At 35.9% G+C, this 72,089-nt stretch overlaps 6 protein-coding genes across 14 annotated transcripts; 3 read left to right on the top strand and 3 right to left on the bottom strand.

Moving 5' to 3' along the window:
- Nucleotides 1–7,283: 7,283 nt before the first annotated feature.
- On the bottom strand, nucleotides 7,284–9,597 carry LOC104237318 (uncharacterized). Its single transcript, XM_009791448.2, has 3 exons — nucleotides 9,416–9,597; nucleotides 7,790–8,944; nucleotides 7,284–7,716 (listed from the first exon to the last, which is right to left on the bottom strand). Exons 1-3 carry the CDS (start codon nucleotides 9,506–9,508, stop codon nucleotides 7,495–7,497), a joined length of 1,470 nt encoding a protein of 489 aa, XP_009789750.2. The 5' UTR covers nucleotides 9,509–9,597; the 3' UTR covers nucleotides 7,284–7,494.
- Nucleotides 9,598–9,633: 36 nt separating this feature from the next.
- On the top strand, nucleotides 9,634–10,356 carry LOC104237316 (probable carboxylesterase 2). Its single transcript, XM_009791447.2, has one exon. The coding sequence runs from the start codon at nucleotides 9,634–9,636 to the stop codon at nucleotides 10,354–10,356; it is 723 nt and encodes a 240-aa protein (XP_009789749.2).
- A 7,171-nt stretch (nucleotides 10,357–17,527) lies between these two features.
- Nucleotides 17,528–21,625, top strand: LOC104237315 (succinate dehydrogenase subunit 5, mitochondrial-like). 2 transcript variants are annotated; one of them, XM_070160372.1, is made up of 4 exons: nucleotides 17,528–17,788; nucleotides 19,670–19,980; nucleotides 20,060–20,245; nucleotides 20,456–20,762. In XM_070160372.1, exons 1-4 carry the CDS (start codon nucleotides 17,623–17,625, stop codon nucleotides 20,480–20,482), a joined length of 690 nt encoding a protein of 229 aa, XP_070016473.1. In that variant the 5' UTR covers nucleotides 17,528–17,622; the 3' UTR covers nucleotides 20,483–20,762. The 2 variants fall into 2 exon arrangements, with proteins under 2 accessions (XP_070016473.1, XP_009789747.1); XM_009791445.2 differs by lacking the exon at nucleotides 20,456–20,762 and adding an exon at nucleotides 21,026–21,625 and having other exon boundaries at nucleotides 17,541–17,788.
- A 3,742-nt stretch (nucleotides 21,626–25,367) lies between these two features.
- On the bottom strand, nucleotides 25,368–26,606 carry LOC104237314 (uncharacterized). Of its 2 annotated transcripts, none has more exons than XM_009791442.2 (2): nucleotides 26,122–26,606; nucleotides 25,368–26,021 (listed from the first exon to the last, which is right to left on the bottom strand). In XM_009791442.2, exons 1-2 carry the CDS (start codon nucleotides 26,284–26,286, stop codon nucleotides 25,572–25,574), a joined length of 615 nt encoding a protein of 204 aa, XP_009789744.1. In that variant the 5' UTR covers nucleotides 26,287–26,606; the 3' UTR covers nucleotides 25,368–25,571. The 2 variants fall into 2 exon arrangements, with proteins under 2 accessions (XP_009789744.1, XP_009789743.1); XM_009791441.2 differs by having other exon boundaries at nucleotides 25,418–26,024.
- Nucleotides 26,607–27,828: 1,222 nt separating this feature from the next.
- On the bottom strand, nucleotides 27,829–30,618 carry LOC104237313 (uncharacterized). Of its 7 annotated transcripts, none has more exons than XM_009791435.2 (3): nucleotides 30,433–30,618; nucleotides 28,699–29,031; nucleotides 27,829–28,503 (listed from the first exon to the last, which is right to left on the bottom strand). In XM_009791435.2, exons 2-3 carry the CDS (start codon nucleotides 28,727–28,729, stop codon nucleotides 27,935–27,937), a joined length of 600 nt encoding a protein of 199 aa, XP_009789737.1. In that variant the 5' UTR covers nucleotides 28,730–29,031; nucleotides 30,433–30,618; the 3' UTR covers nucleotides 27,829–27,934. The 7 variants fall into 7 exon arrangements, with proteins under 7 accessions (XP_009789737.1, XP_009789739.1, XP_009789738.1 ...); XM_009791437.2 differs by having other exon boundaries at nucleotides 28,699–28,850; XM_009791436.1 differs by lacking the exon at nucleotides 30,433–30,618 and adding an exon at nucleotides 29,592–30,426.
- A 21,597-nt stretch (nucleotides 30,619–52,215) lies between these two features.
- On the top strand, nucleotides 52,216–60,610 carry LOC104240936 (uncharacterized). Its single transcript, XM_070160757.1, is given in 7 exon segments — nucleotides 52,216–52,359; nucleotides 52,362–52,436; nucleotides 52,438–52,509; nucleotides 52,943–53,071; nucleotides 53,413–53,577; nucleotides 59,400–59,705; nucleotides 60,470–60,610. Coding segments are annotated over 7 exon segments (1,032 nt in total).
- Nucleotides 60,611–72,089: the final 11,479 nt, after the last annotated feature.

Genomic DNA, 72,089 nt, shown 5'->3' with positions numbered 1-72,089 from the left:
TATACTTCTGCACTGCTTGTGCAAATACTGTGTTGGTCCCAGCGACATCTAGTGGTGATTCTGCTCGGATTCAGCTGTATTGGAGACTTGGGGTAAAGCTATACAACGTCCGCAGCCCTGAAGTCCCCTTCTTTATTCAGTTTACTATTTGTTTAGTTTCAAACAATTGTACTTTGTTTCAAAACTTATATGTAGTATTCTAGTTGCTCATGTACTTGTGACTCCGAATTTCTGGGAGTAGTTAGCATCGCGTTATTTCTATTAACACTATGCTAAATTCTGAGTTTATTTATCGTTAAATAGCATTATTTTGTAATAATTTTTACATACTGGTTAATTAATTTAATAACAGAGGCTTGCCTAGCAAGTAGATGTTAGGCGCCATCACGGCCCCAAAATAGAAAATTCCGGATTGTGACACACTCAATGTTATTGCTTTTGGAATAACTATATTTTGTATTGATTGGAATTTTTAATTTATATTTTTACTTTATGTTTTATATTTTATATAAATATTTTTATAATAAATGTTTAAATTTATTTTTTCTTTTCTAAATAATACTAATAGCAAATTGAACCTTTACTGTCCTTTGTCGTAGTTTGATACTTAAACGTGCTTTTTTAAAAGATTAGCCAAACACAGTGCGCTTGCAAAAAGGACTACTCAAACGAATTGGCCAAACACAAACTACTATTTTGCAAATGTACTTTTTCAAAAAGCAATTTTGAACAAAAGCACTATTCAAAATAAGCAGTTTTTGACAGCTTCGCGAAACGGGCTCTTAAACTGAAGGAACGTAATTAAGTTTGGACTATTTTAAGCCAACAGTCCAATTCTAAGGTAAATTTCACAAATGGTCATATAACTATGGCTTTTTTCACCAAAGTCATATAACTTTGTTTTCTCGTACAAAAATCATAAAACTTTCACTAACTCATACAAAAATCATACTGGCCGAAAAACACAACTTTTCGGTAGTGTTTTCTTATTTCATATTTTTTTATTTTCTATCTAATAAATAATAATGCAATACGAGAAATATATATATTTTTAGCCACTCACAAAAATAATAATTGATAAAATATATTTTTTGTGTATGTGTATTATATACATATAATATACATATTTAATATAATTTTTTGTCTAGAGAATGCAATTAGTTTTGACGCACTGGTCAATTTTATATTTTTCTCATAACATAAGAATGACCCAACCCAGCGCGATCCAATACCCATATATATAAATTAAAATAATACAAAAAGTGAAACCCCCCCCCCCCAAAAAAAAAAAATTACGTAGTTTAGAATGCATGTGATTATGACAATAAAGAAATATGTATAATTGGAGACCTCTTGAAATAATAATGCTATTAATTTGAATGAAAATCTTGAAGAAAAATAAAAGATAGAAATATCGTCTTTTGGAGGATTCACTTTTAGTATTATTTTAATTTTTATTATTGGACCGGGTTAGATGGGGTCGGATTCGATCATTCCAATATTAGCTGAATTATTATTTATTAGATAGAAAATTAAAAAAATATGAAATAAGAAAACACTACCGGAAAGTTTTGTTTTCAGGTCAGTGTGAGTTAGTGAAAATTTTATGATTTATGTGTGAGAAACAAAGTTATATGATTTTGGGAAAAAAAATAATCATAGTTATATGACCATTTGTGAAATTTACCCTCAAATTTTAAGTAGCAAAAATTAAATACAAGTTTAGAATGTTTTAATAATGACTTATTAAATGACTGTATTTTAGTTTGGCGTAATGGTTTCCTGGCCACTTAAACTTGTAGGGCTTTAGAAAGCCGATACACGAACTTTGGATTTTCCCATTTGAACACTCCAACTTGACAAAATGGGTGATAAAAAATACATTTGACCGTTGATCATGCCTATGTGGAAGCACTATAACTGACATGGCTAAAGTGTGTGCAAATCACGCTCCCAAGATGCGTGAATAGTATTGTTTTTACTTAAAAAATTAGAATTAGAATAAAATATAAATAAAAATGAAAAATGAAAAAGAAAAGAAAGACTTTTCCAATTTTTTCATCTTCCCAGGTGTCCACCATGGATTAAGTGATGCTATCATATGAGTAACTGATGCTACGAACTTCACCAGACCATGCCGGAGCATGTAAGTTCAAAATCCTAGTGAAAGAGGCTGAGTAGAACTGGAGGGTGCATTGGCATTTGGTCGAACACTGTTATATGAACAATGTACAGAATGACCATTTTGGATATTCGAAAGATTTGGGCCATGTAAGCTCTGGTTTAAAGGTTTGGAAACATTCTCCTAAGGAGCAGGAGTAGTTTGGCATTGGTTTTGAGTCCTTTGGTTTACCTGATCACCTTGTCCGGCCAACTGGTAAAATTTTGAGTTTTCAACTTGGTGGTGATGGCTGATTTCTTAAATGGATTGAGCTGAATCTTTGCATAGATGATCCATGAGTATAGTAGAAGGGATTCCAATTGGAAATTGGTCTCCAATTGGCCCAGAATTGATAGGGGCATTTCGTCGATCACCTTGCTCAACCGGCCTGTCTGAGCTTTTGGATTGTAAAATTGGAGGAATTGGTTGGTACCCATATGAAATTGGAAGTGTAGGAGCATTCTTCTTATCAAGGCGAACGTTTTGGTACCTTTCTTTTCCAATTTGGATACCTGGAACACCTTGCGCGTTCATTTTTGCCTCGTCGGAGTTCTGCTGCTCGTCAGAGGGGACAATTCCCACGGTGGAATTGTCGAACTAAGTTTCAGGCATTTTTTTTTACTTTTTGTATTTGTAACTTTTTTTTCTTATTTTATATTTAAAAATGGGACCCACAAATAACACATGGCAAGTAATATATAGCTTAGCATGATGTGTTGTACATGTCAGAGCAATTGATATACACACTCTGGTGGATGTGTTTATTATTACTCATTTTGTCAAGTTGGAGTGTTCAATGGGAAAATCCAAAGTTCGTGTATCGACTTTCAAAAGCCCTACAAGTTTAAGTGGCCAGGAAGCCATTACGCCTATTTTATATAAATATTTTTATAATAAATGTTTAAATTTATTTTCCTTTTCTAAATAATACTAATAGCAAATTGAACCTTTACTGTCCTTTGTCGTAGTTTGATACTTAAACGTGCTTTTTTAAAAGATTGGCCAAACATAATGCGCTTGCAAAAAGGACTACTCAAACGACTTGGCCAAACATAAACTACAATTTTGCAAATGTACTTTTTCAAAAAGCACTTTTCAAAATAAGCAGTTTTTGACAGCTTGGCCAAACGGGCTCTTAAACTGAAGGAACGTAATTAAGTTTGGACTATTTTAAGCCAACAGTCAAATTTTAAGGTAAATTTCACAAATGGTCATATAACTATGGCTTTTTTTCACCAAAGTCATATAACTTTGCTTTCTCGTACAAAAATCATAAAACTTTCACTAACTCATACAAAAATCATACTGGCCGAAAAACACAACTTTTCGGTAGTGTTTTATTATTTCATATTTTTTTATTTTCTATCTAATAAATAATAATGCAATAAGAGAAATATATATATATATATATATATATATATATATATATATATATATATATAGCCACAACCAAAAATAATAGTTGATAAAATATTTTTTTGTGTATGTGTATTATATACATATAATATACATATTTAATATAATTTTTTGGCTAGCGAATGCAATTAGTTTTGACCCACTGGTCAATTTTATATTTTTCTCATAACATAAGAATGACACAACCCAGCGCGATCCAATACCCATATATATAAATTAAAATAATATAAAAAATGAACCCCCCCCCCCCAAAAAAAAAAAATTACGTAGTTTAGAATGCACGTGATTATGACAATAAAGAAATATGTATAATTAGAGACCTCTTGAAATAATAATGCTATTAATTTGAAATGAAAACCTTGAAGAAAAAATAAAAAAAAAAGAAATATCATATTTTGTAGGATTCACTTTTAGTATTATTTTAATTTTTATTATTGGATCGGGTTTGATCATTCCTATTTTAGCTGAATTATTATTTATTAGATAGAAAATTAAAAAAAAATATGAAATAAGAAAACACTAGCGGAAAGTTTTGTTTTCTGGTCAGTGTGAGTTAGTTAAAATTTTATGATTTTTGTGTGAGAAACAAAGTTATATGATTTTGATAAAAAAATCATAGTTATATGACCACTTGTGAAATTTATCCTCAAATTTTAAGTAGCAAAAATTAAATACAAGTTTAGAATATTTTAATAATGACTTATTAAACTGTACTTTAGTTTGGCATAATGGCTTCCTAGCCACTTAAACTTGTAGGACTTTTGAAAGCCGATACACGAACTTTGGATTTTTCCAGTTGAACACTCCAACTTGACAAAATGGGTAATAAACACATTTGACCGTTGACTATGCCTATGTGGAAGCACTAAAGCTGACATGGCTAAACTATGTGCAAATCACGCTCCCAAGACGCGTGAATAGTAGTGTTTTTACTTAAAAAAATTAGAATTAGAATAAAATATAAATAAAAAGGAAAAATGAAAAAGAAAAAAAGACTTTTCCAATTTTTTCATCTTCTCAAGTGTCCACCATGGATTAAGTGATGCTATCATATGAGTAAGTGATGCTACGAACTTCACCAGACCATGCCGGAGCATGTAAGTTCAAAATCCTAGTGAAAGAGGCTGAGTAGAACTGGAGGGTGCATTGGCATTTGGTCGAACACTGTTATTTGAACAGTGTGCAGAATGACTATTTTTTATATTCGAAAGATTTGGCCCATGTAAGGTCTGGTTTGAAAGTTTGGAAACATTCTCCTGAGGAGCAGGAGTAGTTTGGCATTGGTTTTGAGTCCTTTGGTTTGCCTGATCACCTTGCCCGGCCAACTGGTGAAGTTTTGAGTTTTCAACTTGGTGGTGATGGTTGATTTCTTGAATAGATTGAGCTGAATCTTTGCATAAAGGATCCATGGGTGTAGTAGAAGGGATTCCAATTGAAAATTGGTCTCCAATTGGCCTAGAATTGATAGGGGCATTTCGTCGAACACCTTGCTCAACCGGACTGTCTGAGCTTTTGGATTGTAAAATTGGAGGAATTGGTTGGTACCCATATGAAATTGGAAGTGTAGGAGTATTCTCCTCATCAAGGCGAACATGTTGGTACCTTTCTTTTTCAATTTGGATACTTGGAACACCTTGCACGTTCATTTTTGCCTCGCGCGGAGTTCTGCTGCTCGTTGGAGGGGATGATTCCCACAGTGGAATTGTCGAACTATGTTTAAGCGTTTTTTTTCCTTTTTGTATTTGTAACTTTTTTTTCTGATTTTGTATTTAAAAATGGGACCCACAAATAATACATGGCATGTAATAAATAGCTTAGCATGATGTGTTGTACATGTCAGCGCAATTGATATACACGCTCTGGTGGATGTGTTTATTATTACCCATTTTGTCAAGTTGGAGTGTTCAAATAAGAAAATCCAAAGTTCGTTTATCGACTTTCAAAAACCCTACAAATTTAAGTGGTCAGGAAGCCATTACGCCATTTTAGTTTCTACAAAAAAAATGAAACGAATTTCCGTGAAGAAAGAAAATGACTATGAAGAGATAGTAATAAATACTCCAACCATTCATTGTATGTGGCGGTATTTAATGACATAAAATTTTAGAAAAAAATGAAGACTCTTAGAACATATGTACCATCTTGAACATGACATGCATAACATTTAACCGTAAAAGCATATCACTGAAAGATAAAATAAAAGTTTAAAGTAAAAAATTACTTTTAAATATATAAAAATATCATTCTTTTAGGGATATACTAAAAAGAAAAAAATTGCCATATAAAATAAAACAGAGAGATATAAAATTAAAGAATAGAGTTGTCGGTGCCACAGACATTATGAAATTAGCAAAACCAAAAAGATGAAAAAGATAAAACACAAATTTCTATTAATAGGCACAAACAATAGTGTTAGATTAAATAGGGAAATTACATAAGTTGTCACCCGAACTATGACCCAAATCCCGCTTACACACTTTCTGTGGACCAAAATAACCTTACACACGCAACCTTTCTAAAGTGTGCCTAGTACACACCTCCTTTGACCAGGTCTAAGCGTGTGTAATACAAACTGGACCAAGTGCGTGGACACTATTTCAAGACAATTTCTGTCTTTAATAAACGGTCAAAAACACATTCCAACGACCCTTTTTAAAAGATTAAAAGGGCCTTAACCCATTTCTATCTATACTAACCCGATTTTCATCTTCTTCTTCCTCCTTGAAAGCTCTAAATTGAAGAAAATTTTATCTTCTTGAAGCCAAAATTTATTCCTCTTCTTGAAGCTCGAAGCCAATATTACAATCTTCTTCTATTTCTTCCTTATCTTTTTTGACATAAGGGTTAAATTTCTAGGACTCAATTTTAAGGTTTGGGAAAATGCATAATCTGAGAAAATTTTGCTATTGTGGTGAAGAAGCTGTGGTGATACAGTCATGGAGTGTTGATAATCCAGGTCGTCGATTTTACGGATGTCCATTTTATGAGGTAAATATCAATTGTACTTTTCTAATCAATTTTATATTCCATAATAATTTTCTCTCTTCAATTTTTCAGAGGGACAGACGATCGGCATGTAATTTCTTTATGTGGTTTGACCCCCCAACTCCAGAGCACTTGAAAATGGTGATTTTGGGGCTGCTGAAGAAGAAGAGGGCATTTGATGCATTGTTGAATGAAAATAGAAACCAAAGAAATTGGAGGAGATTGTGTGTGCTGATTTTAATTACAATTGTGTTGAAGTTGATTGTGTTAGGTAGTTCTAAAGATTGTTATATAATGTAAGAAAATGAATGAAGTATTTTGGTAGATTTTGTATCCCTTTGTTAGAAATGAATGAAATTTTTTGGCAATCGTTAATGTTGTTTTGTTTGAGTTTGTTGCTGTGTGAGTTGAATGATTTTTTTTGGCAATTGTTAATGTTGTTTCGTTTGACTTTGTTGCTGTGTGAGATGATAGTGCAGTTAAAACACACCTCAAATTGTGACTGATAAAACACTGAAACACAGTCAAATAGTGGCTGATATACAGCTCAAATGTTGAAATTTTCCAGAAATAACAGCATACAAAAATGACAGCAAAAATGCTTAACAACATATCAAAATAACAGCATTCATACAACACTAAAGACACATCTGCCCAGAAATTATCAAACAATACTAAAAATATATTTCATCATAGAGTAAAGGTGTTCATTACAGTCACCTAATAGCAGCAGCCTGCCTTAACAAAAATAGACGCTGCCCAGTTTTACAGCATACCAAAATAACAGCAGGCTGCCTTAACAAAATAACAACACTAACAGCAAACCTAAATAGCAGTTCTGAATTAACCTAACAGCAATTCCAAAATAAATTACAGTTCTAAAGAAAAATTACAGCAGTTCCAAAATAAATTAACAGTGACAATAACAGAATTCAGTGGTTGTTCTGGGATGATGAACTTGCTTGACTTAAATTGGATTGAGATGAGGCAGTTCTGGAACGAGTTGCAGCAGTTCTTTCAAGTTGTCTTCTAGTAATGGTTGGTCTACCATTCCATTTTACACCACTTCTTGGCTTGTATGCACACTCCAGAATATCTGTCGAGGACCTCTTTTCACCACCATGAGAGACCACTCTTGGCTTACCTCTACCAGACTGCCAAAAACAAAAAATATTCAGTAAAGTTGTTAAAGCAAACAAGATATAAAATTAACTTTGAACTACTTACAGAAAAACTTGTGAACCCACTGCTTGATTGAAATAGCCCAAACCCAGAACTTCCCCTACCACTACCAGTTTCTCTTCCTTTACTAGCAGCAGTTCTTCTTCCTCTACCAGCAATAGTAGGGGCAGAAGTAGTTGGAGTTCCTGTTCCTCTTGCTCTGCCTCTTCCTCTTCCTTTTCCTCCACATCTTTGGATATATGAAGCATTTGCTGGAGTAGAATCTACAGGCCTTGCTTTCTTAGGGCAACTCCTCTTGTTGTGTCCATATCCACCATAGTTTGAACATGTCATCTCCATACCCCTTCTTGAAAGCTTTCCAGAAGTAGGATGTTCAGTTTCTTCTCTTCTTCTCTTCTTCTTTGGTCTGCCAGGCATCTTTTTAATTGGTGGGGGTTCAATTGGTGGATTGGTAGATGTTGGCCACATCTGCATGTTTGACACAGGCTGGATGAATGTTGAATATGCCTTCAGATAGGTGGATTTGTGGTACCAGTGAGATATGTAGTTAATTGGGTCAAGGTTCTTGAAATGCATAGCAGCAATGGCATGAGCACAAGGGATACCCTTCAGCATCCATGACCTGCATGTACAAGTTTGAGCTTGCATATTCACACAATGCTTTAGCACCACTCTTAATGAGGTATCCTCAACCTCATAGTCATATTCACCATTCCACTTGATTGTACACCTCATAGATTGGGCTATGTTATCCTGATACACCTTCATAGCAATTGGGGATATATCACATATCCATGTATCTGCAAACTCCCTCAACTTTCCTATTCTCTCCATCATCTTCACTCTAATTTCCTCCAACATTGTGATAATTGTCTTGTGCCGAGCAGCAAGTATCCAAGCATTAAATGTCTCGCACATATTGTTGTCAATTATATCACATTTCCTGTCACAGTTGAAGTATGCTCTACACCAGGTTTCCTTGTTATACCTCAAGAGGCTCTCACATATCCCATTCCCAAGCATATTCAAACTGTCCAAGTGAAAATTCAGTTCTGCTACACATGATGCTCTAGCACACCTCGAGAAGCTGTTTCTCCTCTCTAATCCTCTCCAATCTTTGGACCAGTTTGCTAATATATGTCTGGCACACCACCTATGTTCACTTTTAGGCAACACTTTTGATACAGCTTTAAGCAATCCCTTAAACATAAAAAGAATTGAATTAGTTGCCAACAGAAACAGAAATTAGAAAAAATAAATATTGACAGAAAACAGAAACAAAAGAATATATTCATGCACCCAGCAAAGGTGCGCGTCTAGAGTTACAAACGTGGATGCCAAACACTCAATTTACACTATATTTCTTATCTCTTTCAAAATTGGAAGTCATTTTCAACGATCCAAAAGCAGACAATAAACCAAATATCACCTTATCTTAAGTAGAATAGAATTCATCAAAACTTGTGGAGATAAAAAATTTAGGCTTAGGCAATATTAGCTTAACTGGACAAAAATAAAAGCAAACATCAACTGCACTCAAAAGACACCTCCGTAGTAACAAATTAATGTAGATATCACGTAAATATATATTTTGAAAGCAAAAATCAACTATATAATTCAAGGCGAAGGTAATGGCTGCGAGCAATGCAGAGCTGGATTACGAGTTCCTACCATATCTTCGAGTCTACAAAAATGGCCATGTTGAGAGACTTTTAGGCATTGATTCAGTTCCAGCAGGCCCTGATTCTCAAACTGGAGTTTCATCCAAAGATATATCAAACATTATTCCTGATACTGAAGTCTATGTTCGTATTTATGTCCCAAATATTTCCATTCTCGGCAACCAAAAACTACCTCTTGTTATTTACTTCCATGGTGGAGGTTTTTGTATGTTCACTCCATCTTCATCCAACTATCATAACTACCTCAACACCCTCGTGTCCGAATCGCGAATCATCGCTGTTTCTGTTCATTACAGAAGACCACCTGAACACCCTCTTCCTATTGCCTATGAAGATTCATGGCAAGCACTTCAATGGGTTTTTTCTCATTGTAATGGCGATGGTCAAGAGCCGTGGTTGAATGAACACGCGAATTTCGGGCGTGTTTTTCTCTCCGGTGACAGTGCGGGTGCTAACATTGCTCATAATTTAGCAATGGCTGCTGGAAGTGTTGAGCCAGAGCTTATGGTTGATATTCTTGGTGTTGCTTTAGTCCACCCATATTTTTGGGGGTCGGGTTCAATCGGGTCGGAGGCCTTGTACCCGGATAAGAAGGCACATGTGGACCGGTTGTGGTCTTTTGCGTGTCCTTCGAATCCGGATAATGATGACCCGAGAATTAACCCGATGTTAGAAGGTGCACCAAGCTTAACGAGTCTGGGTTGTCGTAGAGTCTTGATTAGTGTAGCGGAGAAGGATATTTTGAAGGATAGAGGTTGGGCTTACTATCAAGCATTGGGTCGGAGCGGATGGATGGGTGTGGTTGAGATCCAAGAAACAGAAGGAGTGGATCATGTATTTCATTTGAATAATTTGCAGTGTCAAAAGTCCAAAGATTTGATCAAGAATTTGGCTCATTTCTTCAACAGAGAAAGGCCTCATTTTCTTTAGATTAAGCATTAGGCTTTTTCTTGTTATGGATTTATGATGTATAATGCTTTTAGTCATTCATGTAATATTCTCTAGCTTACTAGAACAATTTCAAATTTATTTTTGTATTATATCAACAGTCTTTCTTAGTAATTGCATTCTGTTATAAAATAAAGACTATAAAGTAAAGACAAGTATAGAGAGAAACTGATATATTATTCGAATTCAAATTGATGTACATAATGAACTGAAATCTCTTCTATTTATAGAAGAAAGGAAGTTGTTGTGTAAGCTGCTACTATACCAGATATGGATAATCTTCTACTGAGAGCAATGTTTATCCATAACGGAGTACTGAAAGGATAAGCTTATTATACCCGATATGGATAATCTTCTACCGGGGGTAATGTTTATCCATAACTGGGTACTGAAAGGATAAGCTTATTATACCCGGTATGGATAATCTTCTATCAGAGGTAATATTTATCCATAACTGGGTACTGAAAGGATAAACTTATTATACCCGGTATGGATAATCTTCTACCGGGGGTAATATTTATCCATAACCGGGTACCGAAGTGATAAGCTTCTTCAGGAAGCTTATTTCCAATAGAGTACTAAATAGATAAACATATTTACGATGGAGTCCCATATGGATAAGCTTCTTCAGGAAGCTTATTTACAATGGAGTACTAAATGAACATCCATAATATATTTATAACACTCCCCCTTGGATGTTCATTAAAAGATAATGTGCCTCATTAAAACCTTACTAGGAAAAACCACGTGGGAAAAAATCCCAGTGAAGGAAAAAGAGTACACATATTTAGTAAGACGCATTGCTAGGTGCCTCATTAAAAACCTTATAAGGAAAACCCCATGGGAAAAAACCTTAGTAAGGGAAAAAGAGTGCATCGCGTATTTTACTCCCCCTGATGAAAACCTTGTTTCAAATATTTGAGTCTCCGCATTCCAATCTTGTATACCATCTTCTCAAAAGTTGAAGTTGGCAAAGATTTAGTGAATAAATCTGCTGGATTATCACTTGAACGGATTTGTTGCACATCAATGTCACCACTTTTCTGAAGATCGTGTGTGTAGAATAATTTTGGTGAAATGTGCTTCGTTCTATCTCCTTTTATAAATCCTCCCTTCAATTGGGCTATGCATGCAGCATTGTCTTCGTATAAAATTGTGGGTCTTTTCTCACATTCCAAACCACATTTTTCTCGAATAAAATGAATTATTGATCTCAACCATACGCATTCCCTACTTGCTTCATGAATAGCTATTATCTCAGCGTGATTTGAAGAAGTAGCAACAATAGATTGCTTTGTGGAGCGCCATGATATGATAGTACCTCCATATGTAAATACGTAGCCGGTTTGAGATCGAGCTTTATGGGGATCAGATAAATAACCTGCATCTGCATAACCAACAAGGTCTGCACTATCTTTGTTAGCATAAAACAAACCCATATCAAGAGTTCCCTTTAAATATCGCAATATATGCTTAATCCCGTTCCAATGTCTCCGTGTAGGAGAAGAACTATATCTTGCTAGTAAATTAACAGAAAATGCTATGTCAGGCCTTGTAGCATTAGCAAGATACATTAGTGCACCAATTGCACTGAGATAGGGTACTTCGGGACCAAGGAGTTCCTCGTCCTCTTCTGGAGGTCGGAACAAATCCTTATTCACTTCAAGTGATCGAACAACCATTGGTGTACTCAATGGGTGCGCTTTGTCCATGTAAAAGCGTTTTAAGACCCTTTCTGTATAGGCAGATTGATGGATAAAGATCCCGTCTGCTAAATGTTCAATTTGCAGACCAAGACAAAGTTTTGTCTTTCCAAGATCTTTCATCTCAAATTCTTTCTTAAGATATTCAATTGCCTTTTGGAGCTCTTCTGGAGTTCCAACAAGATTTATGTCATCAACATAAACAGCAAGTATAACAAATTCTGATGCCATTTTCTTTATAAAAATACATGGACAAATAACATCATTTATGTAACCTTCTTTCAGCAAATATTCACTAAGGCGATTATACCACATGCACCCAGATTGCTTTAAACCGTACAAAGATCTTTATAATTTGATCGAGCACATTTCTCAAGACTTTGAATTATATGCTTCGGGCATTTTCAATCCTTCAAGGATCTTCATATAGATTTAGCGAAATAAGTCATATAGGTTAAGACTTGTATCTAAATGGTATGACATCTTCAAGTGTCTGGACTCTAGTCCGATCCTCACAATCTTTTACAATATTGTGCACTATATTGTATTAAATATATCGCCGACGATCATTTTGTGTCAGTTCCGAAGCGACAGAACTTGTGGAGATCTCATCACTTTCTTTATTTTCAGGTACCTGAACTTTTTCGGGAGTTTCATGAAATGTTATGTCGTGGGCTCTTCTAGAGCTTATTTCCTCCTCATTATGATCATTTTGATCATTAGCTCCTACTATTTTTCAAGGATTGTTACCTTTGGAACCGATTGGTCTACCACGCTTCATGCGTACAGTAAACTCTATCCTTCAGGGACTTTAATTTTAATAGGAGCATTTGCAGCTGAAATATGATATTTAATTTTGGATCAGCAAATGCTTCTGGCATTCGACTTGAATTATCTTCTAAGTGAGGATCATGATAATTCGATTCATATAGCATATTTTTCAACTGTTTATTCCATCCCCCAAATGTTAGAAAAACTAACATATATCCCTAATCATCTTTGGGAAACATATCTTTGTGTATTATGGTAGAGAAATTAATCATATACCACGCAACAAAAGATAGTAAAAATATTTGGTTTCTGATCCTAAACCAATTGTGAAGGGAGGACTTATCATATATTGTTGATCTGATGCATACAAGTGCTGCTATATGCAATTTAGAAAATCTTAGACCAACACATGAAGCTTTGTTCTCATAAGCAATGGTTTAGCCATTAATAGGAGGTATTCAATGCTAAACCAGCTTGGATATAAACCAGCATTATCAAGATGAACTGTCTTGATTTCATAATCTGAAAATTATGCTCTTAATCGAGAAAAGCAATTCCAAATGCCAAACTGCAGGTTGACAATAATTACACATGTAACCATCTCATATATGCACCTATAAGTGGTTCACATGATAGGTGAACGTGCCCATATTCACCTTTTATATATTTCAGAATCAGGGGTCTTAGTCCCAACTTTAGCTGGTATAATCAATTCATTATGAGAACAAGCAACACATGAGAATTCCTGAAGAATCTTCTAGTTCTTTAGTATATGCTTATCTGAATTCTCAAATAGCTCATTTAAAAATGGCAAATGAAAACTTCAAGTTTATCATGTCATGTGCTATCTCTTAGTAAACTTCTGGTTTACTATGGCATAAACTTTTGCTTTAGTAAACTTCTGGTTTACTGTGATACATGATATAGTACAAATTAAAGAATAAGGCGGGTAACTTCTCACATACATATTATTTTACCCCCTATGATTGTGGAAACATGAAGATTATCAATCTTCCAATCATTTGTAGTCTCAATATGATAGCCATTTGTATTAGTAAACTTCAGGTTTACTACAACATATGTTTTGACCATAATCATATAATATGAATGACATATTTGTATATAAGCTCTTCGAGAGCCTTCATTTATTATCCACAATCTAATATTTATCTGGCACTACTGGTGTCATGTATTCTTTAGGCAAACATTTAGCTCTTCAGGAGTTGTTGATACATTTTGTACTATCAAATATTGCTCAGACACTGCTGGTGTCATGAGAGAAAATCACAATCAAATAAACAATGTAAAACAATTGTTTAAGCACACGAAAACTCCTCTTCATAATATTTTTCCACTTCAGGAGGCAATTTCAATTGTGTTACTTCTTCAGGAGCAAATTTAAAATACGAAATATTGAGTATATATTCTCTCAATTATATTAACTCTTCTGGAGGTGAATTGTAATGTATTCACATCAAGAGCGCGTTCATATTTACCCGACTTATTAGTATTGTCACATTCACTTCAGGGAATGGATTAATATTATCAAAAGTTCTCATCCTTCAGGAAATCGAACATAATTATCTGAATGCGCATTAATCACATCAAATTGTGATGCCTCAACCTCTTTTAAAATATTTACTACTTCAGGAGCAAATCGAGGCGTGCATTTAATATAGAGAATATTTATGTAGCTTATCTTCAATTGTAACCATAGAAAGCCTAAATTATCACTTCTGGTGATCATAGGCATATACCACTTCTGGTAGTTAACAAAATATAATTACAATGAGATATACGAAATATAACCACTTCTTGTGGTTGTATATTTCTTGCAAACTCTGCTAGAGTTTAAGTTGATCTAATAATGTTATCCATATTCTTCAAAATGACATAAACAAGATATATTATAGTAAACATCATTATCAAATCATAATTTTTCTTTATGTACAACAATTACATAACCATACTATCTATTACAAATAACAAAAATTAAAATATTTACATTTCTACAGATTCACCACCGATTACATGACTTGTTTCTCCTTCTGGGAGTGCAAAGTAATCAGCTACATCCAAATGCATGAAGTCTAAATTATCTTCAGAAATAAAATTTGCTTCAGCATTTTTCTCTATCTTCTTTAGGGAGGCTTGATAAAGCTCAACCAGGTGCTTTGGCGTACGACAGGTATGTGACCAGTGCCCTTTTTCTCTACATCTATAGCATGCATTTTCTGCATTTGGTGCTTGCACCGCTTCATGCTTTTGTTCCTTCCTTTTCCACTGCTGGTGGTGAGGAGTGTTCTTTGGTGCATTATTATTACCATGATTAGAGTTTCTTTCCCGACCACGACCATGACCACGACTGGAGCCACGATCTTTTCCACATTTAGCCTGGTGGAAGTTCATCTCATTCACTTCAGAGAATGGACAAGAACCAGTAGGTCGGCTTTCATGATTTTTCATTAATAGCCCATTATGTTGCTCGGCTATAAGAAGATGTGAGATAAGTTCAGAATACTTTTTAAATCCCATCTCTCGATATTGCTGCTGCAGGAGCATATTCGAGGCATGAAAAGTGGTGAAAGTTTTCTCCAACATATCATGATCAGTAATATTATCACCACATAACTTCAATTGGGAAATAATTCTGAACATAGCAGAATTATACTCACTGATAGATTTAAAATCTTGTAGCCTTAGATGAGTCCAATCATATCGTGCCTGTGGAAGAACGACCATCTTCAGGTGGTCATATCTATCTTTCAAATTATTCCACAGTATGACTGGATCTTTAACAGTAAGATATTCCATTTTCAGGCCCTCATCAAGGTGATGGCGTAGGAATATCATTGCTTTGGCACGGTCTTGGTTTGATGCCTGATTTTTGTCTTTGATGGTGTCTGCCAGACCCATCGCATCAAGATGAATTTCAGCATCAAACACCCAAGACATGTAGCTTTTGCCCGATATATCCAGGGCTACAAATTCAAGTTTAGAAAGATTTGACATTATTTAGGAAAAGAAAGTTCTTACCTCAGATACTTTCAAAATATTTGCTCGAGATGGCAGAGTCTCGTGCTGATAACGTGTTATAAAATAAAGACTATAAAGTAAAGACAAGTATAGAGAGAAACTGATATATTATTCGAATTCAAACTGATGTACATAATGAACTGAAATCTCTTCTATTTATAGAAGAAAGGAAGCTGTTGTGTAAGCTGCTACTATACCAGATATGGATAATCTTCTACTGAGAGCAATGTTTATCCATAACGGAGTACTGAAAGGATAAGCTTATTATACCTGATATGGATAATCTTCTACTGGGGGTAATGTTTATCCATAATTGGGTACTGAAAGGATAAGCTTATTATACCCGGTATGGATAATCTTCTATCGGGGGTAATGTTTATCCATAACTGGGTACTGAAATGATAAGAGTATTATACCCGGTAAGGATAATCTTCTACCGGGGGTAATATTTATCCATAACCGGGTACCGAAGTGATAAGCTTCTTCAGGAAGCTTATTTCCAATAGAGTACTAAATAGATAAACATATTTACGGTGAAGTCCCATATGGATAAGCTTCTTCAGGAAGCTTATTTACAACGGAGTACTAAATGAACATCCATAATATATTTATAACACATTCTATATTTTATTTACTATATCAAATATTATAGCCAATTCAAACCTAAAAAAATACTGTGATTGACATGTTTAAAACAGTAGAGTATTAGACTTGCACTTCGATGCAAGGCTAAAGTATTAATGCTAGTGCTTAAATAAAAAATTTCAGCACTAAAGTTTTAGAGGTCGTTTGGTAGAGTGTGTTAGAGAAAATAATGCATGCATTAGCTTTGTGTGTTAGTAATGTTTTGTTTGGTACACTTTTTCAACCTATGTATAACTAATACAAGCATTAGTTATACACTCTATTTGGTATTATCGTATGTATAGCTAATGCATAGAAAAACATGGCATTAACTATACAAAGGCTATTAATGCATGCTTTAGCATGATTAAAGACAAAATTATCCTTAAAGTCCCTTAAGTTAAAGAATATTGAGGGCATTTTTGTAAACAATTAAATTTCTTAAAAAATTATGGAATGCATTTTAATTTTTAATACACCACACCAAACAATGCATAAGAAATAATCTCTATATAACTAATGCTTGCATTACTAACCCCTACATTACTAACCCTTGCATTACTAATGCACCTTATTTAGCATTATTCTTATACGCCCTACCAAACGACCCTATTACTAGTACATTAGTGGGTTGCTCTAGTGATAAGTACCCTCCCCTTCCAACCAAGAGGTTGTGATTTTGAGTCACCCCAAGAGCAAGGTGGGAAATTTTTGGATAGAAGGATGGCGAAGGTCTATTGGAAACAACTTTTTTACCCCAGAGTAGGGTTAAGGTTTGCGTACACACTACCCTCCCCAGACCCTACTAGTAGGATTATACTGGGTTGTTGTTGTTATTGTTGTAGTAAATTAGTGCTTAAACAAAAGTCTTAAATATTTGATGGAGATCTAAAGTGTTTACTTTTCGCTAAAATAGAGGACCAAAAGTGCTCATGAATATAGTTAAGGGATCATTCTGAATCTTCTTCAAAACACAAGAGACTATTTTTGTCGTTTGTTTAAGTTAGGTCACTGGGACTGGGAAAATTTCAATCTGGTCATCAAGCGACACTTACAAAAATCTCAAAGCAGGGAAAACAAAAGGAAACCAAAGAAGAAGATAGCGAAAAAAAAGATGCAGAAACTGATATTGAGACAATCGTTATATCGTTCCATATGTCGTAGATCTTCAGCTTTCTCGATTTCCGCCACCGCAACTACCGCCGTCAACCACCACTCCCATCGACACCTTCATTTCTCATCCCCGAATTTTCCAGCTTCTCCTAAAAGCCCTTTTCACGGTACTAGTAATTCCAACTTTTTACGTTTTATATACTTCAGTATCTGCTTATATTTGCATTTCCTGTACATACTCAATAAAAAGATCGTATTTTTGTTCTGCTCAAATATTGGTAAATGCCTACGCTTTTTATTTTTTATTTTTTATTTTTTATTTTTATCTTTTAACTGTAAGAAGGTGAATTTATGGTAGCCTTTTCGTGATACTAGCATTTTCGTCTCTTTTTTTTTATATGTAATTCAGTATCTGCTTATATTCCCCATGTTCTTCTACATACCCAATTTCAAGATCGTATTTTTTATTATGCTCAAATTGGTAAAGGATAAGTTTTTAAATCTTTTTATTGTAAGAAGTTGAATATATTGTCCAAATGGATGTTGATGATTCATATAGCTGATCATGATTGTTTGAGATTGAGATATAGTTGTTGCTGTAATAAGATGAATGTTTGATCCTTTTCTTAATTGAAGAACTAATTGGAAAATAAAACAACGAGTACAAAATTGAGTAATACCCCTTATTAGAAATTGGTACAGTTTGATCCAATATTTTGTTCGATAAGCCCGTATAGAAAAGGAGGGTTGAGGTAGATTAATGCCCAGGTATAGACATAGTTGAACTAGGAATCATATAGTAGTAAATGCCAACTAGTTTGTGGTGTCGGATACTCAGTATTTATGGTAAGAAGTAAAATTCATGGTCCAAATGGAGAAGAGTGGATATGAGTATTCATATAGGCGACCCTAGCTAGTTTGAGATTAAGGGATAGTTGTTGCAGTAAGAAGTTGAATCCCTGTCTCCCTATGTGAGTTTCACAAAATATAGTAGGTCTCAAGCTTATATAGAAATAGGGTCGTGGTAGGTTGCATAGCTGCTTAGAAATACTCAAGCTGTGATTCATATAGTAACGTTTAGGATTGAGGCGCAATTGGTTGATTGATGATGTAGAATTAGTGGTTATATTTCGATATGATATCTGAATTGGAAGGGATTTTCTGACGAGATTATAGTGCATTGCTTCTTGGTTTGATTGTAACATAAAAGATCTTAAGTTTGATTTTACTGATTATTAGCTTTCTCTTGCTATGAGAGTTGAGACACATTAGTCATACGTTTGATTGGAAATATGAAAAAGGAATTTTAATGCTCTATCATTTCGTTGCTCTTATTTTCACTTAGATGTTTAATTCTCAATCTCAAGTTTATTTAATTTTCCTTTTTGAGGAAAAATTTGGGGTGCAGTATGGCCCGTGATTAGTGGGAGAGGGGAATCTAGAGAAGGGGAGCACCTAAATATGCAAGGTGTGACATGCCACTTTTAGACTGCAACTTTGTTCCCATTCCTGTAATGATTATTATAATAACGCTGGTTACTTTTAGGGATCATTTCTCTTTTAGATTTGTGCTTCTGCTCTCTAATTTCTGATTGCAGCAGGCATATTTTTTCCAACTACGAATGCTAATTGAGCTTATATAATTTTGACAGTTTTTGCTAGTTTCTAGGACAAACGAATTTCTGAGCATGACATTATCCCACAACAAAAATTTGGTCTTGGCAGGCTTGAGCATGGTTTTGGTAAATATTTGGCTCACTCACCCTCTGACTAGTCGGAGTATGTGAGTGCAAATAAATGTACCAGTGCTGCCTCCTTGGTTGGATTTTGGAGAACATAACTTAGAGTGAGGGTTATTACAATCTATTTAGGGTTTAATCGGTAGAAAGGTCCTCATACTATTAATTTCCCAAGGGTTTCAAAAATGGAATTTATAATTTCTGGATCACATATCATGAAGCGGCTTACTGATCAGATGTGAGTAGGGTTTATAATTTTCTGGATCTTGCTCACTAAATTGAAACATAATGGATTTTGCTACATTCCAGAATTGCGGCATCCTTTGACAATAGCAATCGGAAGCACACGTTCTTTCTGTGAGGATTCAGCCCACATGCCAGACATAAAAGATCCAGAGGTCAAACGTGCTTTTAAGGACTTAATGGCTTCAAGCTGGGATGAGCTCCCAAATGCAGTTGTCGGTGATGCAGAGCATGCATTGACTAAAAATACTGATGACAAGGAAGGCCAAGAAGCCTTGATTAATGTTTTCCGTGCAGCAGAAGCAGTGGAGGACTTTACTGGGATTCTCACGTCTCTGAAAATGGAGCTTGATGATGCAATTGGCTTAAGTGGTGAGGTAAGACGAGTTTACTGAGCAAGGGACTTTATTCACATTTTCTCAAGTTCTTGCTCTTTAATTTTTTTTATTGCTGCAGAATGTGAAGCCTATGTCAAAAGAGCTCTCTGATGCATTTCACATGGTATACCAACGTTACATCACCTACTTGAGTGCTTTTGGGTCAGAGGAGGGATACTTGAAGAAGAAAGTTGAGATGGAACTGGGAACAAAGATGATACACTTGAAGATGAGATGCAGTGGCCTTGATTCTCAATGGGGAAAGGTACCGTCTAATTTTCTGCTTGTTGGTTCCCACTTATTTCAATTTTTCTGTGAATAGGTAAGGTCTTCTTCATAAGCAATATTTCTTATTTCGATTAGTTTTCCTGACCATACTTTTTTCAAATATTCCCTGCCAGATTTGTGTTATATTTCACTATTTTAACTATTTATGCATTTCCCTTACCAAAATCTTATTTGTAAACATAATCAGATGCAGTGTTCTCAAAGGCGCACTTAAAGCGCTCTTAAGCCCTAGAGCGAGGCGTAAAACATGTTGAGTGCTTCACATCGCTTAGCGGGTGCTTCGGTGTTGTCATCAAGGCTCTAAGGCATGATTTTCCTAGGCAACAACGCTAAACAATTGATATACACTTTATCGTAAATTTTCTTCAATCTCTTTGTCTATATATTTGGTATTTATGCTTAAAGATATTAGTCTTGGACTACACTTTCATATTTGTAGTTTTTCTCCATTTGCGCGTTTCTTTATTGAAGCCCACACTTTATTTGCGCTTAAAGCACCAACAGACCTTAGATCTTGTTTGCACTTTTCGCTTTTGATAACACGGATCAAATGGTAGCTTTGTTATGTAGAAAAAGTCGTATCATTTTGTTGTTATGCTAAATTTATCATACTAACGGAAGTAGCCTATTTGGTTGTAAATCGTGATTTGTTTACTTTCTTGCTCGAGCTTAATTGACATTGATATGAGATCTCCTGAAGAATTTAGCTTTACCATTATTTGTTTTCTCAGAATGCGTTCTGGCTTTCTCACTCCAGGTTACAGTTCTTGGGACTTCGGGACTTGCTGGTTGATAAGCCACGTATCTTCCTTACTTATTCAAGGAGGAAGAAGCAAAGAAATGTAGGAGAAGATAATGATTTGCTTCTCAAATTTCTAGAGCTTTCAGACATGGAAAATTAAGCAGTTACTTACCGTTATTAGAAGATAACAAGTTATCTGTTAGCAGTTTATTATGGTTACTAGAAGTTATCTGTCTTTATCCTAACTTGGTTATGGAGTAGTTATTGCCAGCCTCTATATAAATAATAAATCTAGTAATATGTAAGTGGGTTGTAATTATCCTTTATATGCAGTCAGACTATCTGTGAGATACGAGATGCTTGTGTCTCTCTATTATGTGCCTTTAAGACAGCAACATCAGCGACCAAAGCATCAATGGCCTCCAGTTTCGCTGCTATAGTCGTCAATTGTTGGGCGATTGGATCAAGAGTCGGAATGATGGGTTCGCTTTGGGAAGTGTTGGTCCGTGTGTTCACCATGGCGGATCTTACTGCTCTGATACCAATGATATGAATAGAGATTTAATAATGGAAAAAGAGATAGAAAATACATCGATATTATTGATAATAGAGAGACACAAGCATCTCGTAGCTCACAGATAGTCTGACTGCATGTAAAGGATAATTACAATCCACTTACATATTACTAGATCTATTATTTATATAGAGGCTGACAATAACTACTCCATAACCAAGTTAGGATAAAGACAAATAACTTCTAGTAACCATAATAAACTGCTAACAGATAACTTTTTCTAATAACTGTAAGTAACCGCTTAATTTTCCATGTTTGAAAGCTCCAGAAATTTGAGAAGCAAATCATTATCTTCTCCTACATTTCTTTGCTTCTTCCTCCTTGAATAAATATGGAAGATACGTGGCTTATCACTGGTTCCTATGTTGAGCATAGACCTTCACAGATGGCTGAAAGTTGGGAGTGTTTCATCTTTAAGTTACTTGTGTAACATTTTCCTGGAAAGAGAAAAGGAAATATTTTGATAATACAGGCTGCATCAATTTGATCCATTAAACTGCACTATTCTTTCGTAAGTTATGATGATGTGATAGCAGGAATACACAGATGATACTATTCTTCAAGGAGATAGTTTCCGGAGCATTCAGTATTCAGAAGATAGGGTTTTATGTCAATCGATTCCTGTTGACTGGTGAATCAGGTCCACTGGTTTAATTTTTCTTGATTGGTTATTGAACATGGCACCGTGTCGCACCCAGTTCACTTTTATCTCTTTTTTGTTCAATTGAACAAACTGAATCTATGAACATGTTTGATTGACACTAGTGTGGATAATGAGTAACTATGCCTGTTGAGCAAATTGAGACACAAAAAGGGTGGATTAACAATAAAATTTTGAACATGTAGGTATTATTGCAGGTCAATCGATTGGAAAATTGGGTGCGCAATTAACATTAAGAACTTTTCATACCGGAGGAGTATTTCCGGGGGTGCTGCAGAATATGTGCGAGCCCCATCTAATGAAAAAATAAAATTCAATGAGGATTTTGGTTCATTTAAAACGTATATGTCATGAGCATCCCTCTTTTCTATGTTCTATAGACTTGTATATAACTATTGAGAGAAGATATTCTATACAATGTGACTCGTGCAGGAATATCCACTTTGAATTTTAAAGAGAAGGCTTGAAAACATATTTATTTTGATTCAAACGGAGAAATGCATCGGAGTACTGATGTCTATCATGTACTTGAATTTACATTGGTAATGTTCATCTATTACCAAAAACAAGTCATTTATGGATATTACTAGGAAGGTTGTGCAGGTCCAGTCTAGTCTACCTTTTGATCCACAAGGATCATGATCCAATTAATGCATATTCTCTTTCTGGCAAGCAAAGATATACTTCTAACTTCTCAGTAACCAATGATCAGGCGAGGCAGAAATTATTTAGTTCGGAATTTTCTAGTAAATAAGGAGATAGGATTCCTGATTATTCAAACCTTAATTGAATCATGTGTGCAAGTCAGTATAATCTTGTATATTCACCTATTCTCCACGAGAATTCTAATTTATTGTTAGAAAGGCAAAAAAAAAAAAGAAATTCATCATTCCACTGCACTCGATTCAAGAACTCAAGAATGATCTAATGCCTTGTTCAGGTATTTCGATTGAAATTCCCATAAATGATATTTTTCGTCGAAATAGTATTCTTGCTTATTTCGATGATCTTCAATACAGAAGAAAGAGTTGAGGCATTATTGGATATGAGACTACAAAAATATATTCGATCATAAAAAAAGATGATTTGATTGAGTATCGAGGAATCAAGGAATTTAGGTCAAAATACCAAATGAAAGTAGATCGATTTTTTTTCATCCCTGAAATGGTGCATATCTCGTCCGGATCTTCTTCCATAATGGTGTGGAATAGTAGTATTATTGGGTAGATAGACAAATCACCTTAAATCTAAAAGGCCGAATCGGTGGGTTGGTCCGGAGAGGGAAAAAAAATTGAACGTAAAATCTTTTCTAGAGATATCCATTGTTCTGGAGAGACAGATAAGATATCCCGACATAACGACGTTTTGATACCACCAGGAAGAGGAAAAAGAAACTCCAGGGAATCCAAAAAAGTAAAAAATTGGATCTATGTCCAATAGATTACACCTAACAAGAAAGAGTTTTGTTTTAGTTAGACTTGTCGTCACATATGAAATAACGGACAACAATGTTGTCAAAGGCGTGCTCAAAGCGTGCTTAAGCCCTGAAGCGAGGCTCAAAACATGTTGAGCGCTTTGCCTCGCTTTGTGTGCGCTTTAGTGTCTCATCAAGGCTCTAAGACATACTTTTTCCTTGCCCATGAGTGTAATCATGAAAATGCGACATTAAACAATTGATATTTCACTTTCTCGTAATTTTTTTTCCAATTTCTTTGTCCATATATTTGTTATTTATCCTTATAATTATTAGTGTTGGACTACATACACATATTTTTACTTTTTATCCAGTTGCGCTTTTTTCATTAAAGCCCACGCTTTATTTGCGCTTTGCGCTTAAAGCCACAACGAACCTTAGAGCTTTTTTGCACTTTTCGCCTTTGATAACACTGACGGACAGTAAAAATTTAGCAACCATTTTTTCACCGGATCCATTGTAGGAAAGGGATAATGTGCAACTTCCAATTGTCAATTATATCCTTTATTGAAATGGCAAACCGATTCGAGGAATTTCTGACACAAATATTTAATTAGTTCGGACTTATTTAGTATTGAATTGGAACCAAGACAAAAAAAAAATTTCTTGCAGAGAAACATAAGCTTCTTTTGTTGAAATAAGAACAAATGTTTTGATTTAATATTTTCTAAGAATCAACTTAGTGAAATCCCATATTTCATATATCGAGAAAAGGAGTGATCCGTCAGGGTCAAGATTTCTCTCTAATAATGGATCAGATTGTACCAATATCAACCCTTTTTTCTTCCATTTATTCCTAATCCAAGGGAAAAATTCAACAATCTCTTAACCAACCTCAAGGAACTATTCATACGCTATTAAGTAGAAATAAGGATTGTCAGTCGTTGATAATTTTGCCAGCAACCAATTGTTCTCGAATGGGGCCATTCAAGGATGTAAAATATCACAATGTGATAAAAGAATCAATTAAAAAAGATCCTCTAATTCCAATTAGGAATTCATTGGGCCCTTTAGGAACATCCCTTCCAATTGATAATTCTAATTCATCTTACCATTTAATAACCCATAATGAGATATTATAACTAACCATTTGCCCCTTGACAATTTAAAATAGACTTTTCAAGTGATTAAATTTAAATATTATTTAATGGATGAATATAGAATTTTTGTAATCCGGTCCATGTCGTAACACTATTTTTGATCCACTCAATTTGAATTGGTATTTTTTCCATCGCAATTATTGTGAAGAGATATCTCTAATTTGGACAGTTTATTTGTTCAAATGTATGTACAGCCAAAAATGGACCGCCCCTCAAACCGAGTCAAGTTATACTTGCTCAAGTTGACTCGATAGTAATACGATCAGCTAAGCCTGCCATTATAGGGAAACTCTTTGGAAGGAGATACATTAGTTACATTTATATATGAAAAATCGAGATTTGGTGATATAACACAGCGTCTTCCAAAAGTAGAGCATGTGTTAGAAGTGCGTTCGATTGATTCAACATCCATGAAACTAGAAAAGAGGATTGAGGATTGGAACAAATGTATAACAAGAATTCTTAGAATTCCTTGGGGCCAAATCTGTTTGGTTAATAAAATCCAACAGGTTTATTGCTCTCAGAGGGTGCAGATTCATAACAGACATATAGAAATTATTGTATGTCAAATAACATTAAAAGTGTTGGTCTGAGAAGATGGAATGATTAAAAAAGCTGTCCTCAATTATGCAAAGATTGTACCATTAGCAAATAACATAATTCATGCATAAACCTAAGATCAGCATCCTTTCTCCATAGAAAATGCAAAGTTACTTTGCCTACAAGAAATAACTCATATAAAATGCCAGCAATCAATGCATCTTAACCGTTCCAGCACTCTTGCGCCATGACCAAGAATCAGATGGTGATTTTGGCAAAGGTGGAAGTAACAAGGCTTTTCGGTATAGGCCAAATGGCCATCCTTCACAGTGAGAGAATTCCTGAATAATAGAATGCGTCCAGAGATCTTGGAAGTCAATCCTGTCTAAGCTTGAAGAACGAGAAAAGATTGTTTTAGCTGTGACAAATGCCTCAAAACCTGTAGAACTTGAGCAGGGAGAAAGACGACTAGCAACAGAGTAAAAATCTTCGCTTTCTTCCTTTTCTTGATCCTCATTGTCCTCCTTTTGCCTTAGTCTTGCAGAGATGAATAAATCTCCTGTTGTTGGAGAGAATGCCCAGGTAAACTTTTCAGTTGAGATGTTTGTCTTTCTTCTGCATTTCAACTCCATATATTTACTTATCACTGCTGATATAAATACCTGCTGATAAAACCGCGAAACAGCATTCAGAAAATATGAGTAAATCAGAAGTTAATAGCATTGAACTTAGAAGAATTACGTGGCTGCTTTAAATAAGTACTTCATCTTCATTATCATAGTCGCAAATCGGATCATCTTCTTCTGCACTTGAATGTGAATTTTTCCGAAAAGAATGACAGCTAGCAAATGCATCCTTAAGGGTTGAGGCAAGGAATTTGAATCTCTTGGAAGTATTTGAAGAGTCTTGATTAAAAGAGAATCCCATGCTGAAATTTCTTGATGAGAGTTGTAGGTGAAAAGTTACCCCAAACAGAAGTAAATTCCTTGTTAGTCATCTAACTCATCTCTATTATGATTTCCCATTTGAAATTCCTGCTTGAAAGGGGCCTTCCATCTTCTCTGAAAATATGAGGTTTTAATCTTTAGGGTGAAGACTTCAGCAATGGAACCTGCAAGGTATTTCTGAAGCGAAAGCAATGGACATTGAATTTCTTATTGCATACAACTATACAAGTAACTTGGTGTTTCCTTGGCATGGGCAAGATGCTAAATTTGTGGTGAGTTACTTTCACTTCAGACTGAAGTTAAGGGTGAAAAAGGACATGGTGCCAAACAATGACTACTTGCAGATCCATTCATATTTCTTGACTGGAATACAGTGTAAGAAAATTTTCATTTATCATTGAACCAGATATGTCTACACAAAAGGGTTTATGCAACTTTGCAAAAATGTTTGTCTGGTTAAAAGACTATTTGACATGGATATTAAACTCAATATGTCCTTTTTCATGCCCTTTCCGGAAATGCCCGCTATAAAACTGTACGCCTAGGAGGTAAGAGTTGAGAACAAAGTGACGAACATGTGGTAACTCGTGAAAATTTGCCGAATTGTTCAAGCTAAATCTTGAAAAAAGCCAAAAAGCGTTGTTTGATGAGCCGGTCCTAGTAGTAGTCGGTCAGGTAAAGGGACCAAGCCAATGGTGTTCAACTGATTTTTTCGGATGATCAGCCATGTTGGGACTGAGACACGACTCAACTCCATGGGGGCAGTAATTGGAAATCTTGGGCGACATCAAAAGTTTCATTAGTTATTTTAGAATACAATTACTAGACACAACAATTGGGACCAGGAATTTTTGCAACTGGGAACTGTATGTTCTATGTTTTTCCGTTTGTAGCCTTTCCTGTAAAAACTTAGCCCAGTTGCTACAACATATTACTTCAACAAATTTGAAGAACAGTGGGGCAGCCTGATGCACCGAGTTCCTGCTATGCACGGGATCCTAGGAAGGGCCGGACCACATTGGGTCTTATGTATGCAGCCTTACATTGCATTTCTGAAAGAGACTATTTCCATGGCTTGAACAGATGACACAACAATTTTGAATCTTCTTAATAAAAGGTCCAAAAGGTAGTACAAGAAGTGAAGGAACTGATTCAAATGCTTAAACTGTAGACCACCTTTGCAAGGATACCGAGGAACATAAAGTAAATAATGTTAATTTCTTAATTGACACTACTTTAAACTAAAGCATTTTAATGTGAGAAGAGGGAAGACTAAGTCCTACTTCTTTAAAATCATGTGTCTTTAATAATGCGACTCATCCTTCTTAGAGACCCTTAATAAGTCAACTGTTTTAAGGACTCATGCCATTTTTATGCTACTAACTAAAGGAAGACATTAAGCAGCTGACCTTAGATACCTGAACTCAATTGCTCCAAGTACTTTAATGATGAAGGATATAAATAACAGAAAAATGGCTCTGTCATGTAGCCTACCAACCATTTCAGAAGTAACCCAAAAAAATAAAAAAGCACAAGAAATTTCAGACTTCCCATTTTTCCTTGTCATTTGAATTTCCAAAAGTTCTGCAAAAATATTGTAGAGAATAATGTTTTCCAACTAGTCACAATTACAAGTGAACATCTTTGTGAAGCCTAGTATCGCCATTAATCAGTAGGCGAACTTTAAGTGAGCAAGATCCACAAGGAAGCACAATAGATGCTGGCAAAGATTTAGATGTCAGCAAAGAGACTGTACACCCGTCTCTGGATATGGAACAACCCGTGTCAGCCAATTCAAAAGAATCAATAAAGTAGTAGTCACCACATCTACAAGGACAAGAAAGCTCTATAATATCACCAGAATCTTGAACTGTAAGGTCCTCTAAGCTAACATCTTCAGCAATTGCTACATCCTGTCTCAAAACTAGCAATTCACTGTCATAAAGTGCACGTGACCTCGGGTTGCCAAGGGTTTCCCAAGCTCTCTGTATCTCTAAAAATTTGTTTTCTGTCAGACACTCAAAATTGGATGTTTCTGATGGCTTTTGTTGCTTGTCGGGATGAAAACAAAGTATGGCTGACCGATAGGCTTTACGGATTTCTTCAAAATCTGCATCTTCCTTCACACCCAGGATCTCATAGTGAGTCTTATGAATGAAGTTGCTGCTCGAAATCATGGCACCCTGTATCAAAAAATCTTTGGTACAATAAGATTGCATGCACAGAATTAGATCGCATACAAAGAATTTTGAACTTTATTCTAATAACCGCAAAATCTATTTTTTCCCAACTTCGAAACTGTGATGGATAATGTGTCCACCCTCTACCCTTCTCCACTTAAAAATCAAACTTGCTTCACTAGCTAAGATTCAAACTAATAATGAGCACCTACCACATATCGCACACTGCATTAACTCTGTCATTGAACCAAAAAGCACTGGGGCAAGTTCAAAAACTATAAAAGACGGCCTTTGGAATTTTTCCCAATTGATCTGCAGGACTTCAACTCACATCCTTCAGTATGCCTCTCACTCAATTCACTCCCTACCCATAGAGAAGAAATAAAAATGATGACCAGCAGGGAAGAACGTCAGTAGGATGCTTGACTGCTGACCATCAAACAACCACACAAATTACTAGACTGTCTAGCTTGCTGTTACAATGTGCGTCCTAGGCCCTTATTGTTTCTATATAGAAGCCACTGACAGAGAACAGCCCAGTTCATCTGTCAGAAAGAGAGAATTTTAGCAGTGAACCAATGTACAAACATCTAAAACAACTTAGCACCACAGAAGCATGAATAAACACTTAGCAGCCAACAAAAACATGATTACTGTAATGTGGTTTTCAATTATCTGAGGTTACAATAGAAATGAAATTAGACAGATAATTTGAGTGAGCGAGGCCTGGTATCCTATCCTACAGCATTTTGCTTGACTTGGCATGCATGAAAAAACAAAATTCAACAACAAAGAATGCGCCAAGAAATGCAAGCAAGGTACCCCTTTATGCATAAAGATCAGGCACCAATCAATAATACTCATTACAAGATTGAGAAAGTTTATAGCTGACTTCAGATCAGTTGCCTTTACATGGCACTGAATAGTAAAATGCTCTGCATCTTAATCTGGCAATCTTATAATGATGGACTAAATTTAACAAAGCAACACCATAGGAGGGGTCAACAATCAGTGCCATGCCAGGACAATCTTATATTTCAGAGCTAGCAAGTAGTTGACAGAGAGGTATAAACTTAAGCATGCGAGATCACTTACAAGGGAATACCTTGGTATTAAGTGGAGAAAGGTAAGAAGCAGCTATATGCAATTAGCTTTCACGGTAACCTTAAGTGCCTTCTCTTCTTTCAGTGTTTGCAGAGTAATTGACCAATAAGAGAGGACAGAAAATATGATAAACAGGAAGTTCAAACAAAGTTCCCCGAAGCTGAATAACCAAAGGGAACCGCCTTTCACCATGCTTAAAATTTCCTTCTGCTTTAGTCTTCTTTCATCACAAGGACCAGAGGCATCATCGCCATATTAGCCTAAACCACACAATATTTCATTTCCCAAACTTTTTAACTTCATTAGTGAGTTCCCACATACACCCTATAAATATACCATCAAATTCCAGTTTTGAGATATCACATCAACCATATCATCACTAATCCTAAGTTATCACGGGACCTGAGATATATTGATTCAAAAAGTTCTCTTTTTTCTTTTTTTTGTAAACAGATTTGGCTCATCAAGTTCTTGTTTGATTGCCACTGTCAGAACCCCCACAATGTTCTTCCCTTGGGATTATATGTGATGGCTACCGGATCTAGACATCAAGAGTGACTCTGTATCAAGTAAGTTGAAAATACTACTCCTCCATATTTACTGCTTAAAAAAATGTCCCATTTTTTCCGCATCAACTTTATTCATGTTATAGTTCACAAACTCAGCAGACAAATGAAACCCATTGAACAAACAAAAAAGAGAAAGGAGACCAATCCAACAGCTAAAATTATCATCTGAATAACAATTCAATTTAATACAACCTTTAAATTTTCATTAAGTAATCACCTTTACTGCAAAAACTAGACGAAAACAACGTACCGAAAATTGGACTACGAAATTACCTAAAATGGGTATTCAAATTTCGCGGCCGGATCCGGTAACGGCGACGGTGGGTCCTTATTGCAGCGGCAGAGAATCTCAGGAGAGACGCTAGAGAAATTGGGATGCTGAAGAGTGGAGACAGAGTTCGGTCCTTTTTTTTTCCACACCAGAGTTGGGTTTATTTACGGGTGTTTTCCCCAATTAATAGGGAAAAAAGGGTGTATTTAAGCAAAATAACAATTCATCCTTGGCAAATAAAAATCTTATTTGAAAACAGATTTGGTTTTGTTTCTATTTTGGATACCAAAACTATTTTGTTTCCGTCAAGAAACTAAGCTCAAATTAAATAATATGAAACAATAAAATAGACAAAAGATGTAGAGAGGAAAAGGGAACTTTTTTATTTCTTCTATATATTTCAAGTGTGTATAATATGGTACCAAAACCTTTATTTATAGGATTACATAGAAGTATACAAAAGAATGCTATAAACATGAAATTAAACATTTGAGACCATAGAAGAAGATCATGGGGAGGTTATAGAAGCATGGGAGTTACAACCATAAGTATTGGAGTAGTGAGAGTTATGGTGATAATGGAGAAGAGTAGTAGGAGTAACTTCTTTAGAAGTTATAGTCATCTACTAATATAATTATAATATTTTACAACACTCCCCTTTGGATGTCTGTAGATAATGTGACTTGTTAAAACCTTACTAGGACAAAAAACCCAGTAGAAAAAAATTCTAGTGAAGGAAAAGAGTACACATATATTGTAATACGCATTACTTGCTGCCTCATTAAAAACCTTGCCAGGAAAACTTACTGGGATTAAATCTTAGCTAAGGGAAAAAGAGTACAGCGCGTATGTGCCTCCCCCTGATGAAAATATCACTTTATTCTCGGAGACAAAAAATTCCAAGCTTGTATAACAACTTCTCTAATCTTGAGACCGGCAATGCCTTGGTGAATTATTCCGCCAAATTATCACTTGAATGAATTTCTTGAACATCTATTTCATCATTCTGTTGAAGATTGTGTCTGAAAAAGAACTTTGATGAAATATAGGATTTATTTTGTCTCCTTCAATATATCCTTCTTTCAATTGAGATAAGCAAACATCAACGTTTTCACTATTATTGGAATCTTCTCTTCAAAGAAAAGTCACACATCTGTAGTGTGTTGAGTCACTTGCTTCATCAGTTGCTAGTATATTGACATGACTTGAATAATTATCAACAATTGACAACCTTGTGAAATGATAATATGGCAATACCCTCAAATACAAATAGATTGTTTAAAGAAAGGACTTTAAAAAAATGCCTGCATTTGCATAACTAGCAAAATCTTGACAATATTTGTTAGAATAAACAAATCTATATCAAGGTTTCCTTTTGCAATATAATACTAATCATATTTCAATATCTCCATATAGCCTTTATACTTTCAGCTGTTGTGGCTATCCGTCCAACTTCATATTTTTCAGATGAAGTCAATTTTCATTGCATATTTTTTATTTGGCCAATCAATTATCTATCCAAATTTCATGACAGATTTGAGCTCAAGATCCTTGTCAATATTAATAATATTGAGCGCTACATTATATTAACAATATCATCGACGATCATTTTACATCAGTTCCGTCGTTACCCATTAAAGACATAACTTATTGAGATCTCTTTATCTCATTATTTTCAGGAACCTGAGCCTCTCCCATGAGGTCATATAAAGTGTTATGTCATCGTGCTCTTATAAAGCACTTGCCTCCTTATTATGACCATCTTGAACATTTTCTCCCTCCTTCTTCAAGGAGTTTTATCTTTGGAACCGATTTGTCTATTACGCTTCATGTGTGCCATAAACTCTGTCCATCATGGACTTTATTCTATTTGGAGCATTAACAACTGAAATATGACATTTAGCTTTGGTCAGCAAATGCTCCTGGCAATATTTTGGAAATGAATTATAACTTGAACTTCAAGTTCACATAAGTTCACATTTTCTTGTACGAGGATCTAGATGTATTCACAATAACTCATTCCATGTATCACTGTTTCAGCTGCCCAATTTCTCCCTCTAATGTTAGGATTACCAACACATTTTTCAACCTTCTTTGGGAATCCATCTTTGTGCATTGTGGTATCACAATTAAATCATATAGCACATCCATATTTCAAGATGAAAATTATTTGGTTCCTGACTCTGAACCAATTGTGACGGGGAAAATTTATCATAACTTGGCTAGATGCGTACAAGTGTTGTTGTATATTAAATAATACACGTCATACAAAATGTCTATTTGCGAATTTTGTTCTCATAATCAATAGTTTAGCTATAATTAGAGGCATACAATTTGTGCTAAACCAACTTAGATTTAAACCAGCTTTATCAAAATAAATTATCATAATTTATATTCCGGAATTGTGCTATAATAATTTGAGCAAACAACCTTGCAAGTTGATAACAAACGCACATGTGACCATACAATAGATGCATCTATTAAAATTATATAATAGTAAATAGTTCACATGGCAGGTGACTGAGCCCATATATCACCTTCTATTTGTTCGTTCCAGAAATCAAGGGATTTAATCCCAACCTTAACTGGTATATCATGAGAATAAGCAGCACAGGAGAATTCTTGAAGAATCGTCTATTTCTTCAATATATGCCAATGTGAATTCTCAATCAATTTTTCGCATCATAATTGAACCGAGGTGGCCAACCGGTCATGCCAACTGGTACGTATTTCAGTAAACATCTAATTTACTATGGCATGTGATTTTATCATTATGCTTATACATGTGTAGTACAAATAGAAGAAAAGTCGGGTAACCTTTCATATTTACCTGGTATGATTATAGTAATATGAAGATATTCAATCTTCCTTTCATTTATAGTCTCAAATACCAACCACCTTGGTTATTATATTTGAAACTCAAAAAGTTTCTTTTGAGACTTACTACAATATCAATGTCATGGACAATTTTATTTATCTGAGTAGTAACAAGCTTTTCCGGAGCTCTTAACTAATTTTGTACTACGAGATCTTTTGTCACACTATCCATATAGTGAATGTCTTCTTCACGGAGAAAATTATATCATAATAATTGTCATGGTCAAAATCATCATAAGCAAAATCATTTCTTGCTTTAGTTTGCCTTTAATAAGTTTTTATAATGCATGGCAACATATTTTTGGCGTACCACATATACACAACCAATGACATATTCATATAACCACAATAATGTTCATTCTTTTTATTTCACTCAAACCTTCATAGAGGTGAGTTGTGTGGTATTTATCCAATCATGCATTGCACGTCTTTATTCATTACTTTTATCACATATTGCCACATTCACCTTCAGAAATGGGTCTGCATTCTCAATGCCTATCACAAGTCACATTCTCTTTAAGAATGGATCATAATAAACAACATACTTTATTAATTTTCCATACCAATTTGATGGTAAACATTGCCTTCACATTTTGAAGAACTATTTTGAGAACCCTTATTGTTCTCATTTTTACAATTACCATAATGATGACAATTATTATTTTGATCTTTGGCACGCCCACATTCATTGGTCAACCACTTGTCTTCATTTGGACTTATATGCACCGCTATCACATTCACTTCAAGAATGAAGCAACTCATGTGGGACAAGTCTCATGCCTTTTCATGAAAAATACATTATTTTTCTTTAGTCATCATTATATCATCAATATGGTACACTGAGACTCAAACCCAATACCTTACCCATATAAAGGCATGTTAGGCCATACTGAGCTGGGACTTAAACCTAACTCTTATCATCATGGTGTACCCGGGTTCAAACCCAATGTTTTACCCTCATGGTATGCTGGGAATTGAACCCATCGTCCTACCCTTAACCAATATCATAATAGGCTAAAATGTACTATAACTCACCTTTCATTATTATATGCATAAGTTAATTAAAATGACCAAAACTAATATCAATGAAAATTGGATGCAGTACATACTCATGTACTAATAATAATCTTGTCAAAATAAATAGTTACATTTAACCAGTGTAGTATATCATGTTATACTGCATAATAATGCATAATTATGCATTACATTAGGTGTACCTAAGTACCTTATCTTGTAACTGGGTATACTTGAATTCAGAAAGAAAATATATTTGAAAACAAAAACAATTTCAAGTAATCTCATTATTGCTAACATGCTTTGTTTCTATACAGAAGATAACTCCAAACTCTAAATCTCATCGCCACATCAAAGTCGCCACATCAAAGTATGACTTCTGACGACTCTGAGCTTGTCAAAAGTCAATTTTGGATAAGCTTTGAATAATCAGTAAAAACTTCTTGGATTTAGTCAAAGTAGGATGCCATATTTTAATGATACAAACACTATTTATAATCATATTTTGAATATATACTAATACTACTGTCAAGAAAACACTCTTGTTATCTAGTCTACTGATGATTACTTCTATTCATATTTTAATAATGCAAATCAATTAAGAAAAAGTCTAATAAAATCATCACATCCTTATTCGTAAATAAAGAAATCATGGTGAAGTATGAATATCTTTTCTTTTGTTTGTTTAAAACGGAATTAAGAAAAACTAAGTATCCAGCAAAACATGTCATTATTCTTGCAAAAGAGAGAAATAGGTTGTACCTAATAATTTTAAATCAGAGTCGAGAAGATAACTCACCGTGATGGTTAGTGGCTCGTGCTGATAACGTGTTAAGAAACTAAGCTCAAAGTAATAATATGAAACAATAATAAAATAGACAAAAGATGTAGAGAGGAAGAGAGAACTTTCTTATTTCCTCTATGTATTTCAAGTGTGTACAATGTGGTGCCAAAACCTCTATTTATAGGATTACATAGCGGTATACAAAAGAATGCCATGAACATGAAATTAAACATTTGATATCATGGAGGAAGATCATGGGGAGGTTATGGAAGCATGAGAGTTACAACCATAAGTATTGGAGTAGTGAGAGTTATGGAGATAATGGGGATGAATAGTGGGAGTAACTTCTTTAGGAGTTATAGACATCCACTAATATAATTATAATACTTCACAACAGTCTCATGAAAATTGATTCAGTTGGTTTCTTTATTTTTCTCAGAATTATTTGAGAATAAACAAAAGTTAACAATAATAGCATTTTTATATACTTTTAAATAAATTTACATAATTACAAACTACATAAAATTACTATAAATCATAAATTTTTATAGTTAAAAATATTTAGAAATGTTTAAGAGAATATAGTCAAAGAAAATAAAGTGTTTGGTACTGGAATTCTTTTTAAAATAGGATTATAAATTTTTTTCTCTTAGAATTAAAAAGTTTTTAATATTACAATGTGACGAAGGAAGGGAAAAGGGACGGTGAAGATCGAGGAATAAAATAACACTTGTAGGAATTTTTTATATAAACTAGTCTCAGGTTATGCGTGTTGTGTATGTCGCTTATGTAAGTGGGTTAAACTTTATAAAAGCCATATAAATATTAAAATAATGTAAAAATTATTTTAAAAATAGTATTTGAATTATATATTAAAAATTAAATGTAAGATCATAAAAATTAATGAATGTTGATCCTATTTAACTAACTCAATAAAGGAAAAAGTTCTACCCAAAGAACTCCTCAAGAGCCCAAATTTTAATTCTACTTAAAATAAATTATTAATTATGATTTGATTTTATCCAGCATGAAATGTGCTTACGAAAAATAAATAAAAAAAACCGATCAAAATTTCATGTTTTCTTAGTAATGCTGAAAGAATATTTTAGTTTCTTAAAGATATAAAATATGAATATGTCGACCAAGTTTTAACTCTATGGCAATTAACTTCGTATAATCTACTCCATAAATTTTTAGGTTGTTCAATTCCTTAATTTTTTTAAACCTTTTGTTAGGTTTATTTTTAGAACTGAAGGAGGCAATTTGGCTTCAAGGATTGCTAAAGGAGCTTGGTGTTGAACAAAAAGGTATCACAATTTTTTGTGATAGTCAAAGTGCTATTCAATTAGCGAAGAACCAAGTTTATCATGCAAGGACGAAGCACATTGATGTTCGGTATCATTTCGTACGAGAAATCATAGAAGAAGGTGGAGTCACGGTGAAGAAAATTCATACTACAGAGAATCCTGCTGATATGCTGACAAAGGTGGTGACTGCGGTCAAGTTTCAACATTGTTTGGATTTGATCAACATTGTTGAACACTGAAGATTGAAGATGAAGACACAACCAAAATTTGTTATTGAGAGAGAATTGAAAATGTGGAATTTTGCCAAGGTGGAGATTTGTTGAAGTTTGGCAAAATGCCAAAGTCCCACATTGGTTGGGAGTTAAGTTTGGGGGGGATTTTTCCCCTATAAAAGAAGGCCTAATGTTTAGGATTGAAACACACCTCTCATTTGCCTTCTCATCTGTTTAAGGCATTTGTATCTTCTCTCTTTAGTATTATTTCACTTGTATTTTTGGAGTGAAATAAAATATTGGTTGTGTCCGAGGAGTAGGCAAAATTAGCCGAACCTCGTAAATTCTGGTGTTCCCTTTATTGTTGTTTTATTGTCTTATTTATTATTTGGTGGCTGTCATAATTTTTGGTATAGTAGTTGTGACTTATTCACACTATATACATTTGGCTTCCGCAACAATTGGTATCAGAGCCAAGGTACTGTCTAAGTATGCTCTGTGGTTGCAGCATAGTCTGATCTTCCACATCAGAAAAGATTTATCTTGGTAACTGAGTCAAGGTTCTGTCTGAGTATGCTCTGTAGTTGCAGCTTAGTCTGATCTTCTACATCAGAAAGGAAATAATCTTGATTTGTGTCGTCAGCTATTAAATAATATTTGTGTCAAATATGGGAGACAATAAACAAGAAGAATCTACATCAAGTGTCAACAATACGTCATCATTGGCATCTTCGCTTATGACAAGAATTGTGTCAAATGCGAAATTTGCGGTAGAAATTTTTGACGGGTCCGGACATTTTGGGATGTGGCAAGGCGAGGTTCTAGATGTCCTTTTTCAACAAGGGCTAGATCTGGCCATTGAAGAAAAGAAACCAGATGTTATTGGAGAAGAAGATTGGAGAATTATCAACCGTGTTGCTTGCGGTACCATTCGATCCTACCTTGCTAGAGAGCAGAAATATCCATACACAAAGGAAACTTCTGCAAGTAGATTATGGAAAGCACTGGAGGATAAATTTTTGAAGAAAAACAGTCAAAATAAATTGTACATGAAGAAGAGATTGTTTCACTTCACCTATGTTCCTGGTACCACGATGAATGAACATATCACCAGTTTCAATAAGTTGGTCACAGATTTGCAAACTATGGATACAACTTATGATGATGGTGACTTGGCCTTGATGTTGTTGGCGTCACTTCCTGATGAGTATGAGCACCTTGAAACTACTCTACTCCATGGAAATGACGAAGTTTCTCTCAGAGAAGTTTGTTCGGCTTTGTACAGCTATGAACAAAGAAAGCGAGAAAAACAGAAGGGCGGAGAAGGAGAAGCACTGTTTGTAAGGGGTCGTCCTCAAAATCAAACGAGGACAAAGAAGGGAAGATCCAAGTCAAGATCCAGACCCAGCAAAGATGAATGTGCCTTTTGTCGAGAAAAGGGGCACTGGAAGAAAGACTGTCCGAAGTTGAAGAATAAGGCCAAACATAACAATGGAAAGGCCATTATGGATTCAAATGTAGCTGATTGTGATGATTCAGACTTCTCATTAGTTACAACAGAGTCATCAACATCATCAGACATATGGTTGATGGACTCGGCTTGTAGCTATCATATGTGTCCCAACAGGGACTGGTTCGTGGAATTTCAAGAAGGAGAATATGGAGTCATCCACACAGCGGATAACAACCCTCTTACCTCATATGACATTGGTTCAATACGATTAAGGAACCATGATGGAATGATCAGAACATTAACAGATGTTCGATATGTACCGGATTTGAAGAAGAATCTCATCTCTGTGGGAGCCCTGGAATCAAAAGGGTTCAAAATCATTGCAGAAAATGGAGTGATGAGAGTATGCTCCGGTGCACTAGTGGTAATGAAGGCTAATCGGAAGAATAATAATATGTACCGCTATCGTGGCAGTACAGTTATTGGGACAGCGACAGTGACATCCAGTGACGACAAAGAGGCAGAAGCAACCAAGCTATGGCACATGCGCTTGGGACATGCTGGAGGAAAATCCTTGAAAACTCTATCAGATCAAGGATTGTTAAAAGGAGTAAAGGCTTGCAACTTGGAGTTTTGTGAGCATTGTGTTAAAGGGAAACAGACAAGGGTTAAATTTGGTACAGCGATCCATAATACTAAAGGCATTTTGGATTATGTACACTCTGATGTTTGGGGTCCTTCCAAAACACCTTCATTGGGTGGGAAGCACTATTTTGTAACCTTTGTTGATGATTTTTCCCGAAGAGTATGGGTGTATACAATGAAGAGCAAAGATGAAGTGTTGGGAATTTTTCTCAAATGGAAGACGATGGTGGAGAATCAAACAGGCAGGAGGATCAAGTGTATTCGCACAGACAATGGAGGTGAATACAAAAATGATCATTTCAATAAGGTCTGTGAAAATGATGGCATCGTCCGACACTTCACTGTTAGACATACACCACAACAGAATGGAGTGGCAGAACGTATGAACCGGACCTTGCTGGAGAAGGTACGGTGTATGTTGTCCAATGCTGGCTTGGGCAAAGAATTTTGGGCTGAGGCAATTACATATGCATGCCACCTCATTAATCGTCTACCATCTGCTGCTATTGATGGCAAGACACCATTTGAAAAATGGTATGGAAAACCTGCTGTAGATTATAACTCTTTGCACGTGTTTGGCTCAACTGCATATTATCATGTGACGGAGTCAAAATTGGATCCAAGGGCAAAAAAGGCTATTTTTATGGGAATTACTTCTGGAGTCAAAGGATATCGCTTATGGTGTCCTATGACAAAGAAAGTAATATTCAGCAGAGATGTTACCTTTGATGAATCTGCTATGGTAAATAAGGTAACAGAAGACACCAAACAAAATAAAGGTGCTTCTAAGCAGGTGGAGTTTGAGGGAAAATTTATTTTTCCTACACAAGAAGCAGAGGAGGAAACAAATGAAGATTACCCTCTGGAAGGAGAGCCAGTAGAGGAGATTCCAACTCAGGAACCTCAACAACAACTTGAATCAATAGCAACCAGCAGGCCAAAAAGAACAATAACGAAACCTGTTCGTCTCATTGAGACGGTTGCTTGTGCAACCTCAATTGTAGCTGATGATGTTCCTACCACTTATAAAGACATTGTCCAAAGTTTAGAAGAAGATAAGTGGAGGATTGCCATGAATGATGAAATACAGTCCCTTCATCAGAATCATACATGGAGATTGGCCAATCTCCCGAAGGGAAAGAAAGCAATTGGGTGCAAATGGGTATTTGCAAAGAAGGAAGGATTTCCTAACCAAGTAGATGTTCGCTACAAAGCAAGATTGGTGGCCAAAGGATATGCTCAAAAGGAGGGAATTGATTACAATGAAGTGTTTTCTCCAGTTGTAAAACATTCCTCCATTAGAATTATGTTGGCTTTGGTAGCACAATTGGATTTGGAACTAGTTCAGATGGATGTAAAAACTGCGTTTTTACATGGAAACTTGGAGGAGGAAATCTACATGACTCAGCCAGAAGGATTCAAAGTTGCTGGAAAAGAAAATATGGTGTGCAAACTTGAAAAATCATTGTACGGATTGAAACAATCTTCTAGACAATGGTACAAGCGATTTGACGAGTATATGTCAAAGGTACCATACGCAAATGCTGTTGGTAGCTTGATGTATGCAATGGTTTGCACAAGGCCTGACATTTCACAAGCTGTTGGAGTTATTAGCAGATATATGCACAATCCAGGGAAGGAGCATTGGCAAGCTGTGAAGTGGATTCTACGGTATATTCATAATACTGTAGATGTCGGGTTAGTTTTTGAGCAGGAAGACAATCAGTCTGTAATTGGATATTGTGACTCAGATTTTGCGGGTGATATGGACAAACGAAGATCAACTACTGGTTATGTGTTTACTTTTGCAAAGGCACCAGTTAGTTGGAAGTCTACTTTGCAGTCAACAGTTGCTTTGTCTACAACAGAGGCAGAGTACATGGCTATTACAGAGGCTGTGAAGGAGGCAATTTGGCTTCAAGGATTGCTAAAGGAGCTTGGTGTTGAACAAAAAGGTATCACAATTTTTTGTGATAGTCAAAGTGCTATTCAATTAGCGAAGAACCAAGTTTATCATGCAAGGACGAAGCACATTGATGTTCGGTATCATTTCGTACGAGAAATCATAGAAGAAAGGAGGAGTCACAGTGAAGAAAATTCATACTACGGAGAATCCTGCTGATATGCTAACTAAGGTGGTGACTGCGATCAAGTTTCAACATTGTTTGGATTTGATCAACATTGTTGAACACTGAAGATTGAAGATGAAGACACAACCAAAATTTGTTATTGAGAGAGAATTGAAAATGTGGAATTTTGCCAAGGTGGAGATTTGTTGAAGTTTGGCAAAATGCCAAAGTCCCACATTGGTTGGGAGTTAAGTTTGGGGGGATTTTTCCCCTATAAAAGAAGGCCTAATGTTTAGGATTGAAACACACCTCTCATTTGCCTTCTCATCTGTTTAAGGCATTTGTATCTTCTCTCTTTAGTATTATTTCACTTGTATTTTTGGAGTGAAATAAAATATTGGTTGTGTCCGAGGAGTAGGCAAAATTAGCCGAACCTTGTAAATTCTGGTGTTCCCTTTATTGTTGTTTTATTGTCTTATTTATTATTTGGTGGCTGTCATAATTTTTGGTATAGTAATTGTGACTTATTCACACTATATACATTTGGCTTCCGTAACACACTCCACTTTAACACCTCTAACTTGACCATTTCCCCTTCACATCAATCTCACTAAAAAAAACTTTCCTAATAAATATAATAGTACTTTTTGGCAACTAGATTTTATAAGCAATCAGTCAAATGAATATATAGCAATTGCATAATTTCTACCAACAAAGGTTGTGGTGGAGTGGTAAACACTCCTTCATCCTTAATCAAGGGTCTCGGGTTCGAGTCCTGGTATGAAGTCGCCTTTGTTAGGAATTTCTTTACCACTCAATGTGGGACTTTCTGGCGCGAATCCCAATTAGGATGTGTTGGTATATTTGGATGGGTACCAAGGGCCTCGAGTGTGATTCAGATCATGTTCGACTCATTTTTTGGATTTGTTGGACTGCTGAAATGGCTGTATTTGGCTTCATTATACGCGTTCACGAAGAAGGTCTCACGATTACGACGTGTACTTGGATGACTAGAGATGTGTTTTCATCGCATTTGCGAGAAGTTGGACACGTTCACGATGGTTTAGTGGGTCTGTTCATCGCAATCGCGAGAGAGGCTCCAATACAGATATCAGACACCGGATGAGAAACAAAAAAAAAAAAATTGTATAATTTCTCTTTGTGTTTTACTTGTTTTGTCAATTTATTTATTTTATCACCTAAAGAGCAATGTCTATTAAATCGAACATAAAATACTTGATGGTCCAAGTAATTTAAACTTGGTGATGGATTTTTACCGAGGTGGAAAAAAACCCGAACACCCAGATCGAAGAGAAAAGAAAAGAAAATTACTTGTACGAAAAATGGTATTGGCGAATATCAAGCTCTCCAATCAAGTATAAAAATTATTCCAACCTAAATTCTTGATGCAATTACTTTGGAGAACTTATATTTCTATCAAATCCTGGAGATTAAAGGGACAAAATATGAGTAATGAAATAGAGTTTGTAAAGGTACAGTATGGCATAGGAAATGGAGGAGCGGGAATGGAGATTCGACAAGAAAGAAAGAGAAGCAAATAAATAAAAAAAAAAACAAAAACATGACTTAGTTTAAAAAAAATGGGGAAGAAGAGGATGGTTGGAGATTGTAATGACGGGCAGTGGTTCACTTGTTCTCTTAAAATGAAGAAAGAGAAACAAAAAAACGAAAAAGAAAAGAGAAAAAATTAGTATTAAGTTTAATTAGTTATAATATTCAATAGGAAAGTGACACCTGGACAATTAAATTAGTTTTAAGCTATTTTTTTAGCTTTCACGCGCATCTAAGAAATGGACTACACTTTCCACCAGGTCATCACTCAAGGGGGTATTACATACACTTAAGATTAGAATAAGGGATAAAAGTCTGCCCATAAAATTAAGGTGTGTAAATAATTTTTTTGGATAAATTTAATGGATACTTTATGCATTTTCTCTAAATAAAAATATTGTCCCTTACCAGTTTTAGAGATATTTATGTTACATATTCTTATTATGATGTAACGTAACTGTATGTCTATTTAACATGAAGGGCATACTCATAATGACGACCTAATAATTATTTTACCAGTTTCGATAAGTAATATATTTATATAAGTTCAATTTTACTTGACTTCAATTCCTAAATTTAATTCCTAAATATTAGAAGTTGTCATATAATTCAAATATGAAAAGATTTAATCTCCAAACTATAGCCACGAAGGAGACTAGTCCTAAATAGTAGGAAAGTAACTTAGATTATAATTTATCCAATATAAATTCTATTTTTAAAGGGTAAAAAGGGCGAACGACATACCATTAAGGGGTTTCGTGCTTTTAATATAATATGGATATAGACAAATTAGTTGATATTTGAGAAAAAAAACTATTTTGTGGGGAATCATTTATCTTAATCATTGAATTATCAATATTTATAAATAGGCCACTCAAATATACTAGTAATTATCACCTATATGGATCAATGCGGACTCCAAATATAGCACATAAAGAAGAAGAAAAAATCATATAAGTGATGTTACTAGTAGGAGTAGGATTCGTCCTATTATGTAATTTTTATTATTAATTATTACTCATTTTGTTTTATGTAATATAACTCGGAATACGTGATTCAAGTTGATTAATTTCTAGAAAAAAATATTTGAATAAAATTTACATATTCAGAATTACATAAAAAGCAGTATTATAAATCACAATAAAAATTACATATTCTGCAACACATGGACTCAGCATCCGGAGTTCTTATCCAGAATTGATCAAATATGGAGCAAACCAGTTGAGGGATCAAATTGTGTAAAAGCTGAAACAATTAAAGAAGAGCTTGCAGGAATTGAATAGACAACACTTCAGGAATATACTGACTGAAGCAAATGAAGATAGAGAGGCCTTAGAGAAAATTCAGTGAGAGTTGCAATTGAATCCAGGAGAGGCAAGCAAGGCTGCAGGCACAAGAGAAGGAAAACTACCAGAAGTTCAAAAGGAGTTCTTACCTAGCTGAGATATTTTTACAACAAAGAAGCAAAGCTAAAGTGGATCAAGTTGGGTGATGATAATACTAGATATTTCTTTTCTGTGATCAAACATAGGAAGCTTCAGCAAGCTATTACACACTGAAGAATAAAGATGGACAGTTGCAAACTGAACCTGATTCTATAGCTCAGATCTTGGTGGATTTCTATCAGGATATGCTAGGTAGGAAATCTAATCACAGAGTTAAAGAATTCAAGAGTATCTTGCACAATGGGAAGAGATTGACACCTGAGCAACAGCTGAGATTAGTACAACCATATCATGAGACGAATGTAAAGAAAGCAGTGGGTAATATTGACAGGAACAAGAGCCCTGAATTTTTTAAGGCTGCCTGGCAAATTATAGGAGAAGATATAACTCAAGCTATACTTGAGTTCTTTAGCACTGGCATCTCTTAAAGCAGTTAAATGCTACAATGATCTCCTTGATTCCAAAGATAGAAGCACCAATGGAAGCAGGTCATTTTCGACCAATTTCATGCTGTAATGTTCTATATAAGATTATTTCTAAAATGATTTGTGTCAGACTAAGAGAAGCAATAGGAAGTATTGTGGCAGAGAACCAAGCTGCTTTTGTCAAAGGGAGATCTCTAGTGCATAATGTGCTGGTTTGTCATGATATCTTGAGACATTATAGCAGGAAGACCACCCCACGGTGCATGCTGAAAATAAATTTAAACAAGGCATAGGATATGGTTAGTTGGGAATTTATTACGGAAGCATTAGAAGGCTATGGTCCAAGAGCATTCATAGCAATAGTCATGGAATGTGTTGCATCTACAAAGTTCTCAATTAAGGTCAATGGAGATGGGAATGGTTATTTTGAAGGAAAAAGAGGTCTGAGACAAGGTGATCCCATGTCACCCTTACTCTTTGTGCTAGTTATGGAGTATTTTTCAAGAACTTTGAAGAAGATAGGAGAGCTGCCTGATTTTAAATATCACCCAATGTGCAAGCAGACTAAACTCACCCATCTAATATTTGCTGATGACTTAATGCTCCTCTGTAAAGGAGATATGAAATCTGTGGCTAGACTAATGGAGGCCATTACCCATTTTAGTGAAGTTACAGGTTTAGTGGCGAACATGGAAAAATCGAGCATCTTTATGGCAGGTATGGAGGATGACATCAAGAATCAATTGATACAACTTACAGGGTTCTCAGTAGGCACCTTACCAATAAGATATCCGGGATTGCCTCTTTCCTCTATGAAATGGAGCAAGATTGATTGCCACCAGCTTGTAGACAAGATAACATGCAGGATTACAAGTGCCTATGCAAAAACATTGTCATATAAAGGGAGGTTGCAAATTATAAATGCAGCTTTGTTTTCAGTTTATAACTTTTGGGTTGCAGTCTTTATTTTGCCTCAGAGTATCGTAAAAGAGGTAGACAGAAAGTGCAGAGAAAACCTATGGGGAAGTACTGAAGGAAAGAGGAAAGTTACATTGGTATCATGGGATAAAATCTGTAGGCCAAAGAAGTATGGAGGTCTAAATGTGAAAAGTTGCAAACTATGGAACATTGCTTCTGTAGGAAAGCTCATATGGTAAATAACATGCAAAGAAGACACATTGTGAATTAAATGAATCCATGAACTATATATGAGAGGCAACCAGGATATTTGGACTCATGTACCTCCTGCGGATAGTAGCTGGTATTTGAGGAAACTTAATTCTCTCAAAGATGTGATGACTAGCTGGTACACAAGTGATGTCTACAATCTGACCTCTAATGGGTGCTATTTGTAGGACCCAAAAAAAAAAAAAAAGTGAAACATTGAAAAAGATGAAAAAGAAGTCAAATTGGGTGGCTTTGAAAATTTAATGGGCGGCTGAAAAAAAACATGGGCGGCTGATTTGAACGAAAAAATTTCCAAGTTGGACGGCTGATTTGGTTACAACTTTGCCTATAAAAGGGCGCTTTGTTTCGTTTAAAAATAACCAAAATAAAGAGAGAAGCAACATATAGTTAGTGAGAGTAATCCACAGATTATTGTCTCTGAGATAATTAGTGAGTGGTAGTAATATTGTAGTGAAGTGTGTTAAATAAAGAGTGTTATTTCTTTCAAAGTTGTAGTAGTTTCTTGACACTACTAAGTTGCAATATTATAGTGATAATATTGCTCCACTCGGGTATTGTATTTTACCCCGCTAAAATATTTGGTGTCATTGTTACTCTCTTGTGTTATTATTATTTGCTGTGGATATTATTCCTGGGCGAGATTATTTATTTTATCCCAACAACGTGGTATCAGAGCCATGGCAAATAATGGTCCGCTATCTTTTCAGTACCCCCGTCTGACAAAAGATAATTATGAGAAATAGTGTCTACGTATGAAAGCCATCATTGGCTCTCAGGATGTATGGGAAATCGTAGACAGAGGGTATGCAAAACCCGATAATGAGGAAGCTCTGCCCCAAAATGAAAAAGAGGTCTTGGCAAAGACAAGGAAGAAGGATCAACAAGCCCTCACGCTCATCCACCAATGTTTGGATGATGCCATGTTTGAGAAGGTGGCAGATGCTACCACCTCAAAGGAAGCTTGAGAGATTTTACAAAATTCTCTTCAAGGAGTTGACAAGGTGAAAAAGGTAAAACTTCAAACTCTAAGGGCTGATTTTGAAGTTTTAAAAATGAAAGAATCCGAATGCATCTCGGATTATTTTTCAAAAGTGAAGGCTGTTGTAAATCAACTAAGAAGATACGGGGAGGACATAGAAGATGTCCGTGTGGTAGAAAAGATCCTTCGCACTTTAACACCTAAATTTGATTTTGTGGTGTGTACTATTGAGGAATCTAAAGATTTATACTCTATGATGGTGGAGAAATTGGAAGGTTCTTTACATGCCCACGAAGAAAAGATCAAAAGGAGACAAGAAGCGCCATTGGAGCAACTTCTTAAAACTCAGGCATCCTTCAAGGATTATGGAGGTGAAACAAGCTATCGAGGAAACGGACAAGGACGAGGCCGAGGTCGAGGAGGTCATGGAAGAGGAAGAAGTAATGGTAACAACTTCAACAATGAAGTTAAAATCCACCAAACATTCAGAGGTCGTGGTTGTGGACAAAGAGGAGGAAGAGGACGTGGATACTACCAAGAAAATAATGGACAAAGGTATGACAAATCAAAAATTGAATGTTATAATTGTCATAAATTTGGCCATTACTCTTGGGAATGTCGTAGCAATGTTGAAGAAAAGGCTAACCTTGTTGACGACAAGAAAGAAGAAAATGAGTCAACGTTGTTGATGGCACTCAAGGAAGAAGACGAAGATGATTGCAGCTCATGGTATTTGGACAATGGAGCAAGCAATCATATGTGTGGATGCAAAGAGAAGTTTGTGGAGATCAATAAAACAGTGAGAGGTAATGTGTCCTTTGGAGATACCTCAAAGGTTCAAATCGAAGGGATATGTGCGATTCTGATCTCCTGTAAAGATGGTACTCACAAGTTAATTCAAGATGTTTATTATGTGCCAAAATTAAAAAGTAATATTTTAAGTTTGGGCCAACTTCTTGAAAAGGAATATGACATCCACATGAAAAATATGCATCTTTGGCTTAAAGATTCAAGTGGAATTCTAATTGCTAAAGTGCATATGGCAAAGAATAAATTGTTTTCTCTGAATCTTAAAACAATTTATGCAAAGTGTTTGAAGGCTAATGTGCAAGATGAATCATGGTGTTGGCACATGCGATTTGGGCACTTAAATTTTGAAGCGCTCAAATCAATGGGAGAAAAGAACATGGTGCATGTGATACCATCAATTAACCATCCCAATCAATTGTGTGAAGCTTGTCTTCTTGGAAAGCATGCAAGGAAGAGTTTTCCAAAGGAGGCCATGTCAAGATCAACCAAGCCGCTCCAGCTTGTCCATACTAATGTGTGTGGACCAATCAATCCACCTTCTTTTGGTAAAAGAAAATACTTTCTGCTTTTCATTGATGACTTCAGTAGAAAGACTTGAGTTTATTTCTTGAACCAAAAATCTGAAGCTTTTGCTGCTTTTAAAAGTTTCAAAGTACTTGTGGAGAAAGAAAATGGCTATGAAATTAAAGCTCTAAGGTCCGATAGAGGAGGCGAATTCACCTCAAACGAATTTAATGACTTCTGTCAATTTCATGGAATTCGTCGCCCTCTAACGGTACCTTATTCACCTCAACAAAATGATGTTGCAGAGAGAAAGAATCGAACGATTCTTAATATGGCTAGATGTATGTTGAAAGCTAAAAGTATGCCTAAGGAATTTTGGGCCGAAGCTGTTTCTTGTGCAGTTTATTTGAATAACAGGTCTCCAACAAGAAATATTAGAGATCAAACCCCTCAAGAAGCATGGAGTGGAAGAAAGTCAAGTGTCAAGCACTTGAGAATCTTTGGGAGCATAGCCTATGCTCATGTGCCACATCAAGAGAGAGCAAAGCTTGACGATTGAAGTGTCAAGCATGTGTTTGTTGGCTATGATACGAGTTCTAAAGGCTACAAGCTATACAACCCAAGCAGCGGTAAGGTGGTGGTAAGTCGTGATGTTGAATTTGATGAAGAACTGGCATGGAATTGGGAAGCTGAGGAAGAAACTTCATATGATTTTCTTCCATACTTTGGTGATGAAGAAGAACCGGAGACCGTGGAACCTGTGCAGGACACAACTCCACCTTCTTCTCCAACAAATGTTGCATCTCCCTCTTCTCAATAAGGTTCAAATGAACAGCCGCAAAGGACAAGAAGCATTCAAGAGCTCTATGAGGACACATAAGAAGTTACTAATTTTGATTTTTTATGTTGTCTCTTTGCTGACAGTGAACCAATGAACTTTGATGAAACTTTTACAAACAAAAGGTGGAGACAAGCCATGGAGGAGGAGATCAAGTCAATAGAGAAGAACAACACTTGGGAGTTAACAACTCTTCCCAAGGGTCATCGAACAATTGGAGTGAAATGGGTATACAAAATAAAGAAGAATACTGATGGAGATGTGGAGAAATACAAGGCACGACTTGTGGCTAAAGGCTACAAGCAAAGGCAAGACATTGACTATGAAGAAGTTTATGCACCTGTTGCCCGCATGGAGACGATTCGTTTGCTGATCTCTTTGGCAGCGCAAATGAAGTGGAAGATTCATCAACTAGATGTCAAGTCATCCTTCTTGAATGACTATCTTGAAGAAGAAGTCTATGTTGAACAATCATTGGGCTTCGTGGTCAAAAACCATGAAGATAAAGTGTTGCGGTTGAAGAAAACTTTATATGGATTAAAGCAAGCCCCACGAGCATGGAATAGTTGCATCGATAAGTATTTTCAAGACAATGAGTTTACTCGTTGTCTCCATGAATATGCTCTTTACCTTAAATTTCATACTAATGGAGATATCTTACTTGTTTGTCTTTATGTTGATGATCTTATTTTTACGGGTAATAACCCAAGTTTGTTTGAAGCTTTCAAGAAAGATATGTCCCGTGAGTTCGAGATGACAAATGTAGGGCCCATGTCATATTACCTGGGCCTAGAAGTAAAGCAGATGGAGGATGAAATTTTTATCTCTCAAGAAAGCTATACAAAGGAGATATTGAAGAAGTTCAACATGCTCGATTGCAATCCCGTGAACACACCGATGGAAAGTGGGACAAAATTGTCCAAGTTTGATGAAGGAGAAAAAGTGGATCCCACATTCTTCAAAAGTCTTGTGGGAAGTTTGAGGTACTTGACTTGTACCAGACCAGATATACTTTTTGCAGTTGGAGTAGTAAGTCGCTTCATGGAGGCTCCTACCTCTACTCACTTGAAGGTCACTAGAAGAATTCTTCGTTACCTAAAAGGTACGATCGATTTTGGGTTATTTTATTCTTCTTCTAATGATTTCAACCTTATGGGATTTTGTGATAGTGATTATGCGGGAGGTATTGATGATAGAAAAAGTACAACTGATTTTGTATTTTTCTTGGGTGATTGTGTTATTTCTTGGAGTTCAAAGAAACAGTCCATTGTTACTCTCTCGACTTGTGCAGCCGAATATATAGCAGCAACGTCATGTACCTGTCATGCTATTTGGCTAAGGAGATTATTAAAAGAGCTCAATTTGCCACAAATGGAAGCTACAGAGATTTGTATTGATAACAAATCAGCGCAGGCACTCACAAAGAATCCAGTGTATCGTGATCGAAGCAAGCATATAGATACAAGGTATCACTTCATCAGAGAATGCATTGCGAAGAAGGAAGTCGAGCTCAAATATGTGAAGTCTCATGATCAAGTTGCAGATATCTTCACAAAGGCTCTCAAGTTTGAAGATTTTCAAAGATTGAGATCAAGACTTGGAATGAAGAAGAAAAATCAAAATTAAGGGAGAGATTTGTAGGACCCAAAAAAAAAAAAAGTGAAACATTGAAAAAGATGAAAAAGAAGTCAAATTGGGTGGCTTTGAAAATTTAATGGGCTGCTTAAAAAAAATATGGGCGGCTGATTTGAATGAAAAAATTTCCAAGTTGGACGACTGATTTGGTTACAACTTTGCCTATAAAAGGGCGCTTTGTTTCGGTTAAAAATACACCAAAATAAAGAGAGAAGCAACATATAGTTAGTGAGAGTAATCCACAGATTATTGTCTGTGAGATAATTAGTGAGTGGTAGTAATATTGTAGTGAAGTGTGTTAAATAAAGAGTGTTATTTCTTTCAAAGTTGTAGTAGTTTCTTGACACTACTAAGTTGCAATATTATAGTGATAATATTGCTCCACTCGGGTATTGTATTTTACCCCGCTAAAATATTTGGTGTCATTGTTACTCTCTTGTGTTATTATTATTTGCTGTGGATATTATTCCTGGGCGGGATTATTTATTTTATCCCAACACTATTCTGTTAGCAAGAGCTACATTGCACTACTGGGAGAGATGGACAGGCTTCAAGAAGCAGATATGATATGAAATTCAATTATGCTGCCAAGACACAGGTTTATAGTGTGGTTGGCTAGTCAAGACAAATTGCTTACAAAGGAAAGGATGGGAATGCTGCATATCCAAGTGGAGGATGCGACATGCTGTCTATGCACTGATAGTAAGAGGGAAACACATAAGCATCTATTTCATGAATGTAGCTGGACACTGGAAGTAAAAGAAGTACTGGAAAGATGGACGGGCATCAGAACACAAAAGCAAGATACTATACAATGCTTAAAATGGATCAAGGGGAGGCACTGGAAACAATTCAAGAAGGAAATAGCTGCGGCATTACTCGGAACAAGAATTTATCATTCCTGGCAGGCAAGGAACTGGAAGCAATTCAGAGGGACATAAATTACTGCAAATATAGCAATACAACAGATAGATAAAGAAATAGTGGAGAGAATAGAATGTAGGAAAAACTCTAGGAAAGCTAGCAAATATAAATATCCGATCCAACAGTTCTGTAACTAGTTGTTTTTCTCTGTTCCGAGGCTTAGGAGGGTAGGCATACTGCTGCTTTTCCTAAGTGCTCGTTAGGTGTAAAGTTTGGTTTGTCAATGGTAATACATAACAGTTTTACCAAAAAAAAAAATAATTCAAAAAATTTAAAAGGAATCTTTTGACTCTTTAAATAGTAAATCTATTACATAAAATAAAATAGAGATAGTGTTATTTATATATAGTTGATTTATTCTTAACTTTTAATTTTATTTAGTATAATAATGATTTGAATTGAGCTTAAATTAAAAATTGATGGTTGGTGTAGTCAATCCCAAACCTTGTTGGGACTAATAACTTATTTAGCCAAGTTTCTAAAATCAATTTATTTTGAAAAATATTTTTCTTAAAAGTGTTTTTAAAAAATATATTTGGTGAGAAACAATTTGCGTTTGACTAATTAATTTGAAGTCTGCGAGTGAGATATCCAGCGTCTGATGTTCGTACAACAGTATCCACAATTCCTTTACGGGCTTCGTAGCAACTCAAGGACCGGAAGATTTCACAGCGTCAAGGTAAAGAATAACTCCTGTTGACAGAAGAGTAAATCACTTTTGAACAGCAATTAATGTTTGGTCAAGTTTTTAAAAAATACTTCTAAGTGTATTTTTCTTAAAAGTGTTTTTCAAAAGATGTTTTTGGAATGAAATTCTTGTTTTTGTTTCTACTTAAAAATATTTATTTTTACTTTTAAAAACTTGACCAAACACTTAACCGTTGGAATTTTTTTTTTTGGCGTAAAAGAAGATTTGCCAAACATAAGCTGTATTTCATCACATGTTCTTTGTTTTCTTCTGCCCTTCTTTTCCTGTGCTATCGATCAACAAAGTACTTTTCGAGACGTACGATGAATTATTAAAACTATTCAACTTGATGAGTTAAAAATAAAGACTGACCTCTGGCTTAATGGTTGGCTAAGAACGTGACAAGTACACAGAAAATGAACAAAACGGTGATATTGGTAACCGGAGCTTCTGGTTACCTGGGTGGACGGCTCTGCCAGCAGTTATTCAACGCCGGCCAGCATGTTAAGGCATTCGTTCGCCATACAAGCAACCTATCTTCTCTACCTTCGCTTACTGATGCGGAAGCGGTGGCGGAACCCTAGAGCTTGTGTTTGGAGATGTTACAGATTATCAGTCACTCCTTCAAGCCTGCTACCGGTTGCCACGTCATCTTTCATGCTGCTGCATTGGTCGAGCTATGGCTTCCTGATCCATCTAGATTCTTCTCAGTGAGCACAATAATGCGTTTCGCCTGAAGGAATATTTTTATTCGTAGAAAATGTTTTACTTTAAAAAATCATTTTTCAGTGTTGAGGTAGAAAAGTAGGTTACACGTAGTAATTAGACATATACAAGTAGATGACGGTAAAATAATAGGGAATACAAATAGTGTGTTTTGATTAGGATATAAAAATATTCCCCCTGTCTCCATCTATCTGGTTATATTTTATTGAATTTGTGGTCTAAAATAAACACTAGACATTTATGTGATTATAAATAACTAAAAAGGAAAATATGACACGTAACTAACTAACAGAATGATGTTTTTGTGATATTTATGAGTATTATTGATTGTGCAATATAAGAGTAATCTTTTTGTGAGTATTAAATGATGGTGGAATGATCTGTTTTATTTTTTGGTAATACTTACTGCATTTATAGGTCAATGTTGGAGGATTGAAGAATGTGTTACAAGCTTATAAAGAAACGGGAACTATAGAGAAAATTGTGTACACATCGTCGTTTTTTGCCCTGGGATCAACTGATGGATATATTGCCAATGAAACTCAGGTACAAAAGCTGATTGACTGTGTTAAAGATCTCATATTAATAACTAGATTTATTCCTTCTTTAGTTGAGACAGTTCACGTATCAGAGCAAGCAAAGTCTTGTTTTTTGAGTCTCATCGTCACCTCTAAACTAATATTAGTCCCAAAAAAAAAAGAGGCCCGCAAGCTATGTTTTGTATGATGGTGGTGTCGGGGACAAGTACTAGGTGGCAGATGGGAACAAATTAAGTATTTTTTGGCTTTCCTAGTATTTGAACATGAGACTTCAAGGTTGGCCCCACGTCATTGACAATTACGTCATATCCTTGGGTACAAATGTTTGACTAATATTATGGAATACAGACTCATACTGGAAAGTTCTTCTGTACGGAGTACGAGAAATCGAAAGCTGTTGCTGATAAAGTTGCACTAGATGCTGCGTCTGAAGGAATGCCGATAGTGCCTGTTTATCCAGGACTCATATATGGTCCTGGAAAGGTCACGAGTGCAAATATCGTTGCGCGTATGGTAAATATTTCATACTTCTTCCTCTCCCCTTCATGGATTCAGCTTGATGTTTGGAACTATATTATCTTTCAATTGATGGTTAGGATCAAAATAACTCGTTTTAATGCTGTGGATTTTGGAGACAGCTATATATTTGGCAATGTTTTTGTAGTTGATTAATAAATTGTAGATGTTCTATAATTTCATGCATAATGACTGCTTCACCAAAGAGTAAAACATGTTCAATGATGCCAAACTCCTCATTCTATAAGAGGGATGTTTGTTAATTAATTCTGTTTCCTTGAAATGAGAAGGAAGAAGAGGAGGAATGCTGATAAAAAGGAGATAATCAGGAATTTTGCATTTTTTGAAGTTTGGCAAAATGCCAAAGTCCCACATTGGTTGGGAGTTAAGTTTGGGGGGATTTTTCCCCTATAAAAGAAGGCCTAATGTTTAGGATTGAAACACACCTCTCATTTGCCTTCTCATCTGTTTAAGGCATTTGTATCTTCTCTCTTTAGTATTATTTCACTTGTATTTTTGGAGTGGAATAAAATATTTGGTTGTGTCCGAGGAGTAGGCAAAATTAGCCGAACCTCGTAAATTCTGGTGTTCCCTTTATTATTGCTTTATTGTCTTATTTATTATTTGGTGGTTGTCATAATTTTTGGTATAGTAGTTGTGACTTATTCACACTCTATACATTTGGCTTCCGCAACAATTGGTATCAGAGCCAAGGTACTGTCTAAGTATGCTCTGTGGTTGCAGCATAGTCTGATCTTCCACATCAGAAAAGATTTATCTTGGTAACTGAGTCAAGGTTCTGTCTGAGTATGCTCTGTGGTTGCAGCTTAGTCTGATCTTCCACACCAGAAAGGAAATAATCTTGATTTGTGTCGTCAGCTATTAAATAATATTTGTGTCAAAGATGGGAGACAATAAACAAGAAGAATCTACATCAAGTGTCAACAATACGTCATCATTGGCATCTTCGCTTATGACAAGAATTGTGTCAAATGCGAAATTTGCGGTCGAAATATTTGACGGGTCCGGACATTTTGGGATGTGGCAAGGCGAGGTTCTAGATGTCCTTTTTCAACAAGGGCTAGATCTGGCCATTGAAGAAAAGAAACCAGATGTTATTGGAGAAGAAGATTGGAGAATTATCAACCGTGTTGCTTGCGGTACCATTCGATCCTACCTTGCTAGAGAGCAGAAATATCCATACACAAAGGAAACTTCTGCAAGTAAATTATGGAAAGCACTGGAGGATAAATTTTTGAAGAAAAACAGTCAAAATAAATTGTACATGAAGAAGAGACTGTTTCACTTCACCTATGTTCCTGGTACCACGATGAATGAACATATCACCAGTTTCAATAAGTTGGTTACAGATTTGCAAAATATGGATACAACTTATGATGATGGTGACTTGGCCTTGATGTTGTTGGCGTCACTTCCTGATGAGTACGAGCACCTTGAAACTACTCTACTCCATGGAAATGACGAAGTTTCTCTCAGAGAAGTTTGTTCGGCTTTGTACAGCTATGAACAAAGAAAGCGAGAAAAACAGAAGGGCGGAGAAGGAGAAGCACTATTTGTGAGGGGTCGTCCTCAAAATCAAACGAGGACAAAGAAGGGAAGATCCAAGTCAAGATCCAGACCCAGCAAAGATGAATGTGCCTTTTGTCGAGAAAAAGGGCACTGGAAGAAAGACTGTCCGAAGTTGAAGAATAAGGCCAAACATAACAATGGAAAGGCCATTATGGATTCAAATGTAGCTGATTGTGATGATTCAGACTTCTCATTAGTTACAACAGAGTCATCAACATCATCAGACATATGGTTGATGGACTCGGCTTGTAGCTATCATATGTGTCCCAACAGGGACTGGTTCATGGAATTTCAAGAAGGAGAATATGGAGTCATCCACACAGCGGATAACAGCCCTCTTACCTCATATGGCATTGGTTCAATACGATTAAGGAACCATGATGGAATGATCAGAACATTGATAGATGTTCGATATGTACCGGATTTGAAGAAGAATCTCATCTCTGTGGGAGCCCTAGAATCAAAAGGGTTCAAAATCATTGCAGAAAATGGAGTGATGAGAGTATGCTCCGGTGCACTAGTGGTAATGAAGGCTAATCGGAAGAATAATAATATGTACCGCTATCGTGGCAGTACAGTTATTGGGACAGCGACAGTAACATCCAGTGACGACAAAGAGGCAGAAGCAACCAAGCTATGGCACATGCGCTTGGGACATGCTGGAGGAAAATCCTTGAAAACTCTATCAGATCAAGGATTGTTAAAAGGAGTAAAGGCTTGCAACTTGGAGTTTTGTGAGCATTGTGTCAAAGGGAAACAGACAAGGGTTAAATTTGGTACAGCGATCCATAATACTAAAGGCATTTTGGATTATGTACACTCTGATGTTTGGGGTCCTTCCAAAACACCTTCATTGGGTGGGAAGCACTATTTTGTAACCTTTGTTGATGATTTTTCTCGAAGAGTGTGGGTGTATACAATGAAAAACAAAGATGAAGTGCTGGGAATTTTTCTCAAATGGAAGACGATGGTGGAGAATCAAACAGGCAGGAGGATCAAGTGTATTCGCACAGACAATGGAGGTGAATACAAAAATGATCATTTCAATAAGGTCTGTGAAAATGATGGCATCGTCCGACACTTCACTGTTAGACATACACCACAACAGAATGGAGTGGCAGAACGTATGAACCGGACCTTGCTGGAGAAGGTACGGTGTATGTTGTCCAATGCTGGCTTGGGCAAAGAATTTTGGGCTGAGGCAATTACATATGCATGTCACCTCATTAATCGTCTACCATCTGCTGCTATTGATGGCAAAACACCATTTGAAAAATGGTACGGAAAACCTGCTGTAGATTATAACTCTTTGCACGTGTTTGGCTCAACTGCATATTATCATGTGACGGAGTCAAAATTGGATCCAAGGGCAAAGAAGGCTATTTTTATGGGAATTACTTCTGGAGTCAAAGGATATCGCTTATGGTGCCCTATGACAAAGAAAGTAATATTCAGCAGAGATGTTACCTTTGATGAATTTGCTATGGTAAATAAGGTAACAGAAGATACCAAACAAAATGAAGGTGCTTCTAAGCAGGTGGAGTTTGAGGGAAAATTTATTTTTCCTACACAAGAAGCAGAGGAGGAAACAAATGAAGATTACCCTCTGGAAGGAGAGCCAGTAGAGGAGATTCCAACTCAGGAATCTCAACAACAACTTGAATCAATAGCAACCAGCAGGCCAAAAAGAACAATAACGAAACCTGTTCGTCTCATAGAGACGGTTGCTTGTGCAACCTCAATTGTAGCTGATGATGTTCCTACTACTTATAAAGACGCTGTCCAAAGTTCAGAAGAAGATAAGTGGAGGATTGCCATGAATGATGAAATACAGTCCCTTCATCAGAATCATACATGGAGATTGGCCAATCTCCCGAAGGGAAAGAAAGCAATTGGGTGCAAATGGGTATTTGCAAAGAAGGAAGGATTTCCTAACCAAGTAGATGTTCGCTACAAAGCAAGATTGGTGGCCAAAGGATATGCTCAAAAGGAGGGAATTGATTACAATGAAGTGTTTTCTCCAGTTGTAAAACATTCCTCCATTAGAATTATGTTGGCTTTGGTAGCACAATTGGATTTGGAACTAGTTCAGATGGATGTAAAAACTGCGTTTTTACATGGAAACTTGGAGGAGGAAATCTACATGACTCAGCCAGAAGGATTCAAAGTTGCTGGAAAAGAAAATATGGTGTGCAAACTTGAAAAATCGTTGTACGGATTGAAACAATCTTCTAGACAATGGTACAAGCGATTTGACGAGTTTATGTTGCGGCAAGGGTACAAGAGAAGCAAATACGATCATTGTGTGTATTTGCACAAGCTTAAAGATGGTTCCTTTGTATATCTTCTCCTATATGTTGATGATATGTTGATAGCTTCCAAGAATTCGGAAGAAATTGATAAGTTGAAGATTCAACTGAAGAAGGAGTTCGAGATGAAGGATTTGGGTGAGGCAAAGAAAATTCTTGGCATGGAGATAATTAGAGATAGACGTTCAAAGAAACTCTGTTTATCTCAAAAGGAATATTTGAAGAGAGTACTTCAACGTTTTGGCATAGATGACAAGACTAAGCCAGTTAGTACTCCACTTGCTTCCCATTTTAAGCTAAGTACTACTATGTCGCCAATGGATGAAGCTGAACGAGAGTATATGTCAAAGGTACCATACGCAAATGCTGTTGGTAGCTTGATGTATGCAATGGTTTGCACAAGGCCTGACATTTCACAAGCTGTTGGAGTTATTAGCAGATATATGCACAATCCAGGGAAGGAGCATTGGCAAGCTGTGAAGTGGATTCTACGGTATATTCATAATACTGTAGATGTCGGGTTAGTTTTTGAGCAGGAAGACAATCAGTTTGTAGTTGGATATTGTGACTCAGATTTTGCGGGTGATATGGACAAACGAAGATCAACTACTGGTTATGTGTTTACTTTTGCAAAGGCACCAGTTAGTTGGAAGTCTACTTTGCAGTCAACAGTTGCTTTGTCTACAACAGAGGCAGAGTACATGGCTATTACAGATGCTGTGAAAGAGGCAATTTGGCTTCAAGGATTGCTAAAGGAGCTTGGTGTTGAACAAAAAGGTATCACAATTTTTTGTGATAGTCAAAGTGCTATTCAATTAGCGAAGAACCAAGTTTATCATGCAAGGACGAAACACATTGATGTTCGGTATCATTTCGTACGAGAAATCATAGAAGAAGGTGGAGTCACGGTGAAGAAAATTCATACTACAGAGAATCCTGCTGATATGCTGACAAAGGTGGTGACTGCGGTCAAGTTTCAACATTGTTTGGATTTGATCAACATTGTTGAACACTGAAGATTGAAGATGAAGACACAACCAAAATTTGTTATTGAGAGAGAATTGAAAATGTGGAATTTTGCCAAGGTGGAGATTTGTTGAAGTTTGGCAAAATGCCAAAGTCCCACATTGGTTGGGAGTTAAGTTTGGGGGGATTTTTCCCCTATAAAAGAAGGCCTAATGTTTAGGATTGAAACACACCTCTCATTTGCCTTCTCATCTGTTTAAGGCATTTGTATCTTCTCTCTTTAGTATTATTTCACTTGTATTTTTGGAGTGGAATAAAATATTTGGTTGTGTCCGAGGAGTAGGCAAAATTAGCCGAACCTCGTAAATTCTGGTGTTCCCTTTATTATTGCTTTATTGTCTTATTTATTATTTGGTGGTTGTCATAATTTTTGGTATAGTAGTTGTGACTTATTCACACTCTATACATTTGGCTTCCGCAACAATTGGTATCAGAGCCAAGGTACTGTCTAAGTATGCTCTGTGGTTGCAGCATAGTCTGATCTTCCACATCAGAAAAGATTTATCTTTTTTTCCTGTGAATTAAACCAATTTCGAACTGTAGGAAAAATTCCTCGATGAAATTTTTTGAAGGGTATTAGTACCCAAAAAACAAAATGTTGGGATTAAGTTCCACAAACATAAACTTTGAGGGACTCTGTATCACCTTGTTTGATACGTTACCTGTCAACAAAAGAAAGAGAAAACAGTGCTTCAGGTCAATGCTCATGCTGCGATAGTAGGATTTAGCAACAACAATAACAACAACATACCCCAGTGAAATTAGTGGGTATGCAGCCTAAACCCTGCCTTTGTGAAGGTAGGATTTAGCAATTTTACTAGTTAGCTGCTGTAATTTGATTTGTCAGACATGAAATTTATATGGTATTGAGTTTTCACATAATTTTTTTGTCAGATAATTGAACGCTATAGTGGGCGTTTACCTGGTTACATTGGCCAAGCAAATGAAAGGTTCTCTTTTAGCCATGTTGATGATGTGGTTGACGGGCATATTGCGGCTATGGACAAAGGCAAATCAGGTGAAAGGTACCTTCTTACTGGGGAGAATGCGTCATTTAAGGAAGTTTTCGACATAGCTGCCATGATCACTCAGACAAAGAGGCCTTCATTTGGAATTCCCCTACTTATTGTTGAAGCTTACGGCTGGATATCAATTATTTTCTCCAAATTAACAGGAAAGCTTCCTCTAATCAGTCCTCCGGTAAGAAACTGATTGACATTTCATGCTTTGATTTGTTATACTGGTTTTTCTTTAGGGGTGTATGTCTTAAGTTGTATGAGATTCGAGACCAAATGGTGGTGACTTTTGGTTTAATACATCAATGTCACAATGACAGAAACATTGGGCTTTAGCTTTTTTCCTTCTTTTCTTTAAGGTTCTTGTCACTGCCCCGGCTTAAATTACTTCAGACCTGTTACTCTGAGATGGATAGTAGCGCCTTCTTATTTGGTTCTAAGTGTGAAAAATTGTTTTCTTAGCATGTCTAGTAGACCTTTTTCATTTTTGCAACTTATAGTTCGGAATTATTGCTTATAAATTAAACTACAGGTTAATATTTATGTATCTAATATGTATGGCAGCCATCATTATGTTGCATATTTCCCGACTCCTTATCTCTCAAGCTAAGTCTCTATTTCTGGGCTCCGCATTTGCATAACTAGAGCTGTACATATGCAACATTTCTTGGTCTTACTTTATTCGAAAACATTGCTTCTTTAAGAAACTATTAAAAAAAATTATAATTGCTCCACCAAAAGTAGACATCATTTAGCACATAAGCAGGTCAAATTTTTTCACACCTGCCCAAAAACAGGTGGTGACATCGATGGGATTTTCATGTTCTAGGCATGCAGGGTGATTTTTGCTGGCCTACTTTCTTTTCATTTTTCTTTCTTTTTTATGCCTGATTATAGCTAGCATTGGACCTTAATTCTTATCACCTCGTTATACATCATCTTGAACAGATTGTTTCTGCGGCTAGACATCAGTGGGCTTACTCTTGTGAGAAGGCAAAAGAAGAGTTGGATTACAACCCCAGAAGCTTGAAAGAAGGTTTGTCCGAGGTGCTTCCCTGGTTGAAGAGCTTGGGATTGATTGAGTACTAACAAATACTAATATTTTTCTCGAGAATTATAGTGTTCATTAGAGATTATTATCGCGCTTTGCACGGTCACAAAAATAAATCAGTGAATTTTAAAAAAGTTCTTTATTATTTTATTTATATAAGTTTAATAAATTATACATATTAATATTATTTTTGGTTAGCTCCAACACTTGTCATATTATCAGTTGCCCAGAAAATAATTTAAAGGCCAAAAAAAAAAGTTATATTAAGACTACAACTATAACAACAACAACAACAACTACCCAGTAAAATCCCACACAGTGGGGTTTGGGGAGGGTAATGTGTACACAGACCTTACCCCTGCCCCGATAGGGCAGAGAGACTGTTTCCGATAGACCCTCGGCTCAGAAAGACGGAAATAAAAAACAAGAAAAGAGAATTCATTAGTAACTCCAGTAGAAACAATAATAGTAACAGAAGCATAAAAACCAAAAGATTAATGACATGCAATAACAGTAATCAGAGTCTAAGGCCCGCGGCTAAGATAAATAGCACGAATAGTGTGTGTTCAACATAAACTACAAGCCATCTAAGATCAACCCTAATCCAACCCCACCTCACCCCCGATATGAAGTAAGGAGAGCTCAACTACCCCTATTCTACAACCCTAATGCTTGACCTCCAGGCCTTCCTATCAAGGGCCATGTCCTCGGAAATCTGCAGTCTTACCATGTCCTGCCTGATCACCTCTCCCCAATACTTATTAGGTCTCCCTCTACCTCTTCTCGTACCCACCACGGCCAACCGCTCACACCTCCTCACCGGTGCATCAAGGCTTCTCCTTTGCACGTGCCCGAACCATCTGAGCCTCGCTTCCCGCATTTTGTCATCCACAGGGGCGACGCTCACCTTCTTCCGAATATCTTCATTCCTAATCTTGTTTGTCCTAGTGTGCCCGCACATCTACCTCAACATTCGCATCTCTGCTACTTTCATCCTCTGGATATACTTAATAACTTTACATGTATACAATGGTAATAAATATTTTATGGTAAAAGTAATAAACATTAATAAAGGAAAGCATATAGATAAAAACTTTGTCGTCGTTCATCCGTGGTTCAATTAATTAATCTTTAAATCATCTTGTAATGTTATATATCCACCATGCATCATTATACTTCTCCATTGAAGACGACCATAAGTAATTTATCCAATATAATTTCTCTTTCACTTCTCCATTTCTAAAATGAACAATGGAAAGTTTACTCACTTTAATCACTCTTTATATGTGAGTGATGTGATTCATGTAAAATGGAGGATGTGAAGGCAATTCACAATAGAGGATATATTAAGACAATCCCAATGTTACGTCACACTTTTCTCAAAGTGTTCAGCCACAGATTTTCAATTATAGAATCAAGTTGCAATTCTATCACTATTTTCTTATTTATTTTTCTCTTTTTCCTCTTTCTTTATTTCTTTCCGCTTAGCATAAAAATTTCAGTTATATGCGTATAGATATATTGAATTATGTAAAATTCACACTGTACACCTTTTTTTTTTTGTATTTTAATTTTTTTCAAATTCTCATGTATTAATGATAAAGGAAAGAGAAATGGAAAATAAGCTTCAAAAAAGAAGAATAAGAAAAAGGGCGGAAATTAAAATGAAAGAAGAAGACGAAGACGACACAAATCCAGATTCTTTTTTACCCTTCTGTTTCTCTTTCCTTCTTTTTCTTCGCCCTCTCCTAAATTGTTGCTTTCTCCCTCACTAAGATTAACTCTACTTTTTCTCTTCTTGATGTGAACTTCTTCTTTATAATATATCTTGCATGCATGATTCAAATAATCTGTTGAAGAAAGTGTTGAAGTTTGGCAAAATGCCAAAGTCCCACATTGGTTGGGAGTTAAGTTTGGGGGGATTTTTCCCCTATAAAAGAAGGCCTAATGTTTAGGATTGAAACACACCTCTCATTTGCCTTCTCATCTGTTTAAGGCATTTGTATCTTCTCTCTTTAGTATTATTTCACTTGTATTTTTGGAGTGAAATAAAATATTGGTTGTGTCCGAGGAGTAGGCAAAATTAGCCGAACCTCGTAAATTGTGGTGTTCCCTTTATTGTTGCTTTATTGTCTTATTTATTATTTGGTGGCTGTCATAATTTTGGTATAGTAGTTGTGACTTATTCACACTATATACATTTGGCTTCCGCAACAATTGGTATCAGAGCCAAGGTACTGTCTAAGTATGCTCTGTGGTTGCAGCATAGTCTGATCTTCCACATCAGAAAAGATTTATCTTGGTAACTGAGTCAAGGTTCTGTCTGAGTATGCTCTGTAGTTGCAGCTTAGTCTGATCTTCTACATCAGAAAGGAAATAATCTTGATTTGTGTCGTCAGCTATTAAATAATATTTGTGTCAAATATGGGGGACAATAAACAAGAAGAATCTACATCAAGTGTCAACAATACGTCATCATTGGCATCTTCGCTTATGACAAGAATTGTGTCAAATGCGAAATTTGCGGTAGAAATTTTTGACGGGTCCGGACATTTTGGGATGTGGCAAGGCGAGGTTCTAGATGTCCTTTTTCAACAAGGGCTAGATCTGGCCATTGAAGAAAAGAAACCAGATGTTATTGGAGAAGAAGATTGGAGAATTATCAACCGTGTTGCTTGCGGTACCATTCGATCCTACCTTGCTAGAGAGCAGAAATATCCATACACAAAGGAAACTTCTGCAAGTAAATTATGGAAAGCACTGGAGGATAAATTTTTGAAGAAAAACAGTCAAAATAAATTGTACATGAAGAAGAGACTGTTTCACTTCACCTATGTTCCTGGTACCACGATGAATGAACATATCACCAGTTTCAATAAGTTGGTCACAGATTTGCAAAATATGGATACAACTTATGATGATGGTGACTTGGCCTTAATGTTGTTGGCGTCACTTCCTGATGAGTACGAGCACCTTGAAACTACTCTACTCCATGGAAATGACGAAATTTCTCTCAGAGAAGTTTGTTCAGCTTTGTACAGCTATGAACAAAGAAAGCGAGAAAAACAGAAGGGCGGAGAAGGAGAAGCACTGTTTGTGAGGGGTCGTCCTCAAAATCAAACGAGGACAAAGAAGGGAAGATCCAAGTCAAGATCCAGACCCAGTAAAGATGAATGTGCCTTTTGTCGAGAAAAAGGGCACTGGAAGAAAGACTGTCCGAAGTTGAAGAATAAGGCCAAACATAACAATGGAAAGGCTATTATGGATTCAAATGTAGCTGATTGTGATGATTCAGACTTCTCATTAGTTACAACAGAGTCATCAACATCATCAGACATATGGTTGATGGACTCGGCTTGTAGCTATCATATGTGTCCCAACAGGGACTGGTTCATGGAATTTCAAGAAGGAGAATATGGAGTCATCCACACAGCGGATAACAACCCTCTTACCTCATATGGCATTGGTTCAATACGATTAAGGAACCATGATGGAATGATCAGAACATTGATAGATGTTCGATATGTACCGGATTTGAAGAAGAATCTCATCTCTGTGGGAGCCCTAGAATCAAAAGGGTTCAAAATCATTGCAGAAAATGGAGTGATGAGAGTATGCTCCGGTGCACTAGTGGTAATGAAGGCTAATCGGAAGAATAATAATATGTACCGCTATCGTGGCAGTACAGTTATTGGGACAGCGACAGTGACATCCAGTGACGACAAAGAGGCAGAAGCAACCAAGCTATGGCACATGCGCTTGGGACATGCTGGAGGAAAATCCTTGAAAACTCTATCAGATCAAGGATTGTTAAAAGGAGTAAAGGCTTGCAACTTGGAGTTTTGTGAGCATTGTGTCAAAGGGAAACAGACAAGGGTTAAATTTGGTACAGCGATCCATAATACTAAAGGCATTTTGGATTATGTACACTCTGATGTTTGGGGTCCTTCCAAAACACCTTCATTGGGTGGGAAGCACTATTTTGTAACCTTTGTTGATGATTTTTCCCGAAGAGTATGGGTGTATACAATGAAGAGCAAAGATGAAGTGTTGGGAATTTTTCTCAAATGGAAGATGATGGTGGAGAATCAGACAGGCAGGAGAATCAAGTGTATTCGCACAGACAATGGAGGTGAATACAAAAATGATCATTTCAATAAGGTCTGTGAAAATGATGGCATCATCCGACACTTCACTGTTAGACATACACCACAACAGAATGGAGTGGCAGAACGTATGAACCGGACCTTGCTGGAGAAGGTACGGTGTATGTTGTCCAATGCTGGCTTGGGCAAAGAATTTTGGGCTGAGGCAATTACATATGCATGCCACCTCATTAATCGTCTACCATCTGCTGCTATTGATGGCAAAACACCATTTGAAAAATGGTACGGAAAACCTGCTGTAGATTATAACTCTTTGCACGTGTTTGGCTCAACTGCATATTATCATGTGACGGAGTCAAAATTGGATCCAAGGGCAAAGAAGGCTATTTTTATGGGAATTACTTCTGGAGTCAAAGGATATCGCTTATGGTGTCCTATGACAAAGAAAGTAATGTTCAGCAGAGATGTTACCTTTGATGAATTTGCTATGGTAAATAAGGTAACAGAAGATACCAAACAAAATGAAGGTGCTTCTAAGCAGGTGGAGTTTGAGGGAAAATTTATTTTTCCTACACAAGAAGCAGAGGAGGAAACAAATGAAGATTACCCTCTGGAAGGAGAGCCAGTAGAGGAGATTCCAACTCAGGAATCTCAACAACAACTTGAATCAATAGCAACCAGCAGGCCAAAAAGAACAATAACGAAACCTGTTCGTCTCATAGAGACGGTTGCTTGTGCAACCTCAATTGTAGCTGATGATGTTCCTACTACTTACAAAGACGCTGTCCAAAGTTCAGAAGAAGATAAGTGGAGGATTGCCATGAATGATGAAATACAGTCCCTTCATCAGAATCATACATGGAGATTGGCCAATCTCCCGAAGGGAAAGAAAGCAATTGGGTGCAAATGGGTATTTGCAAAGAAAGAAGGATTTCCTAACCAATTAGATGTTCGCTACAAAGCAAGATTGGTGGCCAAAGGATATGCTCAAAAGGAGGGAATTGATTACAATGAAGTGTTTTCTCCAGTTGTAAAACATTCCTCCATTAGAATTATGTTGGCTTTGGTAGCACAATTGGATTTGGAACTAGTTCAGATGGATGTAAAAACTGCGTTTTTACATGGAAACTTGGAGGAGGAAATCTACATGACTCAGCCAGAAGGATTCAAAGTTGCTGGAAAAGAAAATATGGTGTGCAAACTTGAAAAATCGTTGTACGGATTGAAACAATCTTCTAGACAATGGTACAAGCGATTTGACGAGTTTATGTTGCGGCAAGGGTACAAGAGAAGCAAATACGATCATTGTGTGTATTTGCACAAGCTTAAAGATGGTTCCTTTGTATATCTTCTCCTATATGTTGATGATATGTTGATAGCTTCCAAGAATTTGGAAGAAATTGATAAGTTGAAGATTCAACTGAAGAAGGAGTTCGAGATGAAGGATTTGGGTGAGGCAAAGAAAATTCTTGGCATGGAGATAATTAGAGATAGACGTTCAAAGAAACTCTGTTTATCTCAAAAGGAATATTTGAAGAGAGTACTTCAACGTTTTGGCATAGATGACAAGACTAAGCCAGTTAGTACTCCACTTGCTTCCCATTTTAAGCTAAGTACTACTATGTCGCCAATGGATGAAGTTGAACGAGAGTATATGTCAAAGGTACCATACGCAAATGTTGTTGGTAGCTTGATGTATGCAATGGTTTGCACAAGGCCTGACATTTCACAAGCTGTTGGAGTTATTAGCAGATATATGCACAATCCAGGGAAGGAGCATTGGCAAGCTGTGAAGTGGATTCTACGGTATATTCATAATACTGTAGATGTCGGGTTAGTTTTTGAGCAGGAAGACAATCAGTCTGTAGTTGGATATTGTGACTCAGATTTTGCGGGTGATATGGACAAACGAAGATCAACTACTGGTTATGTGTTTACTTTTGCAAAGGCACCAGTTAGTTGGAAGTCTACTTTGCAGTCAACAGTTGCTTTGTCTACAACAGAGGCAGAATACATGGCTATTACAGATGCTGTGAAAGAGGCAATTTGGCTTCAAGGATTGCTAAAGGAGCTTGGTGTTGAACAAAAAGGTATCACAATTTTTTGTGATAGTCAAAGTGCTATTCAATTAGCGAAGAACCAAGTTTATCATGCAAGGACGAAGCACATTGATGTTCGGTATCATTTCGTACGCGAAATCATAGAAGAAGGTGGAGTCACGGTGAAGAAAATTCATACTACAGAGAATCCTGCTGATATGCTGACAAAGGTGGTGACTGCGGTCAAGTTTCAACATTGTTTGGATTTGATCAACATTGTTGAACACTGAAGATTGAAGATGAAGACACAACCAAAATTTGTTATTGAGAGAGAATTGAAAATGTGGAATTTTGCCAAGGTGGAGATTTGTTGAAGTTTGGCAAAATGCCAAAGTCCCACATTGGTTGGGAGTTAAGTTTGGGGGGGATTTTTCCCCTATAAAAGAAGGCCTAATGTTTAGGATTGAAACACACCTCTCATTTGCCTTCTCATCTGTTTAAGGCATTTGTATCTTCTCTCTTTAGTATTATTTCACTTGTATTTTTGGAGTGAAATAAAATATTGGTTGTGTCCGAGGAGTAGGCAAAATTAGCCGAACCTCGTAAATTGTGGTGTTCCCTTTATTGTTGCTTTATTGTCTTATTTATTATTTGGTGGCTGTCATAATTTTGGTATAGTAGTTGTGATTTATTCACACTATATACATTTGGCTTCCGCAACAGAAAGATCCTAAAATATAGAGTTATAGGTATAAACAAAAGTGAGATTATTATATGCATGACCGATTGAAAAAAAAAAAGACCCACCTGACCAACATTCGTACATATGAATAAGGCTTTTCTATATCAAATTAAGCGTATTAGGATATGCTTTATGAAATATATGTGCAATTACGATTATGCTATATTACACAAATATAAGAATTTCTAAGACAAATGCTAAAATGCAAACATAAACGTAGATTAATAGGAAGAGACAGTCATATAATAGCATGTTTGGTAAAGCTTCTCCAATTCTAGAAGCATTTTTTTCTTCTTTAGAAAATGCTTTTTTTAAAGTTGAAGTGTTTGACTAAGTTTTTGGAAGAAAAAAAAAATGCTTTTGAGGAGAAGCAGAAACAGTTTTGGAGAAGCAGAAAAAATAGTTCTCTTCAAAAATATTTTTTGAAAAGCACTTTTGAGAAAAATACATTTTAAAACAATTTATAAAAGTTTAGTCAAATACTAATTGCTGCTCAAAAGTACTTTTCAAATTAATTAGTCAAACGCAAACTGATTCTCACTAAAAGTACATTTGAGAAAAACACTTTTCAAAATAAGCTGATTTTTGCAGTTTGGCCAGACAGGATATAAGTGAGTAAATGAAGAAAAAAGTGGAGAAAGACATTAATTTGGAGGCTGGGAAAAAGGAATAAAGATGAATCTACAACGTTTCTTGGCAGAGCGCTAACCGTATCTTCTCCATCCTCTTCAATAACTGCTATTACTATATGTTAGAAAAAGTTGTGTAGTCTTTGGTGTAAAGCTTATAAACCAAGAAGCAAAGAAAAGGAAAAAGAGAGAATATTGTACCGTTGATCATGCTGATCTGTACGATGCATAAGAATTGTTAACATCAATTTGACACCTAATATGTGAAGAATTGCGTATAGACGTTCATAACACGCAGCGGAAGACAATAACAATCCTAGACAGATCTTTTCGTGTTTAAAATTTATTTACATGTCAATAGATCGGATCTAAGACGTACCTGGTGAAGAAAGACTCGTTTCAAATTCTTCGATATTGCGAAGACTATATGTGTATCCACACCGAGACAGATCCTTGCTATCAACTCTTTGATCAATGAAACTCGCGAACAAATTGAACGAAAAACTTGTGTTGAATTTTTTTTCAAAAATCTCAACTCAAATTAGAAGAACAAGAAACACTTTTTTTGTAATTATATTTTCTCTCTTGGCTTTGTATTGCACTCTCACTTTCACAAAGTAATTTTCTTGCGGCTCATCCGAAGTTTTTCACGTCCTCACATTATTTGGTGATGTGTGTGTGTATATATATGTGTGTGTATATATATATATATATATATACACTCGGGCACCAAACTATTACCTTAGGTTAAGAAAAAACGTGAAGACTGTGACTGCCATGAGGATTAATTCTCAAAATTGGACTTCTTATAATTTTATATTGTAAAATACAAAGCCTATTCATAATAGGACGAAGTAGCCAACAAGTCCTTTTGGACCTTTATACGTAAACTACTAATCCCATTACTCATGGGATTTTGAGAGCCTCACGTCCTTTATGGACTTTCTGGTTAATCCAACTCAAAGTTGGTTTTAACTTATGAGCTTTTTAATTAATATTTTATATATTTGTATATATAAATAAATATTAATTATGAGTATCAAATATATCATATATATTTCAACTAAGAGATATAATTTAATTTTCTATTCCAAATAGAAAACTTCAATTTGTTCACATTATTAATTATATCCTCTGTGCTAGCATATAATAATATTTCATTTGGACTAATAACTAAATTTATTTGACTAATTAAATTCTTTAATTTAATTATCAAATAATAAGTTAATTAATCCTTTAGCAAAGATCAGAACACTCGTAAGTGTGCGACCCCATAGGTTCAATACTAAATCGGTAGTAAATTGATCACATCAATATACTAATCAAGGGTGGTATCTAGCAACACTCCTTAACAATCGGATATCATGAAGTATACAATTTACTCTCAAGAACCAGTAGAAGAATAATGTAGTAATTCCTTCTGTCCTTATAGCTCTGGATCACCCTAGGATATGGTTCAACTGTCAAATCCTAATAGGCGACCAACTATGTGTTCATGTCAAATATAATCGACCATTGAATGACCTAAGAAACTCATTTCTTCTTTCATTCAATTGCCCTGACCAAGGTCTTTGTTTGGTCGTTTATAATTTATGACAACATGGAGCTTAAACTCATTACCAAGAGTTGACAAATTCCATCTTGATCAATCACTAATTCTACAAGTATTTAATCGTACCCAATATCCTTTCAACTATCGTCCTAGGGCCATAGGTGTCTGGTATCAAATCACAATTAATAGCTTGTCAATTACTATGACGATCTCAGGTTAAAGGAAATTCTTACACCACGTTCTTCAAGAGAATATCCTATTGACAGTTTATGATAATTCTAACCATTAGGAATTATTCAATGAGTCGGTTCAATAATCATATTTCTATATGCATCATCTATCTATGTAATTTAGTTAATGAGATCAACTAATCTTTATCCCATAAAGACGATCACAAAAATATTGATCTAACCGGATTACTAATGTCCAAATTAATAATCCTACGATCAAGAACAAATTTCGATTAAATTATAAGAAACTTTACTCTCATTATCATGATCTCCATCACGATGACAAGTCTCAAAATTTAATCAAGGACCTTATCAAATAAATCAAGCGATTAATAATAATGATAAAAGAATATCAAATGCCATATATATTTTATATCAAATAACGTTCACAAAAATATGTTCAAATCATCAAATATGATATTGGATCTAAGGCATATCTACTATATTCCTAACAATATGCAGATCAGATAATGTCTTTTATGTTAAATGGGGAATCAAGGCCCTTATAAAATTTGCTGAAAATGTCTCTTCATTTGTCCATCAAGAGGCACGATATATATGTAATTATGCATCTGGTACGAATAGGAGCTTTTATGAATTGAAGAGATGGAGGTTACATGAGTTAACTGGCAAGTTGAAGAAAGAAGAAAAGGAGAGGGACGCTAATTAAGAGAATTAAATATATGACTTTCACTAAATACGTGACTTTTCACTCTTGGGTATTCTAAGCACCTAAATGTATATAAATGAGGAAAAATTCAAAAATAAAGAAAAAAGATAAATAAAAATTATGCTCAATGGAGGTGCCACATCATCTCCTTGTTATATATATATATTCTGTACGTGTATACTATTCTTAAGATGAATGTTTCTTAATACCAATTTCGATTTGATTTTTTCGAGCTATGTTTCTGATGCAGAAACTCATGTTTTAGATCATACAGTTGAAGTGATTTCTTAATACATAATATCCTCATAGATGTGTAGCTTGAAGATAGCAATTTTTCCTTTTACTTGTATCTATTTTTACCTTTCTATCAATGTGCAATCTGCTTGAAACAATCAGAGGGAACGCCAAATGAAGTCAGCTAGTTGCATGAACAATCCTCGTAAAGCTAAGTAGCAAGCTGCGAAATAGAATATAGCTGGAGAGTGGAGACAAAGTCCAAGAAGAACTAAAAACTCTTTCAATCTTAACTCATTAAGCTAAACAGTTCTGTATGTAGTAGTTGGAAACACGAAAACATTAGTCTTCTTGAAATTAGAGAATACGTAGTCGTGGTGTGCAACAACTAATATCCCATGGATTCAGAATTTTAAATTAGTGGATGCAGAATACATGGTACTTAATTTTTCATAATATATTCATAAAATAATTTTTCCAGAAAATTAGTTGTTTGACCCAAAATTTAGATCTAGGCTCAACCAATTAGATTTAATAAAATAGAGTCAATCTTAGCTAATATTAATATCCAAAAGACAAGTTAGCTAATATTAATATCCAATAGGAGGGGTAGGAGCCCTGACGTAAGGCTGATGTCGTTCCCTGTTTGGCCGTAAGACTGGGTCATCCCTCCTTATATTATCTGTTCGTTCTCTCCTGGGCTCGGCTTGCACTGAGATGAGCCGTTGAGTTGGTCCGTTAAGGTTGTCATCATTTGCTCGGACTTCAGCATAGTAAGCATTATGGATTTCATCCCAAGTGGTTGGGGGTACTTTATCAGCCGGCTCAACAACTTTCTGATCGCTCTTGAACCTTCTCTACTCAACCCGTTCTGAAAGGCTGTGAATGCCATCCCCTCGGACACATTTGGTAAGGTCATCCTTACCCCGTTGAATCGGGCGAGGAAGTCCCTCAGCCTTTCTCTTAAGGATTGCCTGATAGCGAAGATGTCGTTTACTCTTGTTTCCGCTTTCTTTGCCCCGGCGTGTGCCATCACGAACTTGTTGGGCATTTCTTAGAAGGTTTTTTTGGAGTGGGTTGGTAGCTGTGAATACCGTGTTAACGCCCCTCTAGCGAGGGTTTCGCCAAACTTCTTCAGCAAAATAGAGGACACATGTTCTTTGGTAAGATTGTTGCCCTTCACGGCAGTGATGTAATGAGTCACGTGATCTTCAGGTCGGTTGTTCCGTCGTATATTTTGAGATACGATGGCATTTTGAAGGTCTTTATATGGAGTGTGGGGCTACTCTCTCGCTATATGGTTCCTCTATGAACC

Source organism: Nicotiana sylvestris, chromosome 10 (assembly GCF_000393655.2).
Source record: "Nicotiana sylvestris chromosome 10, ASM39365v2, whole genome shotgun sequence".
Classification (NCBI taxonomy): Eukaryota; Viridiplantae; Streptophyta; class Magnoliopsida; order Solanales; family Solanaceae; genus Nicotiana; species Nicotiana sylvestris.
Note: the sequence above shows the minus strand (reverse complement) of the source record. Positions and strands in the feature narration are given on the sequence as shown.

Coding starts and splice junctions, on each gene's coding strand:
- LOC104237318 (XM_009791448.2), bottom strand. CDS start 9,508: ATGAAACTCCAGTTTGAGAATCAGGGCCTGCTGGAACTGAATCAATGC. Junction 8,945..9,415: donor TTTGTAGACTCGAAGATATG/GTAGGAACTCGT, acceptor TTTATGTTTAAG/GGATTGCTTAAAGCTGTATC. Junction 7,717..7,789: donor GTGGGTTCACAAGTTTTTCT/GTAAGTAGTTCA, acceptor TGTTTTTGGCAG/TCTGGTAGAGGTAAGCCAAG.
- LOC104237316 (XM_009791447.2), top strand. CDS start 9,634: ATGTTCACTCCATCTTCATCCAACTATCATAACTACCTCAACACCCTC.
- LOC104237315 (XM_009791445.2), top strand. CDS start 17,623: ATGCAGAAACTGATATTGAGACAATCGTTATATCGTTCCATATGTCGT. Junction 19,981..20,059: donor CAATTGGCTTAAGTGGTGAG/GTAAGACGAGTT, acceptor TTATTGCTGCAG/AATGTGAAGCCTATGTCAAA. Junction 20,246..21,025: donor TTGATTCTCAATGGGGAAAG/GTACCGTCTAAT, acceptor TTCTCACTCCAG/GTTACAGTTCTTGGGACTTC.
- LOC104237314 (XM_009791441.2), bottom strand. CDS start 26,286: ATGGGATTCTCTTTTAATCAAGACTCTTCAAATACTTCCAAGAGATTC. Junction 26,025..26,121: donor ACTATGATAATGAAGATGAA/GTACTTATTTAA, acceptor CGGTTTTATCAG/CAGGTATTTATATCAGCAGT.
- LOC104237313 (XM_009791435.2), bottom strand. CDS start 28,729: ATGACAGAGTTAATGCAGTGTGCGATATGTG. Junction 28,504..28,698: donor AATGCAGTGTGCGATATGTG/GTAGGTGCTCAT, acceptor ATTGTACCAAAG/ATTTTTTGATACAGGGTGCC.